The sequence below is a fragment of the Meles meles genome, chromosome 9 (assembly GCF_922984935.1).
Source record: "Meles meles chromosome 9, mMelMel3.1 paternal haplotype, whole genome shotgun sequence".
In the NCBI taxonomy this organism is placed as follows: domain Eukaryota; kingdom Metazoa; phylum Chordata; class Mammalia; order Carnivora; family Mustelidae; genus Meles; species Meles meles.
Genome location: NC_060074.1, coordinates 11973514 through 12045236, shown reverse-complemented (window position 1 = coordinate 12045236; position 71723 = coordinate 11973514). Strand labels below are relative to the sequence as shown.

Here is a 71723-nt window from a genome sequence, read left to right as displayed (position 1 = left end):
TTGGGGGACGAGTTCAGATCTCTGACAAGGGGTGTCAGGGAAGGCTGGAAAAATGACAAAGCTGAAAACCATGCCCCCGGGAAGAGTCAGGCAGAAGGGTCCTTGCTGGGCCACCCCCACAGGAACAGGAGGGACCTGAAGCTGCTAGTTCTTCCTCGTCCTTCCACCTCTCTCCCCTTTGGCGCCCCCTAATGGAGATAAAGGGCAGAGCCTCTCCCTCAGTCCCTGGGAACGGCGCCCAGCGTGTTGATGCGCTTTACTCACAGCTTCCCAACTAAGTTGTATTGCAACTCCTAGGATCTTCGTGGGTGAAATAAACAATTCAGGTCTATCCTAATCCTAGGAGTCGAAAATGGCCTCAAAAAGGTTAGCAATGGACCCTGTGCTGATGTCTAACTAGTTTCGTTGGAGAGGAGTTCAGTAGGGAGTGCACGTACTTAGGAGCTAACAGATTTTATACTTTCCCTGGCTCTGCCACTAAATGGGCAATCTTACGTAAGTGATGTAATCTCTTTTAGAATAACAATAGTAAGAATTAATCCCTGTCTAGTGCTAATCAGGTGTCAGGGACTAAGTGTTTTTTTGTTTTGTTTTGTTTTGTTTTTTTAATGTGTAGTAACTAATTTAATCCTGCCAACAGTTCTTTGAGGACGGGGGACTTGAGTTAATTCACCCAAGGCCACAAAAGAAGGGGGCTGAAGATGAACTCAGCTGTCTGATACAGAGATTTTCTCTTCTCTACAAGGTTCGCTACCTCTCACTTGTTCATGTGAGGCTTACCACATGCCAGACACCTTTCTAGGCCCTACAGTACAGAAAACCCTCTGAGGTAAGGACTGTCATCCTCATTCTACAAATGAGGCAAACGAAGCCTGAAGAGGCCATGACTCTCTGGCCTCTGTTTCTCTGTCAAATTGAGGAAGTTGGATCAGCTGGTGCTGAAGGCTGTTTCTGCAAGACCCTAGGATCCTAACATAAAAGAACTCAAGGGTCCTGACTAAAACATAACTAACTACAAAGAAAGTCTCTCTCACATATTTATAGACCCCTGATCTCACAAGACTAATAATAGCACCATCTTGTACGTAAGTACAAAACCTGCCAGCTCGATACAGGTTATCATTCCCCACCATCTATTCCCCTACTAGGAATTAGATGAGAAACAAAAGGAAGGGGATCAACAGCTTTTGAGAAAAAAAAAAAAAGTCATTTAGGATAATCTGTTTCTTGCTTTGGGGATGTAGCTCTATGGTCATTCCACATCTGACTATAACCCTTAATATTGAATTGTGGAGGGGATAACACACTTTTTTTTATTACTTTGCTTTTTCCCATTTTTATATCCTGTTTGACTTTTAAATGTTCATTCTACCACGGGCCTTTGAGATGGGTTGGCATTTTCAAAACAGAAAGGTCCAGAGACCAGGGATGCTTAAGAACTTGCCTGAGCACACCCACCTGGTAAGACCTGAGTTGGGATTTGAACTTGTGATGAGTTTTACCTATAGTGACAGTACCAGGGTTGCCAAGACTAAAACTGATCTTGTCTTAGAAATCTTATTTTTTTTTCTTTTTTTAGAAATCTTATTTTTTAAATAAAAATGCTCCTGTCACTGTGTAACCTTGTAACTCTTGACAAACTAGGGATATGGACGTTAACAAACTGCCAGCCCCTCAGCCAAATGACCTGACACCACTGAATTCCTGAAAATGTCACCAAAACGAGTCACAGCCCAGCCACCCACCATGCTGTTAGGGCCCATAGGTGTCCAGTGTCCCCAGGAACTTCACACCATACTATTGGGCCTGATATGTAGAATATGACAAAACCCCTAAGAACCTCAGGAATGGAGTGATTTTTATAAGGACAGACACCCATTTTCTTAGAAATGTTCCTATGGGAAGAAAAAATTGTGCACTTGGGACAAAGCCAGTCTTTTCTGTTCACCCTCAGATGATTTTAGCCAAAACATTTCTAGTGCCACACTGGGATTATGATAAAGTTCCCACTAGCGTTTTGGACACTATCTGCTGGGAAATAGAGCATTCACTATACCAAGAGGCCTGCCTCAGAGAGAGTTCATGATTCTTCATCTGAACATCTGTAGAGCCCCAGAAAGAGTTTGGATAAGAAAGCCAGGGGAGAGAAAGCCTTCCCAAGGAATGGTCCTGGCGTGCATAGTTCCATGTCAGTACTCCAGCAACAGCTGCGCAAGGGGGTGGAGAGCTGTTCCTGTTTCTTTTCTTCCCCCTACAGATAGACGGGGGTGGGGGGGTGGGGGGGTGGGGGGGGTGTCCTTTGGGAATTCTCTACCCTCTTTACAATGTGCTCAATGTCCCTCAAATATGAAAATGAAATTACCTTAACCAACCATCAAAGTCAACAACTTATTGAATCTAATATTTCTACTGAAGGCACCGTGGGTTTCTTCGATCAGGGCTCAAGCCCCAGGTCGACCAGCTCTACAGATCTAGGCAGGAAGGTAGCCTCTTGAGCCTCGGTGTCTTCATTTGACAAAGAGAAGCAATAAAATCCCTCTCAATGGCTGGCCTATTAGTTTCCAATGGCTGTTGTAACAAAGTACCACAGAGTGTGTGGCTTCAAATAACAGAAACATTTACTTTCATAGTTTTGGAGGCTCATGTCCAAAATCAAGGCATTAGCAGGAATAAGTTTCTTCTGAAGGCTCTAGGGAAGAATTATTCCTTGCCTCTCCCAGCTTCTGGTGGCCCCAGGCATACCTTGGTTTATGGCAGCATAACTCCAATCTCTGCCTCATCTTTACATGGCCTTCTGTTCTCTGAGTCCCTTGTCTTATAAGGGCATCAGTCGTTAGATTTAGGTCAACCCTAATTCATGATCTCATCTTGATTTTTGACTAACTACATCTGCAAAGGCCTCATTTCCAAATACGGTTAAATTCTGAGGTTGCAAGTAGACATGAATGGGTTGCAGGTACAGTCACCATCAACCTGTGATGGTTGTTTGGGGCATTAAATGAGAAGTGCTTCATACAATGCTTGCATGTTACAGATGTTTAACGAATAAAGGAATTGTTATTGGTTTTGTTACTATTGCTGCTGCAGGAACCATTGTTTTCCTAGGGAATTTAAAAAAAAAAAAGTTTTGATCTGGGAATGAAAGGGCAAGCCTGAGGAGTAGTAGGGGAAGGGAGAGCATAAAGACCCAGGAGAGAGAAAGTAGGAGATTCAGAAAGGGAGAGGATAAAGTGCTAAAGGGACAATTGCTGTGTGAGCTTGCTTGGTATCTGTGCCTCCCAGGGCCTCCCAGGGCCAAGATCTAGGATAAGCTATCACCGTTGGTTGGGAAAATTAGACACCTCAGCCTGGCCAGGTCTGGCTTTACTTCGCTGAGGGAAAAGAAACAGAAGAATCTGGGGAAAAGAACTCTCCACATCCCCACTTCTGGTGTATGTGTTTCAGAATATTTCTTACAGGAGTGGAAGAGGAATAGAATCGGAAGCAACACTTCCATGAGCTGGAGTCACTGCTCATTGAAAAGTGACTCTCTCTCTCAGAGCTGAGCATGAAAAGAAACTTGTGATTTCAGGTGATTCCTGAGCCCTGGAAATCAACCAAGTATGGCAAAGAATGTGAAGTCAGAGATAGTTAGAAAAGCTAGGCCCCTTCCTCCCCAAGGCCAGAATGACTAGCATCCTGAATGGTCTAAAATTTAGTGAACACAATTCTGAATACACTAAAATTTCATTCTGATATAAATTGTACACTGCCAAGCATTGTAACTAGTGGTTTTGACATGTTTGACACACCTTTATGTCATCAGAGGAAATGGAAGGGCAAGAAGTTAGTCTTCAGAGGATCTTTATACTTAATAAAGATCCTTTGAAGACTAACTTCTTTCTTCCAGAAACTAGCCTAGTGGCCTTTCAGCCAAGTGTTCCTAAACTTCTCTCTATACCATGGTTTTCTTTCTTCCTTTCTTTCTTTCTTTTGAGAGAGAGATAGCATGAGCAGAGGGAGGAGCAGAGGGATAGGAAGAGCAGACTCCATGCTCAGCATAGAGTCCAACATGGGCCTTGATTTCATGACTCTGAGAGCACGAACTAAACTGAAATCAAGAGTCAAATGTGTAACTAAGTGAGTCACCCAGACACCCCTGCACTATGAATGCTTCTGACAGTTTGGTAAAGCTCATGGACCTCTTCTCAGAATATGTTAAAAAAAAAAAGCAAAGTAAAATAAGATAAAATAAAATAACAAACTAATGATATCAATGTTAAAATACCAACAACAAAAACAACAAATGTATGACATGGTCCATATGTTCTTTTTTATTACTGTATTAAATAACAAGCTCCAGCAGCTTACTACCATAATTTTGAAGACATGAGGGATACAAACAATAGTTCAAGATCTCTGCAGCCCCTACGGTGGGATCTATAAATAACCTATGATTTGTTGCCTACATTCCTAATTGAAAAAAATCCTAAATTTTAATAAGAGGATATTGAAAATAAACACACAGTTTTTTCCTCACCCAAGTTCACGGAATTCTATCCATAGAGATGGGTGGTCCCCAAATTTAGAACCTCTGTTCTAAGCAAACTTTCCTCTTCTCCAGCTGGGTTTAGGCTTTCTTTGCTGTTCTTTCTCCAGCTCCTTTAGGTGTAGGGTTAGATTGTGTATTTGAGACTTTCTTGTTTCTTGAGAAAGACTTGTATCGCTATATACTTTCCTCTTAGGACCACCTTTGCTGCGTCCCAAAGATTTTGAACAGTTGTGTTTTCATTTACATTTGTTTCCACGAATTTTTAAAATTCTTCTTTAATTTCCTGGTTGGCCCATTCATTCTTTAATACGATGCTTTTTAGTCTCCATGTATTTGAGTTATTTCCAACTTTCCTCTTGTGATTGAGTTCTAGTTTCAAAGCATTGTGGTCCAGAAATATGCAGGGAATGATCCCAATATTTTGGTACCAGTTGAGACCTTATTTGTGACCCAGGATGTGATCTATTCTGGAGAATGTTCCACGTGTACTAGAGAAGAATGTGTATTCTGTTGCTTTGAGATGCAATGCTCTGAATATATCTGTGATGTCCATTTGGACCAGTGTGTCATTTAAAGCCTTTATTTCCTTGTTGATCTTTTGCTTAGATGATCTGTCCATTTCAGTGAGGGGAATGTTAAAAGTCCCCTCTACTATTATTGTATTAATGTGTTTCTTTGATTTTGTTAATTAATTTTGTAAATTATATAATTTTGTTGCTTATATAATTGACTGCTCCCATGTTAGGGGCATAGATACTTAAAATTGGTAGATATTCTTGTTGGACAGACCCTTTAAGTATGATATAGTATCCTTCCTCTTCTCTTATTATAGTCTTTGACTTAAAATTTATCTAAAAAAAAAAATCTAATTTATCTGATATAGGGATTGCCACCCCAGCCTTCTTTTGATGTCCATTAGGATGGTCAATGGTTTTTCACACCCTCACTTTAATCTGAAGGTGTATTTGGGTCTAAAATGAGTCTCTTACAGACAGCATATTGATGAGTCTTGTTTTTTCAATCCAGTCTGATACCCTGTGATGCCCATTTGATTGGGGTATTTAGCCCACTTAATTCAGGGTAACTATTGTAAAGATGAAAATTTAAAAAGATTTTTGAAATGGAATTAATAAGATAAGAAGCTGGTTGAAAAAAGAAAGAAAAAACTAAAAAAAAAAAAAAAAAGGAGAGAGAGAGAGAATGTGATCAGGCTGGAGACTAGAACAAAGCCATACACTAGACTTAGGGTATATTTTGGTCTGTTAGAAGAAACTGCATCCCAAATTTTTAAAGAAAGAAAAACTTTATATATATATATATAGAGAGAGAGAGAGAGAGAGTTAAATACAAAAAGATTTTAAAAAGGTATTGATGTAAAAAGGTATTTATGTTTGTTGAAGAAGGAAAGAAGAAAAATTTTTTTAAAAAGAAAAAGAAAGAAAATTTTAAAAATGAACTTTGAAAGACTAAAGAATCATGGGTAAAATGCCATGAATACTATGTGCTGTATTTCCCTAGCACTGGAGTTTTGCCGTTCTCATTGATTGGTGAGCTTGGTCTTGGCTGTATGTTCTTGCTGATCTTGGGGGGGGGGGGGCGGGGGGGGGGGCTGTTGCAATGATTCTCAAATGTCTTTGCTCGACGGATTTGCCCCAGCCTTGCCAGGGGCCGGGGTAAGTAATCCGCTCAGGTTCGCTCTGGGGGCTTTTTTCCCTGAACGCTTTCTGTAGACTTCCAGAGGAAGGGAATGAAAATGGCGGCCTCCTGATCCCCAGCCTAGAGGACCCAAGAGCTCAGGGCCCCAACTCCTCAGTGCGCCCTCATAGAAAAGTGCTCAGTCACTCCAGTCTCCCTGGTCTCCAGCCGTGCCCCAAGCTCACCCAGCCTGTGACCGAGCGAGCGTTTCTGTCTCTGGCACACGACCCCGTTTGGAGTCTCTAAACCCAGCAGATTCCTGCCATGTGCTTCCGTGTCACTACCCCCAGGGAAGGAAGAAGGGGGTCTCTTCGGACCTGCCAGTTATGGGGTCCCTGCTCGAAGAGCAGTGGCCCCGGTGTGCCTTGGATCATGGTTTCTGGTAACCCCGAGCCGAGAGCCCACTCTTCGGCTCCGTCTCTGCCGCGGTTTTCCTGCGTCAATACCTGGCAGCTTTGCCACACTCAGGCACCCCCGGCCTTTCTGTGACCCCAAGTTCTGAGACCACACTGTCCCCGCGAGGGCTTCACCGCTCGCTTAGCCTCTGGAGCGACGTCCCTCAGTGGAGCAGACTTCTAAAAGTTCTGATTTTGTTCTCTGCTGCACCACTGCTTGACAGAAGCTCCCTCCCTCCGTGGTCTATCTTCCCGTTTATCGTCTCAGATTCACTTCCCTGCATGTCCTGCCTTCCAGAAAGTGGTTGTTTTTCTGTTCATAGAATTGCTGCTACTCTTCTCTTCCATCTCCTGTTGAGTTTGTAGGTGTTCAGAAAGGTTTGGTAACTAGCTAGTTGAATTCCTGGGACCTGATGAAATTTAGGCTCTGCCATCTTGCTCCTCCTCCTCTAAGCAAACTTTTCAAAGGTACTCCGTTTCCGGTGGGGCTCTGCCCACCAGCCTGAGCACCAACTCAGTTATGTTGGCAAAGGAGGGCCCCTGCTGGCCAAAGGGCTCAAGCCGGTCGTCTGCAAACTCCAGTAATTGGTGGTGTTAGAAAACAATAGGTCAGGCAATTATTTGCTCACATCAAGAAATGAAGCTGCGAAGCTACTCATCAGCCAATCAGCACAGTTTTAAAATCTCCGTGTGGCTTCCTGGGGAAGCTCTGATGGTTTGTGGCTAGTGGTCTTTAGCAGACGAGATGAGAAGCCAGCTGAGTAGGCTGTCTCAAAGACGGCTGCTTTCACCTGCTCCTGGTCAGCAACAACAAGAACCCTGCAGATTGCTTAAGGGTTAGCTATCCCCATGGATTTGTCTAACCAAGATTTTTAGGACCTGCCTTCAGTACCTGGAGCATGGAGCCAAGGGGAAGGGAAGGAGAGCAGAAATGAATTCGGGACTTCCTGTGTGTCACAAACCAGGGTGTTTACAGATGGGCTATTGTAATGGCCTAAAGCAACTCTGCATCAGGTCTTTGATGTAAATGAGGCTTGGAGAGGAAAGTTGTCACTTGCCCATGGTCGCTGGATGAACAGCCGTGTGGGTTGGAGGGATGGGAGCCCATCTGATGCCCAGTCCCTTCCACCCAATGTCGGGCGGCGAGATGCCCACAACAGTGCGCGCTCCTCTCGGCACCGAGTTCTGGAGGTCGTTGTCTGGTTTGAATCCTGGGCATCACCACATACTAACGGTGTGAATTTAGAAAAGTTAACCAATCACTGTGTGCCTCAGTTCCCCAAACTGTAAAACAAGGATAAGCATAGTACCTATGATAAGGGATGTTGCGTTGATTACGTGTAAAACCCATAGAACATTGCCCAATATCTGGAGGCGATCGATAAATGATAGGTACTATCCCTCTCAGACAACATTGACAATACCACCACCTGAACCCGAACACAACAACACAGCCGCCAATAGCTTAAACCAGTGTTTCTCAATTGCAGGCAATTTCCTTCCCCAGGGTACACTTGGCAATGTCAAGACATGTTTGGTTGTCACAACTAGGGGGCCAGAGAAATCACTAAATACCCTATAGGGAACAGGACAGCTGCTCCCACAATAAAGAAGTATGTAGCCCCAAGTGTCCATAGTACCAAAGCCGAGAAACTCTGCCCTAAACTGAACACCAGTGACGTAAAGGATATTTTCCCAGATATGATGAGGCACTACCTTGAAATGGGAAGCCCCCATCCTCGCAGAGGGAGGCCAGACAATAAACAAATAAAGAAAAAAAGAAACTATTGGTGACAGTAAATGCTGTGAGAATAAAACAGCAGAACATGATCGGGTCGGGCTGCTTTAGGTCGGACAAGCAGGAAGTCTTCATGGAGGAGGAGGCATTTCAACTGGAACCTGGATGACAAGAAGTGACCAGCCAGGGAAGATCTGAACAGAGAGCATCTAACTGGCAAAGGGATCGTTCTTCCAAAGATGCCAAGGTAGGGACAACCTGGATGTGCCTGAGGAAGAGAAAGAATGGGAGGCCAGCGACTGGTGGGGAGGGGCAGGTAGGGAGGCGAGTAAAATTCCTATAAGGCCACACGGAATGGCTTCTTTCGGACAATGCTACTTCTTGGTGTTACTCCAGAAAAAATATTGCCTAAAAGTACTTGACGATAACTAAAGTATGTGATTTGTTGTGTGGCAAAAATTTCAAGTTGGTTTTAAAGTTTGTGTTTATTTCCTCTTTAGGGAGCAATAATGGGGAGTCTCTTCCCTAGCAATAAATTAGTTAACCAGGTTAATTATTGGAATTGGCTATTCCTTTTTGAGATAAACCATATTTTGCTCTATTGGCGTTTCTAATGTCACATTACAGTGCACATTCTGAGAATCAGTAAAGCCAGGATAAGGGGTGGGGAGGAGGGCAGGGAGGTGCTCTGCTAAACCTGTACAGCTTTGCCCATAGTTCCTCATCCTCAGCCAGAGGCTAAGGAAGGCTCATCGCAGGATCTGATTATCTACGTTTTCCACGGTTCCTGATGGATTTCTTCGCATAAAGGCAAAAAGTTTCACAGGATACTTTAACTAGCTCTCATACAAAATTGAACCAGAGCTGTAATTCATTAAGCAAGTAAATGAAGTAACTTTTGATGGAATGTCCCATAGCCTGATTGGTTTATAGAATGGGGGAGGGGGAGGACGGTCGAGAGGTTTCTATTTTTGAAGATGGGATACACTATATCCAGAGTCCTCCAGGCGGGAATGTGTGTGTGGTATAAACAACAGGAAGCGAGCCCTCCATACTATTTGGAGCATTCTTAAGCAGCTGTGGGCTCCGAGTTTTCTCTAGGTGCTCTATTACATCCAGGTTTTAAAAATTAGCGGGTAGTGTTTAAGACTATTACAAGCCCCCAGCTGGAACGTATGTGGTGGTCTCAGTCAGTGAAGCTGGCAAAGCAAACCTGTCGGCCATCTAACCAGAGTCCACACCGACACATGACTCAATTGGGGCAAATTGTTAGTTGCCTCCTCCTCTTCCTTAGTCTTAGGACCCCTAGTTTTATTTGGCCAATAAAATGTATCCAGCAAGAAGAGTGTATTTCCCAGTCCTAGTAAAACTGTGTATGACCATATGTCTAATTCCCAGCCAATGAAATTAAATGGAAGTGTTTCGTGTGATCTCTGAGAAAGCATCTTAAATGACAGCTGATGTATACCCTTTGCTTATTCTTTCCTTCCCCCCATGCTGCCACTAGAATACAGATATGATGGCTGGAGCTCTACCAGCCATTTTGTACTATGAGGGCAAGGGTCATACTCTAAGGAAGGCAATGCTGACTGGAAGGAGCCTAGAAGGACCCTGACTGGAAGGACTCCGTGCAGTTACATACCAGCCTGAAGTACCCTATCTCTGAATTTCTTTTATGTGTGAGAGAAATCAACTACTTCTGTATTATTTAGGTCATGGTCTTAAAAGTTTTTGTTTCATGCAGTCAGAACTAATCCTAAATGATACGCCAATATTTGCATGATCTCCCTAAATTGAGATTGAAGGGCCAAGATTAAGTACTCTCATAAAGTCTTATTTTATCTAAGTTTTTCATTTTGGGACAATGAACAACTTATAATAAGATTGACACTATGTAAGGTCTTAGTTTGATTCAACATGGTGCCCCCATTAATCCAAGGGGTGTTTTAAAGCACTTGGCAGGTCTCATCACAGAAGAGAATGGAATTCAGGTGTTCTATGGCCTCTATCATTTAACGCTGGTCTAAGGCATCTGCAATCATTGGTATACATTAATAAAGCCTCTCATCTTCAGACTCCTATAGCAGAGTAGTCAATAATCCTCAGCTAAAAATAAGTCATCAGAAGATCTGGGAAGTCCCCTCCCCCTCCCCTTTTTTAACCAAGCTTCCCAGTCTTTTTGATGCAATAGAATGAGTTGGCTGGCTCCACAATAGCCAATCTTAGTATTAAAATAAGACAGGGAGTTCCTTGCAGCATGTGTTACCAATCGTTACTGCTCACCAAATGCTTCTCAATCTCATCAAATTGCATTTGATGGAGCTCTGTAGCTGAGCAGGGTTATGTCCTGGGCAATGAACTGTATCACTTCCAAGATTAGTATTTAATTGCTCATGTGAGCCCCTGCAGAGTTGTAGCTTTCATTTCGCATCATAGCAGGTAGTGGAAGCCCATCAGCTGTGTCCAGGAGGGCAGGTGACACGGTATCACTGCTGAGCAGAGCCCCCAGGCATCTCTTATTGGATAAGTCGTGTGAACACACTATATATATATATATATATATATATATATATATATATATATATATATAGTGTGTGTGTGTGTGTGTGTGTGTATATATATATATATATATTTTTTTTTTTTTGCTTCAATTCACCACTATTTGGAGATTGTTTGTTACTGCAGCATAATCGGCATTATCCTGACTGATATACTACCCCATCCAGAAAAAAACCTTCTGAAGATGGGAGTGATCACAGCAGAACGGAATGATACAATCTATGGTTCCAACAGTAAGAGAAGAGATGTGGGTAGTTCCCCCTGATTTGACTCATGCACTTAACCCTTTTAACGTCAATAAATTCTGTTCACGAAGCTTTTTTGTTAAGCGGTTTCCTACAACACATCTACCTACAAAAATCTGTCAGTAAGCAAAGCAATTCTCCCATTCCTCCGTGACTTCAGACCCTGTCAAATGTTACTGCCCATACTGGCCTTCGGATTCCATACACAATTAGCGCCACCGTGTGGTACTTACGATAAATGACAGTCATTATGGGACTATAAAAGCAAGGTCACTTACCAAGTGATATCATTTACCCATTGAGAAGGGGTTTGTACATGATAAAAGAAACCACATTCAGGTTGCTGGGACACCAAAAAAAGCAAGAGGGAAAATTCCTGCCATGTGAGCTAGGAAACTCCATAGAAGCGAGGCTTGCTCATTTATTTATTCATTCAAGCAATATTTATTAAGTTCTGCCATATGCCAGATATTGTTCTGGGCCCTGAAAATACAGTAGTGAACAAGATAGAGCCCTTCCCTTAGTTGGAAAGATAGACAATGGAATAAATCAACAAAGTAATATATACGACAATGGCAGATAAATCTGGGTTAGGGCATAGAGAGTGATGGGGGAGGAATTGTTTTAAATAAGGTTGACAGAAATAAAGGCAAACAGTCTACATTTAACTCACCCGAAGTTACTTTAGAAAAATGACCCAAATCTCAAATATATATATATATATATATATATATATATATATATATATATATATATAAATGTGAGCATTCTCTTGCATACATTAAATGCTAAGATGCTTCAAGATGCCCAAAGCTTGGTTTGTAAACACCCTGCCTTAGTCCAATCAGGTTGCTGTAACAAAAATACCATCGATGGGGTGACTGAAACAACATTTATTTCTCACAGTTCTGGAGAGCGAGACGTTCAAGATCAAGGTGACAGCAGATTCAGTGTCTGGTACAAACCCTCTTCCTGGATTGTAGATGTGTCCTCAAATGGCCAAAGGGACTTCTGGGATCTCTTTTTTGAGGACATTAATCCCACTCGTGAGGATTCCACCATCATGACTGAATCCTTCCTGAAGTCCTCATCTCCTAATGACATGATACTGGGGGTTAGGATGACAACATATGAATTTGGGAAGGACACATTCCGTCTATAGCAATCACCCTGAAAAGAAATCATGAGTCTTTGGACAAAACACTGATTTTTCAGGTCTGAGACAGGAAATGAACATGAAGATCCTGGGACATATTGTTATGCCAAAAAGTACAGAACCATATAAGGATTAACTACTATGGTCATAAGAGCCTTCACCTGTCACAGTGAACAAATATAGGGGCTCCCACTGGCCAAACTGAGGGCTATCTAAGCATCAGGAGAATAGTGACTGTAATTGACATTACATTGGATGACTAAAGTTTATGAGTGGTGATTTCTTTTTTTAAAGGGAAGGGGCACTGTTTTATAGAATGCCAATAGAAGGTGTGTTACAGAATTAGAGAATCATTATTTTGCAGACTATGGTAGAATCCATGCAAGGATCATCTGGTGTATTAATTCCTGTTGCCAGTGTAACAAATGACTACAATCTTAGTGGCTTACAACAACACAGATTTATTATTTTACAGTTCTGGAGGTCAGAAGTCTGGCTGCTCTCCTCCTGCAGGCTCTAGGGAAAAATCTGTTTCTTGTCTTTTCTTTCTAGATGCTGTCTGCATTCCTTGGCTCTCATGGCCTCACATCACTCCCATCTCTGCTTCCATTACTGCATCTCCTTCTGGCCCTGACTTATCTGCTTCCCTTTTATAAGGACCCTTGCAATAACATCAAGCTCACCCAGATAACCCAGGATATTCTCCCTATCACAAGATCCTTAATCATATCTGCAAATTCCCCTTTTGCCATGTAAGATAACATATTCTCGGTTCCAGGCATTAGGATATAAACATCTCTGGAGACTATTATAAGCCTACTGCTATGTATGGTATATGTATGTGTATGTGTAATGTGTGTGTGTGTGTTCTATATATATGTATGTATTTGTTCTATATCAAGTGCACAAATCACTTGTAAGATATTCTTGCCAAAAATGTTTAACTTGAATCTAATCAAGCCTCTAGCCCTTTCAGCCAGCTTAGAGAAATGACACCATAATAAAATAACCAAACACATTCAACATGTGGGACATACTATATACTTACTAGGCTATATGTCTTACCATCCTAGACTCCTCAAAATTACAAGGTCATAAAAATAAAAGGATATTCTAAAAATTTTTAAAAGAACTTAAGAAACATAAAAAACTAAATGCAATGTGTGAAACTTGATTGGATCTTGGTTAAAAGATAATTGGTGGGGAAAAAAAAGATAATTGGTGGAATTTTAAACTTGGGCTAAATATTGGATGATATTATGGAATTGTTGCTAATATTCATATTTACATAGGATAATGTCCTTACTTTTGGAAATGCATGTTGAAATATTTAGGAGCAAAATATACAATGTCTGGAACTTACTTTCAAATATTTTAAATAAAAACTGTGTGTGTGTAGAAGGGGAGGTGGGTAGAGGGCACCTGGGTGACTCAGTCGTTACACCTCTGCCTTCCCCTCGGGTTGTGATCCCAGGGTCCTGAGATCGAGCCCCACATCAGGCTCCCTGCTTGGCAGGAAGCCTCCTTCTCCCTCTCCCTCTCCCCCCTGCTGTGTTCCCTCTTGCTGTGTCACTGTCAAAAAAATAAATAAAATCTTAAAAAAAAAAAAGGGAGGTGGAGAGATGAAACAATATGGCAAAATGTTCATGATTTTGATTCTAAGGGGAGAGTATGTAGTCTATATTGTAGTCGTGACAGTTTTATGAGTCAGTTGGAGTAGGTCATGATACTCAGATATTTGACCAAACATTATTCTAGCTGTTTCTATGAAGGTATTTTTAGATGAGATTAACATCTAAATCAGCAGAGTTAAGTAAAGCAGATTATCCTCCATACTATGGGGTGGGCCTTGTTTAGTCAGTTGAAGGTCTTAAAAGACAAGGACACCTCTCCTCTGTAAGAATGAATGTTGTCAGGAGACCACCTTCTGACTTAAACTGCAGCATTCATTCTTCTCTGGGTCTCCTGCCTGCTCCCCCATCCTACAGGTTTTTAACTTGCCTGCCTCCACATCACATGAACCAATTCCATAATATCTCTCCCTATCTCTCCCTCTCTAGCACATACATAAGAAGATCTATTTTTATTATATATAATATAGATCATGTATATATTAGCACATACATAACAGGATATGTTATATATTACATCCTATACACATGTGTGTGTGTGTGTGTGTGTATATATTCCTGGGCTTACATCCTATATATATATGTATATGTATGTGTGTGTATATATATATACACTCATTCCTGGGCTATCTAATTTATAGTTAGCTTGCTTAATTGCTAGCCTCTCAAAAAGCAAAAAAAAAAAAAAAAAAGATTAAAAGTAGCAGGATGGGGGACAGCAGGAGGAGATTTAAATAATCCAATTGTATGTAAGAAAATGACTTTGAAAGGGGAGCATACATATATGAAATGCACGACTTAGGGACATGTAGTCTCTCCCTTACACGGAATTGAAGGCAGATTCAAAATTGTAAAAGAAGTCATGATAGGGCACCTGGGTGGCTCAGTTGGTTAAGCCACTGCCTTCAGCTCAGGTCGTGATCCCAGAGTCCTGGGATCTAGTCCCACATCAGGCTCCCTGCTCCATGGGGAGTCTGCTCCCTCTGACCTTCTCCCCTCTCATGCTCTCTCTCACTGTCTCTCTCTCAAATAAATAAATAAAATATTAAAAAAAAAAAAAAGAAGTCATGATATATTAGCAACAGACTTTAAGAATAAACTTCAGGAAACTTTTAAACAGAGGAGACACCATACACCGAACACCTGAAAGGGGCTTTGTTCTCTGTCAACAGGCTCACACCCGAAATAGGGGACTTAATCAGAGAAAGTACAAAGAAATGGAAAATTGCCAATTTGGAGAGTTCCAACATGTAGCTAAATATTTCAAAGAGCTTTAAAAAGTAAACTAGCTAGAAGTCAAGCCAAATTTATCTCCCTTTAGGTAAGATAACTTGCCTCAAACTTGGTGTTTCGGCTATTGTAAATACTGCTACAATGAACATGTTTAAACTTTTCTAGACTTGCACAGAAATGTAACTGTACAGTTAAGTACTCTTTTGTGTCTGGCTTCCTTCACTCATTTGTCTATCCGTTCATCTATTGAACCATTGGGAGGTCTTTTTAGTTTGGAGTCATTAAGAACAAAGTTATGATCAGTCACATACAACACCTTGTATAGATGTCAGTTTTCACCTCTCTTGGATAAATACCTAGAAACGGAATTGCTGGATCCTAAAAGCATGTGCTTAACTTTATAAGAAACTGCCAAAATATCTTCCAAGTTGTTGGTATCATTTTGCATTATTACTAACAATATTTGAAAATTCCAGTTGCTTCAGATCTTCACCAATATTTGGTACTGGCAGTTTTTGTTATCGAAGCCGTTTTGGTGGGTCTATAGTGGGTTTTGTCTGCATGTAGTATCATTTTTCCATTGACTAAGGATATAGAACATCCTTCTATGTGTTTATTGGCAACTTGTTTTTCATGGAGAATCTATTCAAATCTTTTGCCCAATATTTAGTGAGTTGTTTAACTTTTCATTACTGAGCTTCATAAGCATTATTTATATTTTCTAAATATAGGTCCTTTGTCAAATATTCCAAGTATTTCCAAGTATTTTTTCCAATCTGTGACCCAACTTTCATTTTCTTACTGCTTTCAAAGAGTGTAAGTTTTAATTTCAATATATTCCAATTTACTTATTTTCTTTCACAATTGATGCTTTGTGTGTCCTAAGAAATCTTTGTCTATTCCAAGATAGCAAAGTTTCTTTCTACAATTTCTAGAATTTTAGCTTTTAAGTCTATGACCCATTTTGGAATCCAAAGTTTGCACTAAAATCATGTATGGTGTGAGGCAAAAGTTGAGGTGACTTCCCATTTGAATGTATAGTTATTCCATTTGTTAAAAAGACTACCTTTCCGTCACTCAATTAGTTTGGCGCCTTTGTCAAAAACCAATTGTCCAATAGGCATAGATCTATTTCTGGACTCTAGTCTGTCCATTGGCCCTTAATTTTTTTTTTTTTAAAGACTGAACAGGGAGCGCGATGAGGGACTTGATCTGAGCTGAAGGCAGACCTTTAACCAACCGAGTCACCCAGGGGTCCCAGCACTTAACATTTCCTATAAAACGGGTCTTCTGGCAACAAATTCACTAATCTTTTCCTGTCTGAAAAAAGCCTTTTTTTCACCTTTTCTGAAGAGTATTTTTGCTGAATATAGAATTCTAGGTTAACATGCTTTTTCTTAAAACACTTTAAAGATGTTATAACAAAGTCTCTAACTTGCACTTGGAGGAAAGAAATAAAGTTATTCTCTGTACAGAACGTGGTTTTTTCCTCCTCTAGCTGCTTTACAATTTTCTCTGGTTTTCAACAATTTGATTATGGTATACCTTAATGAGATTTTCTTTATGTTACCCTGCTTATTGAATTTCTTGGATCTGTGAGTTTATAGTTTTCATCAATTAGGAAAAATTTCAGACATTATTTCTTATATTGTCTTTTCCTCCCTTACGCAAACCTCTAGGAATCCAAACACAAGTATGTTAGAGGATTTGATATTATCCCACAGGTGGCTAAGGCACTACTGTATTTTTTTTTCTTTTGGTGCTATAGTAAGCTTCAAGTTCACTGATCTTTTTAGTTCTGCTGTGACCAATCTGGTACAATTCCATCTAGTCCTTCTCATCTAGCTAGTGACCAGAAGTAATCAAATAGCAGCAATGGTTTTTAAAAATAAGTCTTAGACGTACTTGAACTATTGGTTTAAACGTATTAATGACAAATATTTAAGGACTATTGATTTAGAAATGTGTAGTTTTTTCAATACTTTCTTTATGCCTATAAAACTAGTTTCTGTACAAGTAACACTAGAAATGATATGGACTATGACACCAACAATGGGCTGTTGTACTTTTTTTACTTTGATCTGTTTTACAGAACGTGGCATCTGTGGAAAATGCTCTATTGTATCATGCCGATATACTACAAGAAATATTTCAAAATAATACAAAAGTAAGCCACAGTCTTGACTAAGTGAAGATCAACTCATCCAAAAATTTCTTTCCTTAATTTTTCATAGTAATTGCCAGAAGTCCAATAAGCTGGTTTTTTCAAAAAGATCATTCTAGTAACTTTGAGTGTTCAATCCGTGCAATGGTCCAGTCAGGCTTTACTCCTTGTGTAAACTCCCTCTGAAATCTAGGGGAAAAAATTACAAATAATATGAATCTTAACATTAGTCCAAATATTTCTTGGATAACTATATAATTTGCAAGTGTACATGAGAGACAGTTTTTAGTAACAGCTAATGGTTAATCATAAATAAACATCAAAACAAGTTTAATTTACCAATTCAATCACACACACAAAAAAATCCTCACAAAATTACAATATTCTCCACTAAAATGAGTTTTGTTTTTCTTTTTTTTTTTTTGAGGTAGGCTCCACACCCAGTACAGAGCCCAACATAGGGTTTGAACTCATGACTCTGAGATCAAGAATCGACCACAATTGACTGGGCCACCCAGGTGCCCCTAAAATGAGTATCTTAATCAACTAATAGTCCAACAACTGCCAACCTTAGGAGAAGGATGTAATTATCCCTATATAATTATTATATATATATATAATTATTATTATATAATAACTATTTATTATATAATAGTTATTATATAATAATTATTATTATAATCCTTATTATTCTGCTGTTAAATAATAGCTATCACAAATGTCTAATATGAAGAAAAATAAACTGGACCATCGTGATGGAAAGGATACTTTAGTGGAATTTGGTTTATATACATTAGATCAGTCTTGGAAATAACAGTGTTTATGAACTGTCTGTGGTCTTAATAAGGAAAATCAGAAGAAGCAGAGGTATTGGTTATATTGTTCTTTAATTATATATGATGTCTTTAAAAGGAGATGATTCAGATTTTGCATAGTAACAAAACAAAATTCAAAAAAAAAAAGAAAAAAGAAAAAAAGCAATCTTTTCAAGAAAAGTGAAAAAGTAAGGCTACCTTTTACCTTACTGAAACAGAATGTATTTTCTTTCTTAGGTCATTTTTGGGATTTGTTATTTTAAATCAAGTTTTATAGTTTTGGCAACATAATAGTATCTTCTTTTAAATGAGTATTAAATTATGTCTCCATTGACTTGCTTGACCTGGTTCACTGTTCCAAATTTTATTAGTACAAAAATACATGATAGTGTCTCTTTTAAATAAGCTGCTAACCTACTAGACAGTACCTCTTTATACGTAGGAACGCTTCAATTTTATATGAGAACCCCTACCAGAGTACCTGGTAAACAGGAAATGATTAATAAATGTCTGGAGAGTGGACGGTCCATGTGCCAACTGTGGCGGATTGTATTTTCCAATAAAACCATTTGCCCCATCACACATGTTCTTCTACAATGTGACCCTGCTTTGCCCCATAAAGAGGTGGAGTCTCTCCTGCCCTTTCAACTGTGTGGGTCCTAGGACTGCTTTGACAGGCAGACTAGGGTGAAAATTATGTTCCCATCCTGGGCACAGTCCTTTACCTGGTCTAGCCAATGACCACATGAAACATGTGAATAGCCTGAGATCGCCACAAACCCAAGCCACGAAGAAAGGCCTTGGAAAATTAGACGTTATGTGGAAAAGTCAAGGAGCACTAAGGGAATCCGCGCGTGAGTGACAAAGCCACTATGGAAATGAATCCTCCAGCACCCCCCCCCCAAAGAAAACCCCAGAGCTGAGTCTTCCCAAAACTCCTGAGCAGTAAAACAGCAGACAAAATATACAGCTGCTTGAAGTGACTAAGTTTGGGAGTGGTTTATAACATAGCAATAGACAGCTGAAACACCCTTTAATTAAATTCAGCAATATTACCTCTTTCTAACTTCTCAACACTTCTGTTTCATGTCCAGTATGTCTTTATGACTTTCTCTCTTCTTAAATAACTTGTCAAATTTCAATCCTTTTCTTCCTAAAGCTCCCTTTAGCTTTGATACCTTCATACTTCCTTCATACTACTTTCCATTTTCTAGAGAAAGGAAACAAGGGAGATTAGACTTACTCATAGCTTGCACTAAGAAGCTGTTTAGTTTCCACGTTCTGATCCCCCAACTTAACCTGGAACACACTGGCTCCACTTAAAGTTTCACTGGGGATGTTGGCACTGGTTAGATACCAAAAGCACATCAGGATGTTAACAAACTTCCTTCCTTAGAGAAAAAACACACAAATACACACATACAAATACAAATCACAAAAATCTATCATCCATATATCCAAAATGAAATTAGAAGTTGGCAATAGCTACACAGTTGTTACAGATCATATTTTATACTTAGTCTAGTCTGGTATGATACTAACATTGGTGACTTTCTATTTTTAAAACATTCTCTTAACATTGATGACATACTTGCCTCTTTCTCTGCATCTCAGAAATAACAGGATTTCTTGAGCATGTACTATGTACCCTAATTCACTTTACTATGTGCCTTATGATTACAACAATGTAGTATGTCAAAATCAGGTTGTGACCATGATGCTGAGATGCAATTTGAAATATTAGGGGAGAAGAAAATGTTTATCACTAAACGTATCTATAGAAATGTTTCAAATTAACATGTGTATGAAAAATGTTTAACCATTAAAGAGTCCTGTATCAGAACTGCCTTGCAAAGTATGTAAGCAAAGGCTAGATTTCCTGTGTGCCTGGCACATAATACATTTGCAAATATTTTAGAAGAAATAAATGAAGTCAATACATTTTTTAGGAATGCTATAGGGAAAACGCATGCATCGGCCAAGGAGAAGAACGAAATAACTATTAAAGTTCCTTTTAACCTTTTCATTGTCTCCAAACAAATCCAATGTGGGAGTTCCACAGCCAGTCTTACTTTCAAAAAAGTCATTAACTGATATTATCTACTTTCTCTTTTATCTATTTATTTATCTTCTATTTAACATATATTTAAAAGGTAATGCTAAATTGTTTCCTTCAAGTTAGGAAATCTGAAACCCCAAGTATTTTCTATTTGAGACATCAGCCTTAAACAATTTTCATCAACTTAGGTGATGATGCTGTCCCTCGTGAATGAAACAGTAGTAGAGGAAGGTCCTAGATAGAAGGGTTTAAGTTATTACCATATCTTAACTCTCCCAGAGTTAGGTCTTGAAAGAATGACTGTATTATTTTTCCTGAAGTCTGCTTGTACCAACAACATCCCCACTATTTCATGATTACCCACCCGATTAGCTTACCTGGGCCATTACTTATCATTTAAACTGACTACGCTCTAGCATTACCTTTCTCGTCGTAGTAAATGGAGATGTCTCCTGTTGATGTGTATACAATTTCATCTATGTCAGCAGCAAGGGCATTTTTATGGTTGTCAGGTAGTGAAGTGACCTTTTCCTTCAATACATGGAGCACCTAAGTATGGAAAAAGCAAATCATAGTTCACCCGCTAAATTTTCAAAAGCCTTTCAGAAAGCAGAGGAGTTCCTTAAGGAATGAATTTTTCTATGCCTATTTTTAAATTTACTACCATATTTACTCATATTCAAAAGCAAGGCTGAAAGGCATCAAATTGTTCAACAGGTGATTCCTAACAGAACATTCAGTATAAAGACAACTGAAAAACATCGCATTTACTTACTTATTCCTTAAGTAGCAAATCATTCTATGCGTTTATATGACCCAAAGTACCCAAAAGTAAAGATACAGGGACTCTACTTCGGCTGACGGCACACATACTACTTTTAAGCATAAATAAGGGTAACATGTATTATTCTACTCAGGAGAATAATACATTTATTTTTAAAGGAAAATTAAAAGTATACTTCACCTCTTTGGCCACAAGTTCTTCCAACAGATCAAATTTACACTGTGACAGTAACTTGGACACATGAGCAAAAGCCTTAAAAAAAAGAAAAAAAGTGGGGAGAGGTTGGTAATCGTCATTTCAAAACACCATGCAAAATACCATACAATGTACAATGCTCATACGTAAATAGCTTAGTAGCACAAAGACTGTTTTATGATAAAGGTGATAAACAATGTCAAATATTATGATATCATTGTCAGGCATGAGTCCTTCAAAGTTGGTTGGCTTCTCTTCTCATATGGCCTTCCCACATATACAGTAGTGAGCTCACTGCCAATTACGTCTCCACTCTCAGGACCAGGGGAAAGACAGTGTGTGCGTACACATTAGCTCTCAACACAAATCCTCCTATAGCTTTCCTTTTAAAATAATAATGAAGCAATCACTTATTACTGTAATGACTATTATGTGACATCCCCCTCTTAACCAGGAACACAAAGAATTTGAGAAGCAGGGCAATCTAAATTGTACGGGAGTCTGGAGCTTTGGGTTGCAATCTGACCCTCATTAAGATTGGTAAGGCAGGGCACCTGGGTGGCTCAGTGGGTTAAGCCTCTGCTTTTGGCTGAGGTCGTGATCTCAGAGTCCTGGGATCGAGGCCCAACTAGGGCTCTCTGCTCGGCAGGGAGCCTGTTCCCCCCCCACCCCGCCCCTTCTGCCTGCCTCTCTGCCTAGTTGTGACCTCTCTCTGTATGTCAAATAAATAAATAAAATCTTAAAAAGAAAAAAAAAAGATTGGTAAGGCAGGTGTGGGAAAGTGGGAGAAAAGATAACGAACGAGTTTACAGTCTAAGTGGATGCCAACTTTGAAGTATGAGATGCCACTGTAAAGTAGGGGGGAACCGACCACACTCCTCCATATTCTCAGCAGTGAGACTGAAACAGTTATATGACTCCACCTGTCTTCAAGGACCTTTCAGGTTGCTTGAGAAGGGAAGCAAGTAAACTGACAAGTTCAAGAATTATGACAGGGGTAGCAACAGGATGACCTGAGCAGAAAAGCCACTTGAGCCAATCTGGGAGGACCAGGGAGGGCCTCTGAAAGGAAGGAACATCCAAGATGAAATCTGAAGAACTAGCAGGACAAGGTGGTGTTTGGGATGGGATGTTATGGGATTAACAGTTTTCCCCCAAATTCGTATGCAGCAGTCCTAACTCCCATCTCAGAAGGGGACTGTATTTGGATACTCTTTAAAAAGGTGATTAAGATGAGGGTGGGCCTTAATCCAATCTGACTTTATAAGAAGAAATTCTGACACCCACACAGAGGGGAAAAAAAAAATCACATGAGGACACAGAAGACAGCCATTTGCAAGGCAGGCAGAGGCCTCAGAAGAAACCAAACCTGCCAATACCTGGGTCTTAAGTAAGCCAGCCTGTGGTATTTTGTTTTACCAGCCCTGGCAAACCAGACAATGAGAGCATTGAATTTTGAGAAAATGCCCTGAGGGTTCAGAGACACTATACATATATTAATAAGCCTTCACATGAGGAAGATGGTGGTATTTAGATAAGAAGAAACAAAGACCACAGTGGAACCCAACCATTATATTCTCGTTTGTGGCCAAGGTGTGATATTTGCGGGACCAAAGATCCCACCTGAGCAAATTATCTGATAAGATAATAATGAACCATTAGGAGGCTGCTCTGACAAGACTTTGATAATACAGGATTGTCTAACCCAAAGAGGCTTCTAGGAAATAGCCCTCTAAAACATGCAAGCAGCATACAGGAAAATAAACACTGTATGATTAATGTGGTTTGATGGCAGAAGCAGGGAAGATAGATTACATGCACATATCAGTAGTGTTACATTGGGACAGAAGAAAATATAGGTTTGTTCTTTGTTCTGATTCCTGGCACAGAGCTCCTAAAACAAGCCCCTTTCAACCCTAGCTGAGTTTAAGCTAATGCGGTGACTGTTGTCCTAAGAACCAAACATGTGATTAGAGGGTTAGAATTTTCAGCTCTATCCCTAGACTTCAGGGAGGGGAAGGGGACTGGGGACTGAATTCATCAACAATGGCAATGATTTGATCCATCATGCCTACATAATGGAACCTCCATAAAACCCTAAACAAAGGGACTAGGAGAGCTTCCAGGATGGTGAAGGTGCTGGGAAAGTGGTGCACCCAGAAAGCATGGAAGCTCCACGCTCTTCCCACATCCCTCCCCCTACACATCTCTTCTATTTGGCTGTTCCTGAATTGTATCCTTTCGAATAAACTGGAAATACCAAGTAAGGTGCACTGGCCAGCCAAATGGAGCCCTGACTTGTGATTAGCGTCTGAAATGGAGGCAGTCATCTGGGACTGAGCCCCAACCTGTGGGCATTAACTCCAGGGACTTAGCATCAGAACTGCTGTAGAATGCCCTGATGAAGCAGGCCTTGATGACACAGGAGAGTCTAGCCTAGAGAGGCTTCTAGGAAATAGCCCTCTTTTTTATAGAAAAGGCTAGAAACGTACAAGATATATAAGAAAATATACAGTATATGACAAACGTAGTTTAATGGCAGTAATAGGGAAGATATTATATGTACATATTTTTTTAAAGATTTTATTTGACAGAGATCACAAGTAAGCAGAGAGGCAGGCAGAGAGAGAGAGGAGGAAGCAGGCTCCCTGCTGAGCAGAGCGCTGGATGTGGGGTTCGATCCCAGGATCCTGGGATCATGACCTGAGCCAAAGGCAGAGGCTTTACCCCACTGAGCGACCCTGTTATGTGTACATATTAATGAAAAGCAGGGTCTATGGCGCTAATAAAGCTTAGCACTGGACCACCTATTCCCTTGGCTCATGTAATGAATCAAAACTTGACTAGATTGTACTTAACCGTCTCAATTTCTAGTGAGTAAAGGACCAAGACTGCTTATAGACTGGGTCACAGCACAGTGCTTACAATGCATCCTTGAGCCACTGTTTTATCATTGGCAAAGGAGAGTTAGTTAGACTAGAATCATGATCCTTAAGATGCCTTTTTGTTTTCATGTTCTCTGAGTAAAAAACAAAAACAAACCTGAATGAAAATGATCTAATGATCACTTGATATTCATAACCCAAGATAAGATTTTATTGCTGGGAGGTTAGCTTAAGGAGAAAGGGCAAGTCGAGCCCATGAGAGGAGATGAACTAGCTAATGTTTTTGCACCAGATTATTCCCAAGCCCTAGAATTATGTATGTATGCATGTAACCCATGTTAAAAAAAAAAAAAAAAAAAAAAAAAGATACAGTTACACTAAGAGATCTAGGAGGGAGAAGGTTTTTTTGGCCATGTCCTTTTAAATCTTAGGTGCTGAAGAACTGATTTGCTGGATATAAAAGGTATGTTAAGTAACCAGTGGTTTAAGGGAATTGATTTGCCATGGATGACCCAACATTGCTTTTGAAAATAACAGTGGTTGAATGCACAAAAACTGACTTAGATAAGGCAAAAATTGTTTACAGACTGGCTGATTAGGGGGTGGAGATACTACTTCATAGCAAGGAGGAGGCTAAAATAGCTAACAGGGAAACAGGATGAGAGAGTGGCTAAAAAGTGTTCCACGCGTCCTCCCCAGGGTCTGGGGAGAGGATTTCATTCCTTACTGACTTATCAATGAGCTGGTACAGTTATACAATGTTATGAGGCAGACAAACTCACATATCATCAGTGAGCACTGCAGAGGAGAGTAAGATCATGCCAGTTGACCTCTGCATGAACAAAAGATTTTGAGAACTGATATGAGCAGAGGTTTACCTCTTACAATGATATAAGTCAAGCTTGGTGTTTGCGTTTTAATTTTTTTAAATTAAAAAATAAATAAAATAAATAAATAAAACAAAATAAATCAGTTAAGAGTTGACTCAGGAAAGCAGGAACCAGGAGTTAATATCGACATGGATTATATAAAGTTGGAAATGATTTATGATTGATGGGTCACACAAATAAATATAAACGGCTGTAGTTTACAGAAATCTGAAATAAATTAGGAACAAATGTATCAGTATTGCGAAATGATTCCACTAATAGTGGAAGTGTAAGGTATATGGCAGTACGAACTGGGAAACAAACTATGACTTCTATTTATCACCTGTTCTGAAACGCTTGGGAATGACAAACCTTCAAAAGGATTCAAAAGAAATTTTATAGATGCACTTTCATCCTAGAAAAATGCATGTGCACACAAAATCCATGAACAATCTTAGGACCCAAAGTGACCACTGTGTGACAAGGGTAAGACAGGGTATAATACCAGTCACTCGGGAAGAAACAGAACAGACGGGGGTTAAACTTCTCCGGTGCTGTGCGCTTATCAGCGACCAGGTTGTCTCAGCAAATTCTTGGAAAGGGTAAAACTGCTCCGCTCTAGGTTATTCTTTAAAGAGGATGATAGGGAGGGGTTGCAGGGCAGGGAGAGGGGCAAGGAAGCTCCACCAAATAGCTAGCAGGATGTTTTGTTTTTCTACCAAAATTGCATTCTTGCATTTTGCAAATACTGTCTCGTTTACTCTTCTTCAAAAGAATCTTATCTACTCATTCATTCATTCAACAATTTGTGTAGTGTCTACTGTGTGCCAGGCACTGTCTTAATTTTGCAGAAAATCACATTCAGAAAAAAAAAAAAAACAAAGCCATGAAGCTTTAAAGTGGCAGAAATGGGCTTTGCGTCGAATCCATTTCTATCGGATTCAAAACCTGCAGCGCGGAAAAAGAAATTGGGGGACTTGACCCTGGTGTCTCAACCGAACCCCTCCCCGTCGGCGACCACGCAAACAGGCTTGAAGCTTAATTCAAGTCCAGAAGCAGCCAGGGGGCTCGGTGCCTGGGTCACTGCCCACGTGGGAGGTCCCGGGACCCAGGGAGGAAAACTCTTCGCTCAAGACTTCCTGCGTGGTAACAGCCGAACGCCCGAGAGGCCAACGGGTCAACCCCAAGTCAAGAAACAAACCTGCTTCGCTCCCTCAGAGAATTCTGCGATGCTGAACTCTTGGTCGAAATAGGCCCAGATTAGGAAGGCGTAAATTCGAGTCCGAACCCAGTTGATGGGGTTGGAGAAGCCCAGAATGATCATCTTGGTTTTCTGGCGCGGCTGGGGCTGCTCCTCCGCGCTGTAGCGGCGCCGAGGGTAGGCAGGGAAGACGGAGAGGGCGGCGGGGGGTCCCGGGGGGCTGAGCAGGGGCCGCGGAGGGCCGCGAGCAAGCAGCGCCGAGGCCCAAGTGACGCGAGAAAAGGGGGCCGCTCCGGAGCCGAGGCGGCGGCGGCAGAAGCAGCAGAGTCCAGCCAACCGCGGCCCCACCTCGGCTACACCGGGAGTCAGGGGTCGAGCGGTCCCGCCGGGCAGAGGCGGAGAGAGCAGAAAGCGGGGCAAAAGACGCACGGCCAGCGCCATTTTTATGACTTTTCACCCCAGTCCCTGTCTGTGCTGTGTCGAATGAAAGCCGGCGGGAAACCAGCAGCGCAGCATCCGGGGAGAGAGACCGGTGAGGAAAGCCGACCTGCTGTTGCTGCTGCTGCCTCTGGTGAGTCGGGCCCATTCCGCCCCCCAGCACGCCGCTCCCGTAGAGGCCTTTTAGCCCCCAGTCCCCCTCTCCGACCAGCCGAGCTCGCGCGTCCGCCGCTGCCGCGGGCCTTTTCTCCCCGGCTCGGGTTTCCGGGCGGACGGTATGCTGAGGGACGCGTCAGGCCAGGGTTTCCCGGACTTGGAAGAGGACTGGCGTGAGCCACCATGGCCTGGCAGAGTGTCCCGGTGCCTCGGCTTGAGGGCGTTTCGCAGGAACAGTTCATGCAGCACCTCTACCCACAGGTGAGCCCCTCTCTACCAGCTGGGCGGCTCCAGATTGGTTTCTTGAGACCCGGGGTATGGGGGGGAGGCCGCGGGCGGCTGAGGAATGTTGGTTGGCTCTGTGGCTAGGGGAGGGGGCGCCTGGGGGATGTCGAATGGCTCATCTGTTGAGTTTTCCGGAGAGAACAGCTCCACGTTTCTGGGGAGCAGGATGACAGCGGAGACCTGAGTGCGAGAAGCGGCTTGCTCACCGCGAAGAGTGGCTTCTCTGGGACTCTATGACGCTCTTTCCGTTACCATGGCAACGAAGGGAGCTTCCCCACCCCCACCCCATCTTGTTTCGGGTGTCCTGACGTTTAGAGGTTTCACCGCCCCGCTGGTGGCGCAAAAGGTGCCTGTTAGTCTCTTCGAGTTACTGGATTCAGAAGAGCGATTTTTCACTGCACTGAGCCGAAGGGGGAGCAGTAGGAATCCCTCGGGAAACTTCCACCGGTCTTGGATTCTAACGAACCTGGATTCTAGTTCAGGCACTGGAAGCTCTTATATGTGCAATTCGAACCTTTGTTCTTTAAGAGAAAACTCAAGGGGAAAGCATTAAAGAGAAGTCTTTCTATTTGCACTGCTTTGTAAGGGAACCCATACTTGAGAGAAACTGAGACTAAATAGCCCAGCAGGAATTTAAAGAAAAAGTAATCCACAAGGATATAGTTGGTATGCTTATGGTTGAACTCTCCTCTCTCCCCGCAATTTTACTGATATTTACAAGTAAGAGTACAGTTCTCAGTATTAAGGAAGCAGGAATGAAGTTTTTTTCTTCTAGGAGTTGGCAACCTACAGAGAGGATCTAAGCCTTCATTTATTTGTGGGTCTAATGCTGGATGGTCTGTTGTTGCATCACTGAGTTTCATAAACTGGAAAATTGCAAACAACACTCTTGTCACAATGTAGTAAAATTAGAAATTAATGAAATGGGAAAACAAGATCTTTCTACTTGGAAATACTAAAGAAAATCTACGAGGGGACATAGTCTTCATATTTTTAACATGTTTTAAGTGTGATAATACGTGCATGAGTAGATAGACCAGAAAAATAAAACCAAAAGTCTGGAGACCTGCATATATCCAGAAATAAATTTCCATTTATATGGATATTGAAGTATGTGATGAACGTGAGATGTTGAGAATCACTGGAGCAGAGGCATTTTAAAATAAATGATGCTGGGGCAACTGGATTGTCATTTAAAAAATGATAAAATTAGATTTATATCTGACACCATACACAAGAGTAATCTCTAAATGGATCAGAGATACACATATAAAAAAATGAAACTACACAGTAGTAGAAGAAAACATGGGTAAATTCCTCTATAATGTAGGTCTGTGAAAAGGCTTTCTAACTATGAAAATTCAGATGTAGTAAAAGATTAACATTTGAATACGTAAAATACAAGCTGGGAAAAAATATTGACAACGTGTTTCATAAAAGGGCCACAAAAGCCCGTGTATTTAAGAACTTTTAAAAGATAAAGGGCGGGGTGTGAAAGGCCAAAAATCTGATAAAATGTGAGCAGTTGACAAAAAAAAAAAAAAATCAAATGGCCTATAAGCATGAAAAGATGTTCAACTTTCCTAATAAGAGAACTTCAGGCCACATTGATGTGCCATTTCTTATCTATTATCGGCAAAAAATCAAAAGGCTGATTTTTAGCAATACTACTCTTGGTGAGGCTGTGAAGGAACTGGCACTCTCATACTTCATGCCAAGTGGTACAACCCTTGTGGAGGGGAATTTGGTATATCTAATGGAACTGTATATATGTTTATGATCCAGCCATCCTTTTAGGAGTTAACTTTGATGATTATAGCAAATAACCTAAAAAAAAAACTATGCGTAGGAGAGTGATTGATTAAATTACTCATTTACGCATGGTATACAAAGCTGTAAAAAAGAATGAGGGAGATTAGCTGAACTGATAGCAGTGATTTCCAAGATATGTTTTTAAATTAAAAATCATATTGCAAAAGAAAATATGTAACATGCCACCTTTTTGTGAAACAAGGGGAAACAAAGAAGTATATATGTTTTTGGTCTCTTTGAAAAAAAGACAAAAAACCAGGAATGATAAGCCAGAAATGAGACTGGTTATCTACAGCAGATGAGTGAATATGGGGTGTAAGAATGTGGCTGTCGTGACCCTTTTGTAGAGTTTCGACTTTTGGGATCCCATTGTTTTACCTTCTAAAGTAATAGTAATAATAAAATTAGCAACAATAATGATGATTGAAAAACCCAAAACTCGGGAGGAAGATAAGTAACCCAAGTCACTTTTGAACACAGTACATATTAAACAAACACTGAGCTGTAGTTAATAGACTTGCTTTTTTTTTTCTTTTTTTTTAAGATTTTATTTATTTATTTGACACAGAGAGAGATCACAAGTAGGCAGAGAGGCAGGCAGAGAGAGAGGAGGAAGCAGGCTCCTTGCGGAGCAGAGAGCCCGATGCGGGGCTCGATCCCAGGACCCTGAGATCATGACCTGAGCCGAAGGCAGCGGCTTAATCCACTGAGCCGCCCAGGCGCCCCAATAGACTTGCTTTTTATAGTGATGCTACTTAGCAATTGTGAAAGTACTTATTGTGAATTTATGTAATTTAATTAATTAAAGATGAATTAAAGATGAGGTTTCTCATTGTTAAGAGACAGGGGTTACAAATATATAAACAAAAATTGAAGATGAGTCTTATGATATAAGATTGGAATTGAGGTATCAGTATTAGAGGTATTATGGTTCATTCATACATCCATTAAGAGTGTGTGTGTGTGTGTGTGTGTGTATGTAGTATATATGTATGCTTGGAGAGAGAGATAAATAGATACGGTAGCTATATGATACATATAAATACATAGGTGGGGTGAGGGGCCGTGCTTATGCACACGCACGCATATTTGGGAAAAGGGGGAATGAGTATACAGACTTACAAATATTTCCTAGCTCTGTCCACTGAGAAGGCCTGGAAGTAATGATACCTCAATAGCAATGAACACCTCTAACACCCAGATCATGGTTTCTAAGTAGCATTCCCTTTAAAAGAAAGCAGAACTGCTTGAAGAAATGACTGTAGGGCTGGGAATGAAAGAGTATAAAAGGATTCTGGATTGTGGTGGGGGGTTTGCTATAAAATAAGGAAGTGTTCAGGTAAAAAATCACAAGAGCCAGCTTGATTTGGATCCTACTGGCTAAAGATAATTTGAGCATCAAAATTGTATCAGTAGATTATAACCAAGTGAATAAAATTAATAGGTGGAGATAAATTAGCTCATTTTGACATTAGCCAATTAATGTAGAGGATGATGGAGTTTTTAAAAGTCATAATTTTTGCCTTCATCATAACAATACTTAATTCAGGAATGAATTACGATTTGATCAAAATTAACACCATAAATAATAGGGCAGAATATCTTGTGCTGCCTGATGTGTTACACTGAGATGGACACAACATTGCTTCTTTGGTACATTCCTTCTAAAAATGCATTCCCCGGGGGCACCTGGGTGGCTCAGTCCTTAAGCAACTGCCTTCAGCTCAGGTCATGATCCCACGGTCGTGGGATCGAGCACCGCATCAGGCTCCCTGCTTGGCAGGAAGCCTGCTTTTCCCTCTCCCACTCTCCCTGCTTGTATTCCCTCTCTCGCTGTCTCTCTCTCTGCCAAATAAATAAATAAAATCTTTGGGGAAAATAAATAAATAAAAATAAAAATGCATAACCTGAATCCAACCATGAAAAAACATCAGATAAACTGAAATGGAAGGGCATCCTACAGAATAACTGGCCTATATTTTTCAAAAACATAAAGATCATGGAAGAATAAGGCTGAGGAACTGTTCAGATTAAGAGACATGGCAACTAAATGCAATGTGGTATCTCAGAAATAGGGGGAAAAACACTATAAGGGATAGCATTAGGATAGTTAGGAAAATTGGGGTACGGGCTGTGAAGTCGTAGTATTACATCAGTACTAAATGTAATTTTGATAACTACTCTGTGGTTATGTAAGAAAACGTCTTTGTTTTCGGGAAATACACTCCAGTTTCTGGAGATAAAGGAATATGTCTGCAACTTACTTAGAAGTAGTTAAGAAAAAATTTAATTATGTTTAATACTGTGTTCCTCTCTATGCACACATAGTGAGAGTGAGAGCAAATTATAAAGTAAATGGGGCAAATGTTAAATTAACAGTTGGTGAACCAGAGTAAAGGGTATGTGGGGGTTCTTTGTTCTTGCAACTTTCCACAACTTTGAAATAGTATCAAAATAAAAAATTACGAACAATATTTGACTATAAAATACAAATTTTAATAATCATTTATATTTTGTCATAAATAATGCTTGTGAAAATGCCTTTTTTTTTTTTTTTAAAGGTTGATTGATTTGAGAGAGACAGAGTAAGGTGAGGGTGGGGAGAGCAGAGGGAGAAAGAGTATCTTGAGCAGACTCCCCATTGAGCACTTGAGCCCAAATGTGGGGCTCAGTCCCGTGATACATGAGATCATGACCCGAGCTGAAACCATTAGTCGGATGCTCAACCAGCTGAGGCACCCAGCCACCCTGAAAATGCTTTAAATAATGTTCGGATTTCTGGTTCTCAGCTACTGATGGTACTGCTGTTGCATTTCGTTTGTTTTCCTAATGTTAAATTTTCATTCTAAGTATATTACATTGCTATTTTATAGCTTTATGCTTTATACATGCATTGTCGAAAGGTGTGAATTTGGGGCGCCTGGGTGGCTCAGTGGGTTAAAGCCTCTGCCTTTCGCTCAGGTCATGATCCCAGGGTCCTGGGATCGAGCCCCGCATCGGGCTCTCTGCTTGGCAGGGAGCCTGCTTCCTCCTTTCTCTCTCTCTGCCTGCCTCTCTCCCTACTTGTGATCTCTATCTGTCAAATAAATAAATAAAATCTTTAAAAAAAAAAAAAAAAGGTGTGAATTTGAGCATCTTAGGATCATTTCTAAATTGTTTTTTGTCTTTCTATGGCCAAATATAATTCCCGATATATTGTTTATTTTCCCTAATTTTTTGTGTGCTGTTCCTCTCTTACAGAGAAAACCCCTGGTGTTGGAAGGAATTGACTTGGGGGCTTGTACAAGCAAATGGACAGTGGATTACCTGAGCCAAGTTGGAGGGAGAAAAGAAGTAAAGATTCATGTCGCTGCGGTTGCCCAGATGGACTTCATTAGTAAGAACTTTGTGTATAGGTATTTTCTTCTGAGGTTTACTCTGGGACTACAAGTAACTTTTATTTTGAACCTTGCAGATATTTTTGTGTTATAAAGACTATATGGCATTTCACCTTTTGGCTACTTTGATATCGTCAGAGAATAGCTTTGTAATTTTTAAAGAATAGCTTTTAAAAGACATGAATTCTGACTTTACAGAGTTAAATAAGAACATTTTCAAAGACCATTTTTTTCAAATAGGGTATATGGCTGAAAGCTTTGGAGCTATGGAAGGAACTGGATTTCTGTAACTGGAGTTAGAGTGCCTCTAACATTGGGTGTGCTATCCTCACTCGTGCAACTTTAATTAATAGATCCTACCTCGTTAGTATTGTTACAGAGTAATGAACTCTAAAGTTTTCCCTCATAACCTATTCTGATTTTTAATGCTCTTATTTTTAGTAGATTTTCTAATTCATAATTGTGACAGATACATAAGCCATGTTTTCTTTTTCTGCCCTCTTCAGAAATAAAGGACAGGTAGTTGCTATGTTTGATACAGTTTTTCATCAACTTGGAAGCTTTAAAAAAAAAAAAAAATCACACTAAATTTTCTCTTTGGACAACATAACCTTTAATACTTTTAATTTCCCTTGTGGTTGTCATTTTATGCTTTGGGATGTCTTAAAAGTAAAAAAGATGGTTAAACACTGCTGAATGTCCAAACTTGAAAGTTTTAAATGTTGTAATCTTATAAATACATTACTTATTCCCATGTTTCATTAAAAATGCTAAAAAACAAATTATATTCTGAGCATGTGCAGTTTCCAGCAAATTCAGTCTATTGAGAAACCATGTAGTTCACAAAAGAGTGATTTTTAAAGAAAGGTGGTTCTCACTGTTCGTTCCAGAGTTTAGAGATGAGTTAAACAGAGCTTCTAATGTCCAGAGCCATTCCTTTCTCATTAGAGTTTTCCAGGCTCATATAGCAGCTTGCCAAAGCATTTCTTAGTTTTTGATCCTTTGAATATTCACCATTATAGTTTTGGTTTTTAATAGGCCGTGAATTGAATTTAATTGCCGTAAGTTTTTCTAAGTGTAAGAACTTTTCATTTTTTATTAAATCAAAAAGGTGGAAGAAAGTGCTGGAATGGTGAACATTTTTAAGCCAGCAGTTAATGATGTTTATTTTCCAGAGAGTCCAAAGCCATAACAAGTGGGTATTGAAACTTCATCTTGAATTGCTTTGCTGTTTTGTCATGTTCCATAAACTTTTCAAAACTTGTTTTTGAATCACATACATTATGTAATAGTTCCTATCCCAGCTTTCTTTAAGCCTTTCACTGGAGCTACTGAAGAGTTGCAAGATTATTTTCTTAGTGCAAGAAAAAAATAGATTTAGTCATTGTTGGCAGTTACCAGGGAGTAGGAAAGAAGGGAGGCATCTAGGTCAGAAAGAGTCTAGAGGGAAGGAATCCTACGCACATAAATCATTGTTATCACTTCTGTTCCAGGATGCATTTCTGCTTGCTTAAATATTTGAAGAGCAATACATTTCCAGGTTTTAGCTTTTACTTCTTTCTTCTTGGTGGCTCTCAGAATCGGGGTACTATGAGTGAGAGGAGTATTGTGTGGTAAAAGAATACTGTTGGTATTCTTATGGTCATGGATTTAAAGAATAAATCAGTTTGACTCTTAGAGCTTTAATTGCTTCTGTCTGTCACATCATCCAGTCCCTTTCATCATCCTGCTCTTATTATTTATTATACTTTTATTAATCCTGATCTTGATTTTGCAAAGCAGCCTTTTGCAAATGGTAAACAGGACAGTGGAGATTTTTTTTTCTTAATGTTGGTAACTGCTTTTGTCCTGCGGAAGGGTACATTACCATTGTTGGTAATGCCACCATTTGTCCTTTACTGAGCGCTTACTATATATCAAGTACTGTGCCATGCATCCTAGATCATATATTAGTCATTTAATTTAGAAAGTCTGTGAGGTAGTTTTTTGTTTGTTTGTTTAGTTTTCAGTAATTATACAATTGAGAAAATGGAGGTTTAAAAACATTAAGTAACGTACCCAAGACCATATAGCTTGAAATAATGGAACCAAATTTGTACCCAGATTTGCCTGACTCCACAGAACCCATGATCTTAACCAGTCCAGACAGATGGAACTTAAATGGCAAATGTCCTTCTTTTGGAAACATGCATGGGATAGATTAAATCCTTGAGTCTAAGGAATTCCTAATTCCTACCTCATTTCCTCGTCTCTTAGCTTTGCTTCTACAGCTCTGACAGGCGCCATTACCCAAGGGAAGAAACTGCTGAGAGCACTCAAGGTCTGCTTCTCTGGGTTGAATTACTCTGTCTGCCCTGTTCTTAGAAAGGTCTTGAAACGCTTCAGAGTTTTCAAGTAGTATCTAGGACAAAGATAAGCCAAGGCAACTGTACCAAATAAGGGATAGCTCTGGACCCGAGAGGCTTTCATATTTTCCTCAAACTCTTCAGAGTTGCTTTAGTGGGAATGAAGGGTTTGTGACGAGGTAAGAGATGGGAAACATTGCATAGAAGGATGCCAAGTAAATTTGTTGATAAAATTAACTAGAAACTGTGGCAGCAAATTGGTCTTCAGGTGGCAGACTCCTTCCTTCTCTCCTGCAGTGCTCACTCTTACACATAATCATCAGCCATGTCCTCACGTTCAGATTGACATTCACACCCACGGGACCCACTAGTCCATAATCTGGCATCAGATTCACTTAGCTTTACACAGGAATCCACTTTCTAGCAGTATAGTATCAGTGGGAGTCCTTACACTGATCCAGGAGCCATTTTTTGGTTCACCAAGTGACAGCGTAATTACAAGGGAACAAGACTGTAAAGATGGGTACAGAAACACCTTGGCTAAATTAAGCCACATAATCCATAGAAACCAATGACATGAAATGGCCCATGAAATTTAGCTTCTAGGTTCCTCCAAGGGAGAAACTCAATGACAAGAGTTACACCACACAGTGAAGCCATATCTTTTGCTTCTTAACAAATATTTATAATCCACTCATCAGCCTTTCAGTTCAGACATAGTTCATCAATTAGGGTCATTTTTTTTTTTTAAGATTATTTATTTATTTATTTGACAGACAGAGATCACAAGTAGGCAGAGAGAGAGGAAGGGAAGCAGGCTCGCTGCTGAGCAGAGAGCCCGATGTGGGGCTCGATCCCAGGACCCTGAGATCATGACCTGAGCCGAAGGCAGAGGCTTAACCCACTGAGCCACCCAGGTGCCCCTATCAGGGTCATTTTTTACAACAAACAATGTTAACTGATATCACAGGTGACATTCTACATTTATCTTAACCCATCAGGTTTCTACAAAAGCATTGCTAGGAAAAGGTAACCCCAAGGTCATCTTCTTACAGAGGAAAAAGGGTTTTTGTTAACCCTTTCTCCCCACTTCCTCAGTACAGAGTTCAAATGGAAAGATATTTGGTGGTAAGAGTGAAAAGACTAAAAGAAAAAAAAGAGAAAAGACTTCTGCTCTTAATCAGAGGTTTGGAGGCTGGAGTGCAGTGAGGGTTAGGGGGGAGGCTTTTGACCCAGATGCTTTTTAGGACGTCATTGTGTTGGTGTTACTGTTACCAACTTCAGGTCAGGGTCAGTACTTTTGCTTCTAGGGTGGTAAAGAGACAGGACAGGACCCAGAGAAATGGTAGCCCTCCGGGCTCAAGAGTGACATAAAAGGAAACGAACTGCTTCTGTGATGTTCTGCCCTGTTTACCACAAGGGAAGGAGATAGCCATTTGAACAGAAATAATGAAGAAGAATAAAACTTGGTCACTTCCCTGAATTCTCCTTGAGGTATTCCTCAGAAGACTTCAGATGACAGAGTGGTGAAGGAGAGTGAGAGCAGTGCTGTGGGCTTCTGTTTCACTACAGTGAAACGGAACAGTGTAGTTACCGCTACAGTGGTAGTGCCAAAAGGCAGGAAGATCAGTGAGAGAGTGAGGACTTGATCTTACTGGACCATTTGCCTGGGGCCTCTTCCAAATGGGCACTTTGTAGTTTGTCCCATTCCACAGTCATAAGACTTGTTTTGCCATGACACTTGACGTAGCACATTTGAAAGTTTGTGTATTTCCAGCGGTAACTGGATACCACAGAAATATTTTGATTGGATTGGATTGTGTTGACATAAGAAGGACTCATCTGTCCCAAAGATTTAAAAGTCCTTAATTTTTGAAACTGTAATTTTAGACAATTAGGTCAAATAGGCATGCTGCTAAATGATAAATGAATTTTGACAATTTAGAATTCCACATAATAGGTTATGATAAAATTATGGCTATTATAAAACAGCAGAGCATATACAACTGCAACAGGCCTAGATGTATAGTGATAAGGGTATTTACTCGTTGATTTATTGAGTCCAAGGCTTTTTTGTCTTTATTTCAGGACTTTACCTTTTGATAAGTTGGTTCAGAGGGCAGCTGAAGAAAAGCATGAAGAATTCTTTATTTCAGAGGTAACTGATTTGAACCTATTTTCTTTAGAAAACATTAATGTGTATATGTTAGGTGGATTTTCTTATACAAGAATGTTACAGCTCTTATACAAGAGCTGTGGACTTTTCTGAGAGCTATTTTTAAGGTTTAACTGTATATGCCAGTAGATCTAGTCTTGCTATTTATTCGATCTCAAACCTTGGCCAAATTATTTTTCTGTGCCTCAGTATACTCACCTATAAAATGGGAACAGTTAAAGTACCTATTTAATAAGGTTTCTGTGACAGTTAACTAAATAAAATCTGTAGAATACTTAGCACAATGCCTGACATGTAGAAACTACTCCCTAAATGTTAGCGATTAATCATATTTTCTTTGAATATGCTTTGTTCTGAGGTGCCTGGGTGGCTCAGTCAGTTAAGCGGCTGCCTTGGGCTCAGATCACGATCCTGGGGTCCTGGGATTGAGCCTTGCATTGAGCTCCCTACTCAGCAAGGAGCCTGCTTCTCCTTCTGCCTCTGCCTGTTGCTCCCCCTGCTTGTGCACTCTCACTGTAAAAAAAAAAAGAAAGAGAAAATGCTTTGGTCTGATGTGCGAAGTTCAAATGCCAAAGGAGAACTTTATTTTCATATCTTATTGACCGTTAGACTACTTTTATATTTTATTATTATTATTATCAATGTGACTTCTGTTATATTTGCTGTATTTGTTCAGGATTAAATGCAGAAGAATTCTACTTATTTACATTATAATCCAGTTTTAAAGAATTCAATTTAAATAGCTTGAGATAAAACATTTGAGGCTTATATATGTATTTTTTAAAAATTCACTTTTATCTCAAAATCACATTTTAAAAATGAACTGCTTTTTAAGCTTTGAATAAAGCTGTTGTCTGCATTCGAGCCAGTTGGGCTGGTGGCCAGTTTGGTAGTGACAGGTGGTGCCTGCTCACAGTTGTCTCAGCAGGTAGTGGTTACACTAGATGACCACGAAGATGTGATTCTGTGGTATGATTAGATTGTCTCCTGAAACTGATTCCATTAACTCATAGTGTTAATGGAATCAGTTAGTCAGATACCTGAACTCAACAGTGTATATTCTTTTATATACTTTCCATAATCTTTAGACATAAATCCTTTATCTTGTCTCTGTTTCTTTTACTTCGCTTGACATTTCATGGCTATTTAAATCTGTGCTGCTCATTACATTACCCTTGGACAGGAACGTTCCAAAGGGCAACTGACTGTACAGGTATATTCACATCTTAAAATGATGGAAGTATGTCAATAAGATGAACATAGACTGTCAGTTCAGTCTTCCAGGAAGCAGGTGTTAAGATGGAATTAGGACTGCCGATAGGTTTGTTGGAGAATAATACCTCTGAAAGGAAAGAGGGGGATTGGGTAGGGGGAAGCTCTCAGACAGTGACATAGATCTAATGGGCTCTGCCAGCTCACGTTGGAACTCCTAAGCAAAGACTGCCTGTTAGAGGAGTCTCGTGTGGTTGGCAGTGTCTAAGCCTTTCATGTCTTGCTCAGTCATCGGTTGCGGCTACCCCAAGAAGAGCCTGACCTTGAAAGGCTGAGGGGGACCTGAAAGAATTAATAGCTGGAGGCCATAAGATAATCACACTCTTTGCAACTACCGATGAATTCTTTCTTGAAGGGGTTCTGAGCAGTGCACCTCTGTGTCTGCCCGATGAGTTGGGTTTTTTTGCTGTTTTTTTTTCCCCCCAATCCTGATACATTAGAACTGGTAGAAAACTTTTAGAATTTTGAAGAACATACTTTGAAACCTATTTAGCCAATAATGAATTTATAGAAATTATTTGGTACTGCTTAAAAATATAAAACCACTGGATCTGAGAATAGAGTTAAATTTTTGGTCCTAGATTTATAATATGTTGTTAAGGTAAATAACAGGGATTTTTGAACGTCGTGTTACAGCGGTCAGTGCAGGTATCAAAGAGGCAGAATTCTTGAGTTGGATTGCCCTTGTGCTTGACCCAGTATCTCAGTTCTCTCACTCCTTAGAGGAAATGCAAACAACAGTAGTGTTTTATAATTCAAACGGTTCCCTCTTATAGCTACTCAGTGAAGGTCAGTGGGCAGTTTTTTTACGTATCAGCATAAATGTACTACTCCGAAATGACTTTTTTTTTTGAAATGACATATTTCTTTTTTTTTTTTTTTTTTTTAAAGATTTATTTATTTGACAGATAGAGATTACAAGTAGGCAGAGAGGCAGGCAGAGAGAGAGAGAGGAGGAAGCAGGCTCCCAGCCAAGCAGAGAGCCCGATGCGGGGCTCGATCCCAGGACCCCGGGATCACGACCCGAGCTGAAGGCAGAGGCTTTAACCCGCTGAGCCACCCAGGCGCCCCGAAATGACATATTTCTAATTCGTACATGAGCTGACTGTAAAGGATTTGCCTGGAGAATTTATATGTCCGTGGTATATAAAATCAGAATTTTAACCTGATAAAATGCAACGCTCCAGATTTTTAAAAAATGTATTACTGAAAGAATAATTATCCTATTTATCGTCTGCTCTACATTTGCATTATATTAACACGTTTGTTATTGGCCTCAACAATACCTTGAGATCATGTATGTTTTACAAATGAGAATTCTTTTAAGTCTTACTGTTAAGAGTCTTAATAATTTAAAGTCTAAATTAAGCATTGTGTTGCTTTTCATATTTATGTAATATCTTGTGGATCCAGTCATTATTACACACAGCCTATAAAGACATTTCTTCATATGGCCACCAGAGAGCATTAGTAGAAAGGGTAAGAAGACAGAAGTGTTTCAGAAACAACTGGGTTAGATTTTAAAACTCATTTCCTTCCATCTTTACTTTCTATTATTTTTACGTGAATATTTATGTTACTTTTCTTTGGGATGTTTAAGGATGAGAAGTACTACTTACGGTCGCTTGGGGAAGACCCTAGAAAGGTAAGAATTGTGAATGTAAAACAAAGGCTTAACACCTAATGGATGTGTATATTTAAACTGGCACTGCGGTTTTTATACTTATTGCCTGACATATGACCTGTTTCTTCTTTTTCCCGTTCTTTTCTCAATGATTTCTGCCCCCGAATAAGAAGTAAAATTATTAGGGGGTGTCTGGGTAGCTCAGTCAGCTGAGTGGCCAACTCTTGATTTTGGCTCAGGTTATGATCTCACGGTCCTGGGATCAAGCCCTGAGTTAGGCTGTGCACTCAGCATTGAGTCTGCTTGAGGATTTTCACTCTCTCTCTCTGCCCTTCCTCTGCCCCTCCCCTGCTTGCATGCATGTGCTCTTGCTCTCTCTCTCTCTCTCTAAAATAAATAAATGAATCTTTAAAAGAAGAAAAGAAGTAAAATTATTAAAAGTTGATTAGTTTTTAAGTAGGACCATAGTATCTTAGTATTTAAAGTCATCTCCTCTAGTCTCAACACAATTAAAACATCCTTTCTACTATATTTTACAGATCACCATTTAGCTAATAAAATGTAATCTAAATTAATTATTAACGTACTGAATAATTCACTGAATAATACAAGCTTTGACATGTATTCAGAGTCAAATTAATATGGTGCAGTGTTAGGGAATGGTCCCTAAAATGATAAAGTAAGATTCTGTTTTTACCTTTTTCTGTTTCCATTTAGTTCTTTAACTTCTTTTAGCCTCTTCCCTTAGTAAAACCTACAAGTTTTACATAGTTGATAACGTTCCAGTGGTTGACTGCTAAATTTTAAATCATTATTGGAGTACATGGCAAGTATATGATTGTCGTCTAAATAGGAAGAAACTACTAACGAAGCAGGTTAAGCTTTACCATCCTAATGGCATTGAGTCTGCAGTCTGCTACATGGTCTGTTATTCCTTCATTTGAAAGTTCATGTGTTGGGCGCCTAGGTAGCTCAGTGGGTTAAGCCTCTGCCTTCAGCTCAGGTCATGATCCCTGCCTCTGCTCGGCAGGGAGCCTGCTTCCTCCCCTCTCTCCCTCTGCCTGCCTCTCTGCCACTTGTGATCTCTGTCAAATAAATAAATAAAATCTTTAAAAAGAAAAAGAAAGCTCATGTGTTGACTGTGGTCCCTTACTAGTATTTACAGCAGTGAACAGAGTTTTACCCCATTCCTCCTTAATACCAGGGGATCTGATGGTAGCCTGAGGTAAAACAAGTATTATACAAAATATTGCATTTATTATTAAAATTCTTACCATGTTTCTCTCCATGCAGGATGTTGCAGATATCAGGAAGCAGTTTCCTTTACTGGAAGGAGATATAAAGTTTCCAAAATTTTTCAAGGAAGAGCAGTTCTTCTCCAGTGTTTTTCGAATTAGCTCACCAGGATTACAACTTTGGACCCACTATGATGTATGCTACGTAAATGAGAAATCTGAAGCTACAGTAGATAATTTAGCCTTTAGAGACATAACATTTACAGTTTCAACTTTCTGTAGACTACCCTAAAGATCTTGGAGACATAATTTGCTGAAATATGAGATTTGAAAACGGGTGCTCTGCAGTTTGGTGATATGGGATAAATTATTTAATGCCGTAGCCTAGTTAGTGTCTCACATTTGCATTGCTCTGTGGTAATGTTCTTGATTTGTTATATTTTGTGTGTGTTAAGTTTTATGAAGTGGATTTTGAGTATGTGAAAAATGGCCATCAGATGAGGGGGAAAGTTGTACAAGTAGAAAAAGCACTAAGGTTGTAACAATGAGGATGTGGAAATGACACACGTAACTCGATGGAACTATTATTGAAGAGAAAGGCAGAAGTTTGTGGAAAGCCATTTCCAGGTATAAGAATCTGGGGATCTCTGAAGGCCTTAGGTTATACATCCCTTGAGAATGTGAAATGTCCACTGTATTTGTTGAGCAGCAAGATGTATAGAATATTGTCCTTGATCATTTACTTTATGGTATTATAATTTTACTTGCTTAAATATATGCATATAAATATTTTAAACACATTAAAAGTATAATGTGTATGGTTTGGTATTGGGTAGAGAAATATAGGAAGCTAAAGCAATAAAACAATACCTAATAGGTTTCTGAAGATAATTTTTTTTAAAAAACTCTAAATCAAGCTATATTAAGTTTTATGTTATAATTCAGCAGAGGGCCTCTTGGGAGGATTTTAACATCATAACTATTAAATGAGATAAATTCTTAGCTTATTTTTTAAAGGTTTGCATAAATGATATAGTGAAAAAATAATGTGGTAACTTAAATAGATTTTTAATTGTATTGTGTGACTTAAGTTTTAACTAGTATCACTTTTATCTAGATTTATAATAGAATTCTATACAGCTTTTCTTACATTAAAAATAAGTCAAAGGCATGCTTATTATGTAGTTAAGGTTTACATAAGAAAAAGGTTAGTAATGAAAAGTGCTTAGGTAGAAGTGATATATAATTATGAATATATTTTGCTTATTAGTATATATTTTAATTCCTTGGCTAAGAATTACAAATCTCTGCCTTTTAACATTTTCCACAAAGCACCCTTATGTGTGCAGAAATAGTTAAGATTACTCCATTAATAAGTACATCAAGAAAATTTGCTAGGTTATAATCCTATAGAAATAATTTAGAAATGAAGATGCCCGCAAATAAATTATGGTTGCCCATATATTTTTAAAAAGTCTTAATTAATGGTTGATTACAGCAGTTACTTTGTGTGGTTTTCCCAAGGTCTAACTACCTTGGCAAAAGGTAGTTATTTCCCAAGTGCTTTCAATCTGTTGCCTGATGTTGGCTATATAGCATTCCTTGAGAGATAAGTAAGAACTAACCGAGGAGAGCCCTCCCTGTCAGAATGGTGGGGCAGGGGCAAATAGTGCTCAGATTTCCTGATGGCTTGCCAGGCTTTTCCATTTTAAGGCGGTGCTGCAGGAACACCTTTTTTTTTTTTTTTAAAGATTTTATTTATTTATTTGACAGATAGAGATCACAAGTGGGGAGAGAGGCAGGCAGAGAGAGGAGGAGGAAGCAGGCTCCCTGCCAAGCAGAGAGCCCGATGCGGGGCTCGATCCCAGGACCCTGGGATCATGACCTGAGTGAAAGGCAGAGGCTTTAACCCACTGAGCCACCCAGGCGCCCCAGGAACACCTTTAATAAAGGTACAGCTGTATTTACAGTACAAATGTTTGCATTGTTAGAACATTACTAAAAGTGTTTTAGATAATGTGAGTCAAGTCTTTAGGATTTACATTTAACTGTTTGGAATATACCATTGGTTCTGTTTATTTAAATTTTAGATATTGCTTATCCATAAGTTCTTATTGTCCTTCAGGTCATGGATAACTTCTTAATACAAGTGACAGGGAAAAAGCGTGTTGTGCTCTTCAGTCCTCGAGATGCCCAGTATTTATATTTATCAGGTACTTTTCTTTTAAGTTTATATTTCTAAAGTCTAGTCTGTTCAGTTACACCTTTTGGAAAACTTCTTTATTTTCATAGAAAAACGTCTAAGGGCTTCTTTCTAATTAAGAAGTATTTGTGTTCTCCACGTGTGCATATGTAATGATAGGCTATATGAACAATGAAATTTTCAGGTGTTCTTAATTATAGTACATGAATGTCAGTAGTCATAAAGGATGGATCATTGAAAATCATCTTAGGTTTCAGGAGAATAGTAACTGTTCTCACATTGTGGATACAATAAATCATTGTACAGAAAAGAATACATTTTCAAGTCTATATTTGTGGTTACCTTTTAAGAAATGCTAACTTTGCTTACTCTATATTATTCTTTTTTGGAACTTTTAAGGTACTAAATCAGAAGTGCTGGATATAGATAACCCAGACTTAACTAAATATCCACTGTTTTCCAAGGCTAGAAGGTATGAATGTTCCCTGAAAGCTGGAGATGTATTATTCATTCCTGGTAAGATTTCTAGACCTCATTCATTTCCTTTTTATAAAATCTGTGCTCTGTCACTCATCCGTTACATGACTTTTTGAGTACAAAAATGTATGTTACATGTATTCTGTCCTATACAAGTTGGTTTTTATATACAGCTGTGTATGTGTGTTTAAAGTATGCTTGAGCAAATTTTTTTTTTTTTTTTTTAAGATTTTATTTATTTATTTGACAGACAGAGATCACAAGCAGGCACAGAGGCAGGCGGGGGCAGGGGAAAGTAGGCTCCCCACCGAACAGAGAGCCCGATGCTGGGCTCAGTCCCAGGACCTGAGATCATGACCTGAGCCAAAGGCAGAGGCTTAACCCACTGAGCCACCCAGGCGCCCTGCTTAAGCAAATTCTTATAAAATTTACAATCTTGCTTTTCAAAGGCAATCTATAATATAACATTACACTCTTAAGTTATGTTGTTAAATGACATCAAACAAGTTATTTTATAACTGGGAAAAAATTACACCTTGTTGTTCTTTTTAATCATTTCTAAAATATTTGCATATTGGGATGCCTGGGTTGCACAGTGGACTAAGCATCCGACTCTTGTTTGGCTCAGGTCCTGATCTCAGGTTTGTGAGATTAAGCCTCACATTGGGCTCTGCACTCAGCACAGAGCCTCCTTAAGACTTTCCCCTCCCTCTCTCTGTCTCTCTAAAATAAATAAGTAAATCTTAAAAAAAAAAAAATTGCATATTTAGAACTAAGTCACTTAAGTATTTGCCAAGAAATGGTAAATGTATTTCAAAGCCAAAACAGATTAGAGATTTTATTAAATATCAAATTGTTATAATCCAAACACCTATGATGTCTTATGTGTGCATTATTTTCTAGGGTCTGAATTAGTATCACTTAATTTCTTTGTACAATAAATAGGTTTTCGTTTTTAGTAATTAGTGATGTAATGAACATCTATAATTATTCAAAAGTGAATACCTTAAGATTATAAAAACCATAATTAAGATTAAAGGAATGTGTTAACAAATTCTGTTTGTATAGTCACATTTCTCACATTTAAGTTAATACATTTTTAAACATTTTTTTTTATTTTTTTATTTTAAAGATTTTATTTATTTATTTGACAGACAGATCACAAGTAGGCAGAGAGGCAGGTAGATAGGAGGAAGCAGGCTCCCTGCTGAGCAGAGAGCCCGATAGGGGACTCAATCCCAGGATTCCGGGATCGTGACCTGAGCTGAAGGCAGAGGCTTTAACCCACTGAGCCACCAGGCTCCCCAAGTTAATACATTTTTAATCATTAATACCTCACTTGGGTGGCTCAGATGAAATAAGCGTCTGCCTTCAGCTCAGGTCATGATCTTAAGAGTCCTGGGATGGAGCCCCATGCCTGGCTTCCAGCTCAGCGGGGAGTCTGCCTCTCCGCCCTCTCCCTCTGCCCCTTTGTTTGTGCTCGCTCTCTCTTTCAAATGAATAAATAAAATTTAGGGGAAAAATACCTCTTTTTCAGTGACAGAATTAAGAAAAAAAGTATTAATAAAAATATGATCCCATTTGGGGCTATATGATAAATTACTTGAGGATAAGGAACTATATTTTAGCAATCTTTGTATTCTCCAAGGGGCCTGATACAATGTCTTTAACATAATTGATTGTCTATAAAAATTCGATACATTAATTTCTTATTCTGATGTTTTTTACAAACAGTCAACACACTAGTCTTTAAATCCATTAGTATTTCTTAAATTTTTTGGTTTCGTATCTTCAGAGAATGGTTAAGAGCTATGCAGTTTCTCTTATTCTGTATAAAACTTAAAAAAAAAGCCAGAAATACTTAACATTTGCATATATTTTGAAATAAAAGCAAAACCCCCATCTTTGCATTTAAATTTAACAGAATGGTTAGCTTTTTTCCTGTTACACTGAATGAGGAAAAAGATTCTGAAAGAGAATAGTTAAGATTAAATCCATGTTTGAAACTAGTTTTGCAAATCAAAATATTTTAAGCTTTTGTTTTTCTTAGAGCACTCTTAGAATGAGTTTGTTTCTAAAATTTAGCATCTTGTAAATCTTACTTTCTCCCATTCATAAGATTAAACATTTTTTGACGTGACTAGTATTTTTTTTTTAAGATTTTATTTATTGGGGCGCCTGGGTGGCTCAGTGGGTTAAAGCCTCTGCCTTCAGCTCAGGTCATGATCTCAGGGTCCTGGGATCGAGCCCCTCATCAGGCTCTCTGCTCAGCAGGGAGCCTGCTTCCCTTCCTCTCTCTGCCTGCCTCTCTGCCTACTTGTGATCTCTGTCTGTCAAATAAATAAATAAAATCTTAAAAAAAAAAAAAGGGGGCGCCTGGGTGGCTCAGTGGGTTAAGCCGCTGCCTTTGGCTCAGGTCATGGTCTCACGGTCCTGGGATCGAGTCCCGCATCGGGCTCTCTGCTCAGCAGGGAGCCTGCTTCCCTCTCTCTCTCTGCCTGCCTCTCTGTCTACTTGTGCTCTCTCTCTGTCAAATAAATAAATAAAATCTTAAAAAAAAAAAGATTTTATTTATTTATTTGAGAGAGAGTACTGGGGCTTGGGGGCAGAGGGAGAAGGAGAAGCAGACTCCGCACTGAGCAGGGAGTCCCACTCAGGGCTCCATCCCAGGACCCTGAGATTATGACTTGAGCAGAAGGCAGATCAGATGCTTAACCGACTAGCCACTCAGGTGCCCCATTTACATTCCTAGTATTTCGTCTTGGTTATATTGTGATGTTGCTTTCATATTCCTATAGCACCTATAGTCTGAAAACATTTCAACTCAATTGAAAACAAAGAAACAAACGTTCTAGAGGAAGTGAAAAATTAATTAGCTATATCGTATGGTAGTTTATTCATCTTCTCCACCACCAAAATATTTGCTTTAGTTTTATATACTTACTGTACAGGAGTCGAAAGAAATATGACATTCATAATTGCATTCCAAGTAGAAGTATAAAACTAAGGAGGCTACAATGAGTGTAAAATTAAGCAAGTTAGAAAACCAAATGCAGCTTGAGTGGGACATCCGAGAACAAAAGTATTGTGCGGAAGCAGAAAAGGTCAAAGATACTCTTCAAATAATTGAAATGTTCTGTGTACAAAAAGTAAACACTTTTAATGTGGTTGTATGACTCAGGAAGTGTAAACAAGTAACACAAAACATAGCCCCAAATTACAGAACTACAAAACAAATATAACTTTATTATGTCTTTCAAGTTAAAAGGAAAAAGTGCTGTTTCCAAAGGTTTTAAAAGTAGGGTTATGTTATTGACACTTTAAATTGGTTGGCAATTCATAAAAGTTAAAATGATTCTGTTAAAAGCTGGGAGTGTGCTAACGAAGGGATCTAGTTACAAGAATTTTGCATTGGCTATATGCAATTTGTGATATTTCGCTGACATTTTGGTTTTTTTTTTTTTTTACTCTAGGTTTTATTTTTAACTTTTTTTTTTCTTTAAACTTTCTCCAGCTTTATGGTTCCATAACGTGATTTCTGAAGAGTTTGGAGTGGGAGTGAATATCTTTTGGAAGCACCTTCCATCTGAATGCTATGATAAAACAGATACCTATGGAAACAAAGATCCTACGGCAGCATCAAGAGCTGCACAAATTTTGGACAGAGCTTTAAAAACACTGGCTGAATTACCAGAGGAATACAGGGACTTCTATGCACGGCGAATGGTCTTACACATTCAAGATAAAGCCTATAGCAAAAACTTGGAGTAAATAGTAAAGTGAATGCAATGAATATAAACTTTTAAATACAGTTCAGCTCAAATACTGGAAAAATATTACCACATATAAATTATTTTTTAGAAGATTCATTCCTTGTTACAATAGGAAGGAAAAGCCTGAGATTTGTAGATTAAATAAATATGAATTGGTGTTTATGTGGTTTCTATTTAATACAGATTGTTATGGTTCAAAGACTGCTATCCTTGGTGGGACCACTCTAGCTTTCAGATGCAAATAACTGAAAATCCAACTGAAAATGACTTAATAAAATGTATTGAATCATTATACATGAAGTCTGCTAATAGAATGGGGCTTTAGTATTTCTGATCCAGTGATTTAGTGGTATCACCAAGAGCCCCTAGTTTTTTTTCTCCCATTTTCAGCTGCAGCATTGGCATCATCCTAAGGCTGGCTACCCTTGTGGCCATGGGATGATTGCCAATAGCAGTTTGAGCCACGTGCGTCTTCATTTACATGCAGTGCAGGAGTCCAAGGGCCTTCCCTTAATATGCAAAAGCTTTCCCAGGATTTGCCACCAAATCCTTGGGTCTCATTGGTTTAAAGTAGCTTAGACCTATCCATCCCTGACCCAGTCACTGGGAAAGGATATGGAATAACCCTTAGTCCAGCTGGTTCTCTAGGAGATTAGAATGTTCTTCCTCTGAGGCACATGGGGTATGTGGGGACAGCATGGGTAATTTTTTAAATCAGGATTCAGATTAGGGAAGAAGGTGAACAACCATTATCTACTACATTTGTCTTTTAAATTTTTTATTTTTTTTAAAGATTTTATTTGATGGAGAGAGAAAGTACAAGCAGGGGGAACAGCAGGGAGAGGGAGAAGCAGGCTCCCTGCTGAGCAGAGAGCCTGACATGTGGCTCCATCCCAGGACCCTGGGATCAGGACCTGAACTGAAGCAGACATCTGTATAACCAACTGAGCCACCCAGGCACCCCCTTTTGAGCTTTTTTTTTTTTTTTTTAAATATTTTATTTATTTAACAGAGAGAAATCACAACTAGGCAGAGAGGCAGGCAGAGAGAGAGGAGGAAGCAGGCTCCCTGCGGAGCAGAGAGCCTGACGTGGGGCTCGATCCCAGGACCCTGAGATGATGACCTGAGCCGAAGGCAGTGGCTTAATCCACTGAGCCACCCAGGTGCCCCCCTTTTGAGCTTTTTAAAACACAGATGTCTAGGCCCCGACTTCGTAGATTTTGATTTAGTATGTTTGGGGTTTGGTATAGTATCTGTATTTGGTAAACCTCATAGGTTTTGATGTATAATCAGGATTGAGAACGGTTGGATCAGATAATAGCAATTTGGATTATTAGTTTTGTGATTCATCCAAAACATGTTTAATCTGATCCTGGTTTTTTTTGGCACTCAGTATAAGTCAGGCCTGTCTCTTTTTTCAGTTTTTCAATGTCAGAAAATATTCAGTTGTTGTAATTTTAATTTATATCTATAGCTAAACTTCAACCCAGTTAGTTTTCCCCACTAAATGCTTTTCCACCTATCCCTTTTTTAGAAAAGTTATTTTTTTTAAGAAGAAACACAGGAGAGATCCCAGTAATGTTGTCATCATTGAAGACAATGAGCTATTGTATGTGGATCTGTGCCACTCTTTGTTTTGCACCTAGTAATTCTATTACAATGTCATTGAAGAAAGACTGGAAATATTTACTGAATGCAAATGTGCTCATCTAAAGTAAACTGAGTGTATCAAGTTGGTGCGTTTTAATTATGAAGAAAATAATTTTCTCTTAAAATAATTCATCCATTCATATCCTGTGTTTGGAGTTGGATTAATTTCAGGTATTAAAAACAGATTATAATAAATAAGGAAAAATACATTTAAAAAGTTATTCTGAACTTCCTACGTGTCTTTAGGAAGAGAGATTAAAGTTACTCAGGTCAACAAAAGTAAAAAGATGGTCTGTTAGAAAAGGAATTGTTACATTCGATTCAATTATTAGATTTTTTTTTTTCGATTTTTGGTTACTTCTTAGATTAAGCAAAGAAATTCTTTAATGATTCTTTTTCCTTTGGGAAGAAAAAAAAATAAAACCTCTGTTAGCTTGAACAGTAGTTATAGTCAGCTTTTAATAAACCCTCCTTGGTTTTCTTTTTTTAAAAATCAGTAAGAGAATCAGTACAAAGTATATATCCAGAGTCATGTAGAAACTTGGAAGTAAAACTGAGATAATCTTCCATGAATATTCATTTTAATTCAGTTTATTTGGGAAGCAAACTGGAAGACCTTAGGTGAGTTAAATAACTTAATCTTTATGAAGCTTATTTTCCTCATCTTTAAACTTGTACTTTTTGGGGTTGCTGCAAAAATACAAAGAGATAATTCAGGGCAAGGACAGTTGATGGCTGATGCTAGCTTTCAGACTGGAGATGGCTCTTGTTGCAGTATTAAATAATATCTAGAACACTAATAGCGAACCCTTTGGGAAGCCTTAAGATTATTTCCTTGATCATAATCTTTAGGGTGTTTAAATGCAAAATACTTTTATCTTTTTTGCTGACCTGAAACAAAATGAGATGTTTTTAATGTATAAAATATTAAACAGTATATGTCAGCTGCAACTTCTTAGGAATTCCAAATCTTAGAACTTTATTGCTGAAGGGGATCTTAGAAATCATTTTATCAATCTAGATTGCTTAAGTGATTGTGCAGCTTTACACAGCTGAGTGACAGACCTGGAATTGACAGGTGTGACCAGACAGTCATTCTCCACGCTTTCTCCGTTAGGTGCAGTTCACCTCTCTTTGGCTACGGTTTGGGGGCTTGACCTGAGTCACAAAGGAATTATTTTCCTCTGCCAGCAAAACAACTCACTGTTCCACAAAGACAAAAGATACAAAGTAAGACAAAGGGATACAAAATAAGATTAATGAGCAAGTAGATGGGAAAGGGTAATATAAAAATGGAATACTATGCAAAGAATGAGACAGGTATTGTAGTACTGGCAAGAAATTTTTCCAAGGTAATTAAATGAGAAAAAGGTTGGAAACTGGGTATAGTATCCTGCCATTTGTGTAAAACAAAGGTATTCAGTAAGTAGACATTTGTATATGTATACATTTACCTATGCTGGGATACACGAGAAACCAGTGATAGTGATTGCCTCTGAGAAGTTAGACAAGTTAGGTGGGCAGACCAAAATCTGCCGCTGTGTATTATTTGACCTTCTTTTTTTGGGTCCCTCTATGCATCATTCTTTCAAGATAACTTTAAAATACATGTGTAGACTATAAAAGTTTTTCATGAACATTAAGTGTTTGTCTTGGCACATAATTACACTGAAATTCTATTTATTCTGTAATTAGTTTAAAATTTGTCACTCATATTTTTAAAAAGGGAAATAAAGTCAACAAGGCTTATTTTGTATCTTTCCATCCTTTTGAACAGCAGCTATGTGAACATTTGGAAAGAACCTTAGTTGGGAGGCTTTTCTCTCACCTAACTAAAGTTGCCAATAGAATCTAAGAAGTTGACAAAAAAAAAGGAACCCGCAGAAAGCTGGAATCTTGGCAGGCACCCACATATCCCTCATACCACCTTAAAGTCTTATTTCAAGCATGTAGTTCATGACTATTGGGGTGTTTTGAATACATCTAAGTTGTATTCTATTTTTTTTTAATTCCATTAAATGGGATACTAAAATGACCATCCTTAAGAGACCACACGTCTCTACCACTAAGAGCTGCTGGGTCTGTCTGCCTTTATAAAGACCAACCTGTTGTAGTCTTATACATTTCTATACTCAAATGTTTGGGACTGTTTTGTCTGTGTCTAGATCTTTCTTACCCTTGGTAGGTGCTTACATATTAGATAAATGAAATGAAAAACAGACCACACCATATTCTAACTAAGTCTCTTAATGACAGCAAAAGGAATACAGATACCTGAAATGATTAGCACATAAAAGGAAAAACCTTATTTTTGAGCAATTTTTTTTCTCCCAAGAAATCTAAAAGAAGAAATGGAAATAAAGTGAATTTTTGTGGGACAATTTAAAGGTGAGAAGAAATGTATTTTTACAAGGAAAGGTTTGAAGTGGCTCATATGAAAAAACATGGAGGGTTAATGAAAACATACACAAACCTAAACTGGCAAAGTGGAAAGAAATAGCTTCCTTCCAAGTAACAATCTGAAGTTTTAACAAATCTGGTAACATAAAGCACATCCACACAGACTTCTCCAGATTAAATTTAATACAATTGTACATTCATGCTGTGGCGGTAACAACTTTCACATTATCTGTAGGACTTCTCAGTTGACTCTCTTGACACAAACACAAAGGCACAGTCCAAAAGGATACACTAACATTTACAATAGTTTTAAACAAATGTAGAGAAGACAAATTTGAAGTCTTAAACTATCTGAAGATGAATCAACTGGAATATATTTTCATTCAAGAAAATACTTCTACTTTCAACACCCTCACTTTGCCGCAGTGGCGGTTCCAGGTGTCCAGTGAGTTGTTCTTCGTGTCCATTAAACAGACAAATGTAAGTAAGCAGTCACATGACAAGAGAGCGAAAGAACACAGCTTTTTAAATACCTCAGATTTTTTCAGTGAACTCTTGCAAAAAGTCCTTCTTCCATTTTAGTTAATCCTATAAAAATAAGTGCCTTTCCTGCCCTCCCCTCATTAGTGCATTCCCTACCTTAGCTATTTAACATTAGAGTCACATGAATTTAACCAAGGATTATTAAACACTGAAAGAAGCCATCCAGCCATGGTACTTTAGGTTTAGGTAATAAAATCCTAGCATCAGGATTTGTCTCCTTGTTGGGAATTTTTGGTCTCAAAAGAAACAGGTATTTAAAGAAACTGAAGCAATATAAACTAACTTGTCCTTAAAAAAAATTGAGAGATACTATTCTGTACTTTATAGAATTAAGGGTTGTTATTTTTAAGCATTTGGTGAGTAAGAATTCTTATAAGTCTGAATATTTGGAATGTATTATAGAGTCATTAAAATATAATTCTGGGAAGAAACCAAGAGATTAACATTTTAATTCTATATTTTATAAATTTAGGTCCTCTAGGTTATTAAGATATTAAGCTTCAGTGTCTTTTTTTTTTCAGTCTGAAAGCAGCAATGTTACTTCCCTGCTTAATTATTTCATGACCTGCAAAAGCTAATTATTATTAATAAAGTGTTCACCTTTTATTGTAATCACACAGCTATCAATGTTGGTTGACATTCATTAGATCTTGATTTCTCAAAATGTATTTATCTAGGTCAAGAAAAACAAGCAGAAGGAAACCTCACCCAAATTATGTAGCAGTGTTAAGCAAATTCAGTTTTTGAGCCAAAATTAAATCATTTGTGTCTTCAAACTTTCCCTATAACTTTTCTTATAGCAATATAATTTTGCATTTTGGCCAAAGAGAGCTGCTTTCTTTTGGCAGATAAAATCATGCTTCTGGAGAAACACTGACTTAGATCTATAGAATCTGTCTCCTTTTCAATAGAGCAGTAACAAATAAAGTGTTACACATTTATTTCACCTAACCTGATCTCTTTCAAAAGACAAATATGATAAAAATCTGCAGCGTATTTTTACCCAATATACCTAATTACATTCAATTTAAAACAATTTTTCAAAAGAACTGGTTTTTGGCCAAGAGTCAAGAAATCCAAAATATCTAAAAGTTGTCAAAAATTAAGCCATAGTCCTTAAGTGTAATGATTTTAAAAACCAACTATACACTACTGCACGTTCTTGTAAATTTTGGAAACAAATGTATTTTGATTCTTAAGAAAAAAACTCTTGGTGGCACATTAAAGAATGTCTAGGAGTTGATAAAACATAAGAGGCAGGGTATAGTTAATTCTAAAATTATGGAAAACATCAGTGTGCCTTTGCTTTATTTGACAAGAAATGGAGTTTTGAGTGCCAAATAACTAATTACTGTTAGTGTCACCAAAATTAGTTCCAAACAGTACTCGGAAAATAAACTACTTCCAACAATAACAATTTTCATTACCTTTTCTAAGGACTATATCGTAACTTTCATTCTTATGGATGATCCTCCTTGTAGGATCATCACAAACCATCTTTTACTTTGCAAATAAACTAATTCTCATCCATTCCGAAGTAAAAACTGTTCACATTCACAAGCAAGGAATACTATTGCACATTACACTCATTTTAGGAATGTGTGCTTCCTCCCCCCACCCCCCCCAAAAAAACTGACAGTGCATCTATGAATTATATCTCATTATCTGAATTTATAACACTCAAAGTGCTTTTGCTCTTCCACTGAACACGTACATTAATATTCTTGTAGCCTCAAAATACTTCATGAACCCTGAAGTGATTCTCTATGGAAGGAGCTTCCTTTGCAAAATGAATTTGGCTAGTCACCTGCATACCAAAATCTCCAAGAATCTGAACAAATTTCTTGTGCTCCTTTCCAATCCAAGATCTCATTGGATCACAAACTTGGTAAGGTGTTACATGGGTATGAACAATAATCCCTGTTTGTGCAAATTCTTTCAAGACTTCTGGATAAGTAACCCAAGTATTGCTTCCTCCAGAATGACCGCCATCCAGCCAGTACATTGTTCTTATGCTTTTGATAAAAGCATCTATGTTCTTGTCTTTCTTGGCTTCTTTTAATTCAAAAAGCAATTGATTCAAAACAACACAACCTTTACTGAATCCAATCAAAGTAAAAGAAGCACCATTTAGTGATGGTGGGTAAAGACGCCCGGCGGACTCATCAGATTTCTCACAGGTCCTCTCTTTCTCTCCCTGGCAACCATTAGTAGTGTGAGAAGAACCGGATCTGCAATTAGATGCTCCGGAGTCCTTATTCAAATCTTTCACATTCTTCTTTGATAACAAACTGTTCTGACTTAAGTTAAAAGCATTAACTAATAACATATAAAGGTGCTTAAAAGCTCCAAAGTCAGTATTGTGTTCTGGAGCACCAAACATATTACTTTTCACAAAATTGTCATAGCAGCTGAATTTGTGCAAATGCATTCGGGAACACTTTACCACCCAAATATAACTATTGGGGAACCGGTGGGCTAAAATGGTGGCAACATTTTCTAGACTCCAGTTTTCCCACTGATAATTCTCAGGATGACGAGTCATAATTTCATGGTAATTCTGAAAGGTAAGAAAGATGAAACAAGCATTAAATACACATTTATATAAAATTATTTCCACAAAATAGTTTCCTATTTTTATTGTGAAGGAAATTGGGATGTTATATGATCAATGGTTAATGTACTAGAAATGGAAACTATAAATCCATCATTACTTTCTGAGAGTAAGATTCTAAACAAATAATTTCTTTAGTTTAAACCTAAAATCCTTATAACCCGTCAAAAGACAGGTTATAAGATATAGCTAAACAGTAGAAATTTAAAACTTACTTTAAAAGGATTATATTTTAAAATAAATTTTATTTAGTATACATACAATCTCCTTAACACATTAACTGAAAATAAAAATTGTTCTTTTTTTTTAAGTTTGTTTTGTTTTGTTTTGTTTTTTTATTTGAGAAGGAGAGAAAGAGAGAGAATGTAAGAGCAGGGGGAGGGAGAAGCAGACTCCCCAGTGAACAGGAAGTCTGACGCTTGATCCCAGGACCCTGGTTTATTTATTTATTTTTTTTAAGATTTTATTTATTTATTTGACAGAGAGATCATAAGTAGGCAGAGAGGCAGGCAGAGAGAGAGGAGAAAGCAGGCTCCCTGTTGAGCAGAGAGCCTGATGCGGGGCTCGATCCCAGGACCTGAGATCATGACCTGAGCTGAAGGCAGAGGCTTAACCCACTGAGCCACCCAGGTGCCCCCCAGGACCCTGGTTTATTAAACAGACTTTCTACCAATCCAGAACTTTAAAATATTTTCCCATTAAAGCTGCTATCCTGAACCTTCCCTTTTGGATTACTCTAACAACCTGAATGCTAAGTTTGATTTTAATTTTGGTATTTACAGTTGACCCTTGAAGAACATGGCTTCAAACTGTGCAAATCACTTACAAGTGAGTTTTTTTCCTATAAATACATCATAATACTGTAAATGTATTTTCTCTTATGATTTTCTTAATAACATTTTTTTAAGATTTTATTTTTAAACAAGTGTGGGGCTTGACCCCACAACCCTGAGATCAAGAATCCCATGTTCCACCAAACTAAGCCAGCCAGGTGCCTGCATAATAATATTTTAAGAAAAATATTACTTTAAGAATACCTTATATGATACATAGAACATACAAAATATATGTTAATTGACTGTTTACATTATCAGAAAGGCTTCCAGTAAACATAGGCTATCAGGTAGTTAAGATTTGGGGGAATCAAAAGTTACATGTAGATTTTCATCTGTGTGGGAGTCAGTGCCCCTAAACCCTAAATTGTTCAAGGGTCAAAAGTGTGCAAAACTGCAGTGAACATTCTAGAAAAATCTTTTTATACATCTATGATTACATCAATAAAAACAAATTATTGGATATGGGGCGCCTGGGTGGCTTAAGTGTGGGACTCCTGATTTTGGTTCTGGTAATCATCTCAGGGTCATGAGATCAAGCCCTGCACGGGCTCTATGGTGGGTAGGCAGCTTGCCTGAGATTCTCTCCCTCTGGCCCTTCCCCAGCTCTCTCTCTCTCTAAATAAATAACATCTTTTAAAAATAAATAAAAATAAAATTCCTGGAAATTGAAAAACTGGGTTAAAGAATACTCATAATTTAAGATTAGTTATACAGACTACAACACTGTCTTCCAGAGAGGTATGTATAATTCTTAGATCTTCATTCAATTTCTTATGCAAAGAATAGCTTATTCTAATTTGGACTTAATGAAGATTTGAATGACGTTGTAATTTGTTTATATATTTATTAGCCACCTGGATTTCTATTTGTGTCTGTTCATAACTTTGGACCTTTTTTATTTGGATCTTATTTATTTAGGAGCATTCTATATATATTAATAACTTTTTGTATAGGTTGTAGGATATGCATGTAAATTTTTTTTCCTTTATATTCATAGCACCTATTTTTAAAAGGGGGGAAATCATTCAAATTTATTCATTTATTCTATGAGATTTACTGGATACCTACTGATTGGGTATGGATCAGAACAGACTACACCCCTGCCCCCACAGAGCTTACATTCTAGTAGAGACACAAAGTAAACATTCTAGCTTACATTCTAGTACAGAGATACAAAGTAAACAGAACAACTCTGTCCAACAGAAATATAACATGATCCACAGAAAATTTTCTAGTAGCTACATTTTACAAAGTAAGAAGTTAACAGGTGAAACTGCTTTGAATAATATATGTTATTGAGCCCAGTATATCAAAATATTATAATTTAAAAATGTAACCAATGTAAAAAAACCAATGAGAGATTATCATATTTCTTTTTCTACGTCTTTGAAATCCTGTGTGTGTTTACACTTAAAGCACATCTCAATTTGGATGGTAAATTTTCATTAGAACTACTAGATCTGAATTTAGATATCATAAAACTTACAGTTGAAAAAGTAGATTCACATATCCAAGTTGTTCAAATATACTTAAGAGTTTTTTAGGAACTGAACTATCAGTTTTTGGACTTAAATTTAATGTTAAATATAATTAAAAATTGAATTCCTTGATTAGACTAGCATTTCAAGTGATCGATAGCCTCAAGTGGCCAACAGACAGCACGAAATATTAAGATGGTGGTTAAATGCAATGGAGACATTTTAACAATGCTTATTCTTCCAATCCATGAGCATCCAATCCATGAGCTTTTCCATCTTGTGTCTTCTTCAATTTCTTTCATGAATGTTCTGTAGTTCCTTGAGTACAGATCTTTTACCTCTTTGGTTAGGTTTATTCCCAGGTATCTTATGGTTCTTGGTGCTACAGTAAATGGAATCAATTCTCTAATTTCCCTTTCTATATTTTCACAGTTAGTGTATAAGAAAGCAACTGATTTCTGTACACTGATTTTATATTCTGCCACATTACTGAATTGCTATATGAGTTCCAGTAGTTTGGGGGTGGAGTCTTTTGGGTTTTCCATATAAAGTATCATGTCATCTGCTAAGAGAGAGTTTGTTAAAATGTCTATATTGCCTAGAGCAATCTATACTTTCAATGCCATCCCAGTCAAAATTCCACCGACATTTTTAAGAGCTGGAACAAACAATCCTAAAATTTGTATAGAACCAGAAGAGACCCCAAATTGCTAAGGAAATGTTGAAAAAGAAAAACAAAACTGGGGGCATCACATTGCCTGATTTCAAGCATTACTACAAAGCTGTGATCACCAAGACAGCATCGTATTGGCTCAAAAACAGACATGTAGACCAGTAGAACAGAGTAGAGAGCCCAGATATGGACCCTCAACTCTATGGTCAACTAATCTTCAACAAAGCAGGAAAAAATATACAGTGGAAAAAAGACAGTCTCTTCAATAAACGGTGCTGGGAAAATTGGACAACTAGGAGAATGAAACTCGACCCATTCTCTTACACCATACACAAAGATAAACCTGAAATGGATAAAAGACCTCAACGTGAGGCAGGAATCTATCAAAGTCCTAGAGGAGAACATAGGCAGTAACCTCTTCCACATCGGCCACAGCAATTTCTTTCAAGACATGTCTCCAAGGCCAAAGGAAACAAAAGAGAAATGAACTTTTCGGACTTCATCAAGACCAAAAGCTTCTGCACAGCAAAGGAAACAGTCAACAAAGAAGCAACCCATGGAATGGGAGCAGATATTCGCAAGTGACACTACAGACAAAGGGCTGATATCCAAGATCTATAAAGAACTCCTCAAACTCAACACACACAAGATGTAATCACATCCAAAAATGGGCAGAAGACATGAACAGACACTTCTCCAATGAAGACATACAAATGGCTAACAGACATGAAAAAATGTTCATCATCATTAGCAATCAGGGAGATTCAAATCAAAACCACATTGAGGGCACCTGGGTGGCTCAGTGGGTTAAGCCTCTGCCTTCAGCTCGGGTCATGGTCTCAAGGTCCTGGGATCGAGGCCTGAATCAGGGTCTCTTCTCAGCAGGAAGCCTACCCCTACCCCCCACAACCTGCCTCTCTGCCTACTTGTGATTTTCTCTGTCAAATAAATAAATCTTTAAAAAAAAAAAATCACACTGATACCACCTTACACCAGTCAGAATGGCCAAAATCAACAAGAGAGGAAACAACAAGTGTTGGAGAGGATGTGGAGAAAGGGGAACCCTCTTACACTGTTGGTGGGAATGCAAGTTGGTGCAGCCACTTCGGAAAACAGTGTGGAGAGTCCTCAAGAAATTAAAAATAGAGCTTCCTATGACCCTGCAATTGCACTACTGGGTATTTACTCCAAAGATACAGATGTAGTGAAAAGAAGGGCCATCTGTACCCCAATGTTCATAGCAGCAATGGCCACAGTCACCAAACTGTGGAAAGAGCCAAGAATGCCCTTCAATAGACGAATGGATAAAGAAGATATGGTCCATATATATAATGGAGTTTTATGCCTCCATCAGAAAGGATGAATACCCAACTTTTGTATCAACATGGATGGGACTCGAAGAGATTATGCTGAGTGAAATAAGTCAAGCAGAGAGAGTCCATTATCATATGGTTTCACTTACTTGTGGAGCATAAGGAATAACCTGGAGGACATGGGGAGATGGAGAGAAGTGAGTTGGGGGAAATCGGAGGGGGAGACAAACCATGAGAGACTGTGCACTCTGAAAAACTGATGGTTTTGTGGTGGGGGAAGGGTGAGCCTGGTGGTGGGTATTAAGGAGGACCCGTATTGCATGGAGCAATAGGTGTGGTGCATAAACAATGAATCTTGGAACAATGAAAACAAAAATAAAAATAAATAAATACAGTGGAGTATAATTTTTTAAAAGCAGGGCAAAAGAGATACAAGGTTTTGGAGAGGATAGAAGATTATATGAAACCCAGGGTGGTCTCCAATAATACCACAGTTGAGAAGTACCTGAAGGAACCAAGCAAGTCAATCATGCTATTTCAGGCATAAGGAACTGCAAGGCCCTGAAGCAGAAGCATGTCTGGCACAGCCAAGATACAGCAGTGGGACTGGAGTAGCTCCTGTAGCATGAACAAAAAGAAAGTGGGAGCACCCGGGTGGCTCAGTCTGTTAGGCATCCCTGCAGCTCAGGTCATGGAGCCTGGGCTCAGGCTCTCGGCTCAGCGGGGAGCTCGTTTTTCCCTCTCCACTGCTTGTGCCTGTGCACTCTTTCTCTCTCTGTGTGTCAAATAAAGAAAATCTTAAAAAAAAAAAAATGTAATCACCAAGGCCAGAGAGATTGTTGGGGAGAGGGGGAGGTGTGAGGACTTTGGCCTTTGCTCAGAGCAGAGGGCTGATGTAATTTGTTTTGAAAGATTACTCTTGCTCCTATGTTGAAGGGTCAGGAGCTGAAACAGAAAGATCAGAAGAAGGTTCCTGAAGTATAATCCTGACGAGAAAAGGTGGCTTGAACAAGAGTGGTAGTAGAAATTAAGGTAGTAAGAACTGTTCAGACTCTGACTATATTTTGAAAGTAAAGTCAGCAGCATTTGCTGATCGACTGGATACAGGGTGTGAGAGAAAGAGAAACAGTTGTGATTTTCCTTCATTTCTAACAGCCATATACTATCTATGTTGAACAATTTTACATGTACTTCTCTTTTGACCTAGTGGTTCCACTCTAAGAATTTATCTCAGTGATATACTTGCATATATGCATAAATAAATAAGCATGTATAAGGTTATTTCTGTTTCAGAAGAATGAAGCAGGTCTATGAGTACTCATATGCATTGTAAAATGAGGGCTAAAAAAGTCCTTGTAGGCTATGTGTTTAAAAAAAAAAAAAAAAAAAAAGTTTGCAGGGCACCGGGGTGGATCAGTCGGTTAAGGGTCCGTGTCTTGATTCCACTCAGGTCATGATTTCATGTCCTGAGATCAGTTCCAAGCTCCACCTTCTCCCCTGAGTGGGCACGTGTGTACATGCAAGCTTGCATGTGCACTCTCACTCTCTCAAATAAAGAAATAAATCTTAAAAAAAAAAGTTTGCATCAGCACAGAATGTCTGTGGAAGAACACATAAATCAGCAACAGTGGTAGCCTTGGGGAAGAGAAATGGGAGACCGGAGAGACCGGAATGAAAAGGTTATACTTTTCAATGTATAACCTTAAATAAACTTAATTTTTAATAATACACATATTTTTCTATTAAAAATCTTAAAACTAATGAAAGTAATACTAACTACAAAAATTTAGTTTATATACAAAGGTATAAGGAAGACAGAAAAGCCATCCATAAAACCACCAATTAGAAATAATCATTACTAAAATTCGAGTCTAGCCTTCCAGTTTTCTTCAGTATACATACACATTTGTAAATATGTATATAAGACAGCACTCTTACTTCTCCCTCAAAAAGCTTATACATAGTTTTCACTTAATAATATATTACGGGCTTGGTTCCAAATCAATAAATATAGATATGCATAATTTTTAGACTTCCCATCAAAAAGATTAATATCAATTTCCATTCTCACTGGAAGTATACAAGAATTTACCCACATCGCCCACACTGGCTATTAGCATTAATTTTTTAAAAATCTTCACTACTATGATAAAATACTTTACTTTTGATTTAACTTGCATGTTTTGATTCCTAAGCTGGTTTATTGACAATTTTCATTTTTTTTCTTTTGTTAATCCTCTGTTCATGTCCTTTAAAATTTTCCCAGTTGGATGTTCAAGTCCTTCTTAACAGTTCATAATCTCATTAATATTAACAGTTTGTCATATATGTTAAAAAAATACTTACTCCCAGAAGGCTATCATTTAACTTTTTATGGATTCTGCTACTGCCCTTTGCACATTCATTTTTGTGATATAAGATTAAAACAGGAACTTAGATCTCAAAGGGCTCATCTAAATCTTTCTTATAGCTAAGGAAACTGAGGTGCTAGAAACTAAATAGTTCCTTCTATTATAGTTATTTAGTTAATGAGCCAAAATGAACTCAAGAGTCTACAATTCTCAGTTTAGCCTCTACCACATAGGAGGTAATCTAAAAACTTGATATTTTCTTTGATTAGCCCCAGGTTACATGATCAGAGGGGAAAAATGTGAATATGAAATAATGAATGTGAATGAATATGAAATGTGAAAAAATACTAAGGAACTGTGTGCACTAAAATATAAAAATAGTACTGTCACTGTTGTATCAAAACCCAGATCTCAAAACAGTGGATAAATGCTCCCATATTCTAAAAAGAGACACAGGACATCCCCTAGGACTCGCTAACAGCTGGCCAAAACTGTTTCTGGAACTCTGGCTATTACCCAGGGCCACTCTACAGAAGAGGGTAAACGATATAAAGAGAGTATTTCCGTTTGAGAATTTTCATCCCAGTTGGGAATATAATGTACTTATTTGCCTTGTAGTGCGGAATGCTGGGGGGGGGGGGTGCATGACGCTTCTCATCACCAGTGAGGCAAGTGGCAAAAGAATCTCTTGGAGAGCTTAAGGGGTGCTTATTTCACAGGAAGATGCTTGCTGACCTGCAAAAACTTACAGGCCCACCCCTTACTAAGCTTCTAAAGTAAGGGTACAAAAGATTCTTGGGAAAACTTGATGTGCATGTGTCTCCAACAGTTTGGAAACATTCGTGATTAAGTTTCAAGCTAGGCAGAATAGTCTTATAGCAGAGCAAGGATAACTATATTGGATATGAGCTGTACTTCCACAGAAAAAAGGAGCGAGGGGGCGTCTCTGCTGAGCATAAAGCAGACATCCCAAGTAAGCAAGCTAGAAGGACTATAACAGGATCCAGCCTAAGAAGGCTGTCTGACAAGAGCACAGGAAGCCCCAGGGCACAAGATCAAGTGTGAAATAATAGAATACATATATTTTTATCTGCTACTGTTCCTGGCAAAGAGCTCCTAAAACCCTTGGAATTTCCTGGGTGACAGGAACATCTTTGTTCTAATGAGGTAACTCTTGGTGGGCTCCTGGATAGGAACTGGTCAACCAGAAAGACCAAGACATGATTAGAAGTTTGGAACTTTCTGTCCCAATCTCCATTCTCCAAAGAGGGGCTGGAAATGGAAGTTAATGATTGACTGTGACTATGCCATGAAGCCTCCATAAAAAGTCCCCAAAGTATGGGTTCTACTAACTTCTAGGTTGGTGAACACACGGAGGTGCTAGGAGAGTGGTGCACGGAGAGAGAGCTTTGGAAGGTCCACACCCCTTCCCACATACCGTATGAATCTCTTCCATCCAGAAGTTCATCTGTATTCTTTGTCACATCCTTTCATAGTAAGTGGGTAAACAGTAAACACACTGTTTCCCTAAATTCTATGAGTCACTCTTGCAGATGAACTGAACCCAAGGAGGGCATCAGGGCAACCCCAATTTATAGCCAGGCAGCAGCAGCACAGATGACAACCCGGACTGGCGAACGGCATCTGAAGTGGGGGGCAGTGCTGTGGGACTGAGCTCTTAACGTGTGGAATGTGACAATAACCGCGGGTAGGTACTGTCAGAATTGAGTACTGGGATACCCAGCTGCTGTCGTGGAGCATCACCTGGTATGGGGAAAAACCCCACATATTAGGTTTCGGGAGTGTTATGAGTGCGGCAGTAGTGTGAGTAGTAAAGGCATGACACAGGAGAATTGAGTCTTTACCCACCAGGACATACACTTAGGGCACAATCATCTATATATCCTAGCCTTTAGGAAAACAAAAAATTTTTAAAGGTAAAATTAGAAATGACCCAAATGTTCACCAAGTGCTAAATGAGTAAACAAACTGTATATCCATACATAGAAAACTACTTAGCAATAAAAAGGAACGTATTATTGATACAGGCAACAGTAAGAATGAATTTCAAAGCATTATATACTAGTGAAAGAAGCCAGACACAAGACCACATACTATGATCCAAATTCAGGAAAATCTAGAAACCATAAAACTATAGTGGAAAAAAGATCACTGGTTGCCTGGGGCTGAGAAAAGAGACAAAAGTGGGGCACAAGGGTCCTTTTTAGGGTGATGGAGATGTTGTATGACTGTGGCATTGGTTACATAATTATAACATCTGTCAAAATTCATCAAAGTGTAACCTTATACTTTAAAAAAGAGAGATAAGTATAATTTTATATCCTGAGGCTTTTAAAAGCAAGATAACTCAAGAAAATTGGAAAGTGCCTATTTAAAAAAATCCTGACTCCCCTCCTCCAAAATCATTACTGATAGATTAAAAAAATCAAAGTACCTTAAGAAATATGAATTACTATGTTCTCAGCTCACCTATTAACTCAAATGAAAAAATAACAAGTACAGAATAAAAAAGGACACAAAAAAAGAAAAAAATGGTTGCAAAAGGAACATCAAGAAAGCAATGGTAAGGGGCGCCTGGGTGGCTCAGTGGGTTAAAGCCTCTGCCTTTGGCTCAGGTCATGATCCCAGGGTCCTGGGATCGAGCCCCACATCGGGCTCTCTGCTCAGCGGGGAGCCTGCTCCCCCCCCCACCTCTGCCTGCCTATGCCAACTTGTCATCTCTGTCTGCCAAATAAATAAATAAAATCTTAAAAAAAAAAGAAATGGTAATTAAAATTTAAAATTACAGACAACTAGATCTAACAGATACCAAATAATAAACTGGTGTTAACATGAGGTAAATCTTCTAATGGTACCCTACAAAGTTCTATTGGTCCACTTCTGTTCAGTATTTCTCCAAATTAAGAATAAAGATACACAAAGTATGCTTATTTACTCTATATATGATATAACCAGAATAATGGTTCTATAAAAGATTTGATACACTAATCAGATGAGCTGTATTTAACAGTAAATTTCACAAGGATGAACACGAAGATCATAAAAATCAAGTACAAAGATATAGATGAGGAAATCTGAGCCCAAAGCATTTCATACAATAGCCAAGATTTATCACGCACTTTCAGCACTGCTCAAAGCAACTTACATATATTCGTTCGTTCATTCATTCAACAAGTTACGTACTGAACACCTACTACATGCCATTCGCTGGCAGGTAGCTATTCACATACATCTATTAGTGAAAAAAACAGACAAGAAGCTCATATTGTAGTGCCGGAAGACAGACAAAGGCCAAAATGAGTAATACAGTAAGTGAAATGGGTAAAAATAAAAGAGAAAAGCTGACAGGGATCCTGTGGATACATCTGATTACTAAATAGGGTGGTGAGAAAAGGCCTCACTGTGAAGGTAACTTTTGAACAGGCTCAAAACAGGTGAGGGAATGAATCCTATAGATATCTGCCCGAAGATTTTCGGGGCAGTATGTGCAAAGCTTCTGAGGTAAAGTGTATCTACCATGAAAATATGAGTAACGCTGCTAGGGCAGAGTAAAACAGAAAAAGGGGACAGTCAGAAAAGCAACAGAGTGGGAAAAGGTGAAGACAGTGAAGAGCCCTTCAAAACATCAAGATTCTCTGATTTTTCCTCTGAGTGATTTGGAAAGCTACTGCAGAGTTTTGAGCAGTGGTGTGGCATGATGGGACTTACTTTTAAACAGACTCATCTGATCACTTCCAGAAAGATTTAGAAGGGGAAGCAACTTTGTTGATGGAGGTATGAGGTGTGAAAGAGAGGTTACTAACAGATAACTTCAAGATTTCTAACTTCAGCAACTGGAAAAGAATTTCCATTAACTGAGATGAGGAAGACTGAAGGAAGAACAGATTTAAAAGCAAAGATCCCGAGATTTTAATTTGAGATCTCTATAACTATTCAAAAGGAAATATTGTGCATGCAATAGGTTAAGTCTAAAGTTCCAGGAATCTACCTAGGCTAGATACGCAAATGCTGAAGGTCATCAGAGTACAGGTAGAATGTAAAACTACAAGACTCAAAGAGATCACTAAGGGAGTAAAGGAGAAGAGAAAAGTCCACAAACTGAGCACTAGGGCAGCCCAATAAAAAAGGTGATCAGAAAGATGAGAAGGAACTGTCATTCATCAGGTGTTCACATATTTAGTCCTCATTGATATTCTATAGATTATTGTTCCTATTTCATAGTTGAGGTAGCCGCAATTGGCCGGAGAATTCATAGCTAAAAAGTGCAGAATCAGGGTTCAACCCTGGGCAATCTGGCCAAAGCCTTTTGATGCATTATCTTATTCTTCTCTAAAGGACCTGGGTTTTTAAAGCACTTCATACTCTGCATAAAACTATATCACTGTCCAAAAAGCTAATGGAATTCTCAGGCTACATAAGGAAATGGATGATGTCAAAACAAAAGGAGGTATGACTCTAAGTGTATTTAGACTTTTTAGACCTGCACTGTATTCTGGTTGTCACACTTTATCAACAGTTAGTAGGTGCTCAATAAAGGTTAGTTACCATTACTATCATCACTATCATCGTCAACATTACAGATGCACACTGTGGCTGTTCCTCAAATCTCCACCAAGTGGCCATGAGTAATGTCATCCGGTTTTCCCACACTGAGCAACTAAGTATCTTCTCTTAAATCTAAATACTAGTTTTTTCATAGTTGTTATCAGCCACTAGCCCAGTTAATTATTTTAAGAACAAGAGAAAAAACTACATATATCTTAATCATCATTGGACACAGGGAACAGTTTATAACTGTATCATTTTAAAGCATCAATTTCAAAAACAATAAACTAATATTGTTTCATGGTATAAGAAACACATCTAGCCATAGTTGAGCTTTCCCTGTCCACACCAGCACTACTCAACAAAACTTTCCCTGATGATGGAAATGTTCTGTGAAAATGCTCTGTATCTGCGCTGTCCATTAGGGCACACACAGACCTCAGGTGCTCCTAAGCACTTGAAATGCTGCTGGTACAACTGAGGAACTGGATTTTTTAATTTAATTTAAATAGCCACATATAACTAATGGCTACCATATAAGGCAACAGAGTTCTGGATTAAGATCTAAATTAAGACCTGGCTTTGCAGGACAAGACATCCACGAATATTTGAAGATATAAAATTAATACTAAAGATAAAAATCACATACAAAAGTACAGAATTGAGGTGAGCACAAAACACTGACATGCTTAGCAATTAATGACCCTTTTCTTCCACCCACCCCCTTCTCCTTTTCTAGGGTTACTAAAAGTGTCATACCCTTATAATTTTTTTTTAACTTATTTGCTTTTTAATTACTGCCAGCGTTTTCGGAACACTGCGTGCTAATCTGAGAGCCATCCCGTCTCCTAACACACATGTACGCGCGCGCACCTCGGAGAAACCAAGTTGTAGAACGAACACACATGATGTGCCCGCCTCATTCGTTCCGCCTCAAAATCACCCCCGCCCCCGCCCAAGCCCGGACGAACAGCTGGCTCTTCCGAGGTCGGTCGTAACCCTCCAAGGACACCTTCCCTCCGGGGCTCCAAAAGCAGGGGGTCAGGGGCGTGGCAGGGGCGGTTTTGGATTTCGTGGAGTAACTCAAGAGCCACGCTGTGAGCGCGTGTGTGGGTGTGTTCACGGGAGGCAAGGAACCCGGCACTAGTGCAAGGGAGAAACGGAGGGAATTCGCATATGCACACGGGGAGGGAACAGGTGTCCAGGCAGGCCCCAGGTTACCTGCACATCCCCGGGGAAATAGAGAACGTGATGCTGGGGCGCTGGCTGCGGCTCCTCCTTCGCCCGCTCCCCAGACAGGGCGCGCCGTTCCAGTCCCTCCCCCGCCGTCTCCGCCGCCAGCAGGAGCAACTCGTTGCTGCGCTGCGGGTCAGCTCCCGGCACCGTGGACAGCTGCAGGCACTGCGGCCGGCGCCCCTCCGCCGAGGAAGAGCACCGCGCGCCGCCACCGCCGCCCAGGTTCATGGTTTCGGCCTGCGAGCGGGACGCGGCGATTCCGAGGCTGAGCTGCGGCAGGAGGAGCAGCAGCGGCGGCGGCGACCGCAGGAGCCTGAACTCCCACATGGGTCGCTGCCGCGAGAGCGATTCGGGGGTGGGGGGAGGTCCCGAAGGAGGGACTTGGGCAGGCCGCCCAACGGTCCGCGGGAGCGGCCAGGGCGGGACGCGGCGCCGGGGCGACGGCGGCGTCAGAGGCCGGCGTCCGCGCGCAGCGTGCGTCATGGAGGGAGGGGTGGACGAGAAATTGGACTCGGCTCCTAGAGCCAGAGGCGGGGGGGCGTGGCCCGAGGAAGGACGTTTGTGATTGGTGGGTTCCCTGCGCGGGAAGTTCGAGCGGAAGTCGGGCGCAGAGCTGGAGGAGAGCAGAGAAAGAGGGAACGAACTAAGGACTCCGGACGGAGGGCGGCAGTGGTAGCGTAAGCACACAGCAGGAGTGGTCCGAAGGCCGTTGTCCAATGACTGGGTAGAGTTTTGAGTACACTATGCTCCTGTTTCTGTAGGCTCACCTTTCCGGTGAGACTTTTTATAGTTCTTTGAGCCCTAAATGAAGGGAATCTCCCTTTTCCCACAAGCTGGAGTTTACCTTGTAGACATAGAGGATTTCTAGGTTCCTGGGGATTTGTTGTTAGAAACGAAATCCAATGCACCTTTGATTGGTAGTGGGGAACAGGGCACATGGCCTGGACAGAAAAAATGGGACAAGTCACTACCTGTTACACATTTGTTGTCCCTGGTGTTTGCAACCAATGGGATCGGCTGTTTTAGAGTTTTCAAAAGCCGGTGTGGTGGCCGGTTGTGTAGCAGTAGGTTTTAGCCAAATGTATGCTAAAGACGGGGCTGGGGGGGGTGGGTGGGAAATGTTTCCGTATTCTAAATCTCAAGCTGTTGGTGAGGCAAGGCACTATAAGGAGCTTTATAGGAGACAATATTAGTGAGAATTATAAATAAAGGGAAATTTTCAACTTTTAGTATTTCTGGGCCTGCTCATGGGTTCTCAGGGAAAGCATACATTAACATCTACAAGAGTCTGCAAAAATCTCAAAGCATGGGGTCTACTTCTGCCCTGAGCACATATTGTCCATCTGCTTTGTTTATAAATAACGTAAAAAGGAGCTTTTCATACATAAAGAAAAGAGTAAAAAAACAAACAAACAGACAAAAACCAGAACACCTCTCTGGTTCCTGTAAGATTAAGGTCATGTAGCCCTCCATCTACTAAACTTAAGATAAAGTCTGTTTCTTTCTGGAATGTCTTTTATCTAATGATTTGTAATTTTTTATGCAAACAATGTATATAATCCTTCACTAAATATTCCTTCCCTGGAGCACTGTCTTCTATATGAAGATTGTCCATCTGGGCAGCTGTCCTAAATTGAAAGGACTAAAACTCTTTCTTTCTTTGAGAAATTCTAAAGGATTACTCATTTTGTGTTGACAAACTGAGCACTTCATATTATTCACTGTTGTGAGTCTACATGTGTATGTGTTTAAGTACACACATTGTTTACTTTGCTCCACATATCAAATATTAACAAATAAGCTTGGGCACCTAGGTGGCTCAGTTGGCTGAGCATCTGACTTTGGCTCAGGTCATCATCTGGGGTCCTAGATCAAGCCCCATGTGGAGCCCTATGTTCATCCAGGAGCTGCTAGTCCTTCTCCCTCTTCCAGGGCCACCTGCGCTTCTCTCTCTCTCTCCTCCCCCCCCCCAAAATAGATAATCTTAAAGAAAAAAAAAAACAAATAGTCTTGAAATAACACAAATGAACAAATGATAAAATATAATGTTCTTATTTATTTTTAATGAATTCATAGAGGTCTAATATACTAACCTTCTGTGGTCCACCTTATTGGGTTCCATCTGACATCATAATAGTGTAACCAATCAGAAATTAATTATTATTATTAAGTAGATCTGCTTTTTAACAATTACTGATTAAAAAGAAACTGAGGCCAATTATACAACCTTATTTAGGAAACCAGCCTTCACTCTATTTTGTGAATCATATACATATTGTTACATTCTCTTGTTGGGTAGAGGATTACTGAAATGTAAACCAAAAACCCAAACATATATACATGTATTTCAAATGTAGCTTTTGATTTTTGTAGTCTTGTTTTTAGGTTGACCTGTTAATGGAATCGGTCACTGTTGAAGAGGATGGGAGTTCTCGTGCTTTAGAAAGAAGATTAATTGTAGTAAATGTTAAATACCACAAAGTTGTCCCAGTCATTCTAAGATAATTAAGGTCTTTAAGAAATACAAATAAAGATTTAAAGGTCAGAGTAAAGAAACAGACTGAAGTAAGCACAAGTTTTTTTTTCCCCCCCCGTAGTCAAGGATTTACGTAAGCCTACAGTAGCCACTTCCAGAGAAAATGACAGCTCTTAATTCATCAGTTGAGATATGTATATCATTTATGTTAAGTCATTGACATTGTAATTGCTTTTCATAAGTCCCATTGATGTTACTGTAACATCTGTTTCCTTTCTCCATCCCCTCTTCCTTTTTCCAGAAAGACCAATATTGTAAATCACAACTTTTATAACAACAATAGACACAGACTGCCCAGGGCTTTTCTCTTTTATTCTCTCTCTGAGATGGGCTTTTCTTCCCTGAAAGAGGTCTTCCCTATACAAAGTTAGTGCAACCCCTGGTTTGAGTTTCCCCCTCGTTTTCATCAGATAGAGATCTCCACAGGAATTTTAATATGCTTATAGAGCCCCAAAGGCCACAGCTTATCTCTGGACTCTAGACAATTGTCAAAGGATCCTTTCAGAACTTTTGTTTTACTGCTCAGTATAGTAAATAGAAAAAGTTGCAAAACTGGAAGGAATCTGAGAGAGTGTAATTAATATACATTGGAAAGGATAGCATTAAAAGGTCATGAATTCCAGTATTTACAGAAGCTAAGCCTGTATCATAAATAGTAAAATTGGCCGTGTGTAATACAATAGGGAGTGGTAAAGACTGCAGCAAATTCGAGGACATGTCATATTTGAAGGAGGTACTCCCTATTCACTGCCATTTAGTGGTAAAGTGCAGGCCACATTTTGCCAAACTCAAATTTTTCTTTTTTTTTTTTTTTTCACAAACTCAAAATTTTAAAGGGAAATCAGATACGTAAATTTAAAAAATTTTTTTTAAAGATTTTATTTATTTATTTGACAGACAGAGATTACAAGTAGGCAGAGAGGCAGGCAGAGAGAGAGAGAGGAGGAAGCAGGCTCCCTGCTGAGCAGAGAGCCCGATGTGGGCTTGATCCCAGGACTCTGGGATCATGACCCAAGCCGAAGGCAGAGGCTTAACCCTCTGAGCCACCCAGGCACCCCAGATATGTAGATTTTTATGTGTCATTTCCTAATTTATAAATCTTAACTAATTAAATTTGTGTTTAAGATGTTTTATCAAATTAAATGCAGGCATAGAGTGGCCTATGTGTTACAAATGGGCAATTTGTGATATAATGAATATACAGAAAGGCAGAGAATGGGGGAAAAAGAAGACTTTAATTGTGGGTTCCTGTGGGAGACTGAATGGGATAGGAATGAAGAAAGAAAGATTTTTAAACTTTTTTCTTGGAATTTGAATCGGATCCCATTTGATATTCTTTGAGAAATTCCAATAATGTTTGAATTCTTTTCCATTTTTCTTGGCTTTGGACAGGTATTTTGTGTGTTTTCATAAACCTCTGTACCAAAATTGGATACTGAAAGGACCAGGCTTCAGATGAGGTATGCAATTATCATAATTTTGCCCCCAAAATGCCTAATAAAACAAGATTAGAAGATAAAATCATGTGGATTTGAAAGCTTATTTTTTGGCTAGTCTCACTAGCCAAGTGATAGTCTAGACTGCTCTGGTAGCATATGATTTCAAAACATGATTCAGCCAAATCCATAATCCAAATCCACCTAATAAAGGACATCTATGAAGAGCCCACAGCTAACATTAGTAGTGGTAAAAGACTGAATGTTTGCTCCCTAAGAACAGGAACAAGATAAAGATGTCTGTTCTTACCACTTCCAATCAACACTGCACTAGTGGTTCTAGCCAGGGCAGTTAGGCAAGAAAAAAAAAAAAAAAATTGGGATTTTTGGGAAGATTGGGAAGGAAGGAGTAAAACCACGCAGATGACATGATCTTGTATATAGAAAATCCTAAGGAATCCACTAAAAACTATTAGAAATAATAAACAAGTTCAACAAGGTTGTAGGATACAAGATCACTATACAACAATCAGTTGTACTTCTACACTAGCAATGACCAATCTAAAAGCGACAGTAAGAAAATTCCATTTATAACAGCATCAAAAAGAATAAATACTTAGGAATAAATTTAATTAAAAAGATGAAGAACTTGTATACTGAGAGCTACAAAATGTTGTTGAAAGAAATTAAAGAAGACCTAAATAAATGGAAAGACATCTCATGTTTGTGGATCAGAGAATATTGTCAAGTTTGACAGTTTTTC

General features: G+C 39.0%; 3 protein-coding genes across 5 annotated transcripts; 1 reads left to right on the top strand and 2 right to left on the bottom strand.

The window, feature by feature from the left end:
- Positions 1-17236: 17236 nt before the first annotated feature.
- MAIP1 (matrix AAA peptidase interacting protein 1) lies at positions 17237-26740 on the bottom strand. Of its 2 annotated transcripts, XM_046019281.1 has the most exons (5): positions 26156-26740; positions 21186-21257; positions 20644-20770; positions 19406-19553; positions 17237-17536 (listed from the first exon to the last, which is right to left on the bottom strand). In XM_046019281.1, exons 1-5 carry the CDS (start codon positions 26594-26596, stop codon positions 17458-17460), a joined length of 867 nt encoding a protein of 288 aa, XP_045875237.1. In that variant the 5' UTR covers positions 26597-26740; the 3' UTR covers positions 17237-17457. The 2 variants fall into 2 exon arrangements, with proteins under 2 accessions (XP_045875237.1, XP_045875238.1); XM_046019282.1 differs by lacking the exons at positions 17237-17536; positions 19406-19553 and adding an exon at positions 19173-19372.
- Positions 26741-26823: 83 nt separating this feature from the next.
- On the top strand, positions 26824-48180 carry TYW5 (tRNA-yW synthesizing protein 5). Of its 2 annotated transcripts, XM_046019279.1 has the most exons (8): positions 26824-27010; positions 32087-32241; positions 36657-36726; positions 39617-39661; positions 40934-41071; positions 43001-43088; positions 43478-43594; positions 47070-48180. In XM_046019279.1, exons 1-8 carry the CDS (start codon positions 26933-26935, stop codon positions 47324-47326), a joined length of 948 nt encoding a protein of 315 aa, XP_045875235.1. In that variant the 5' UTR covers positions 26824-26932; the 3' UTR covers positions 47327-48180. The 2 variants fall into 2 exon arrangements, with proteins under 2 accessions (XP_045875235.1, XP_045875236.1); XM_046019280.1 differs by lacking the exon at positions 39617-39661.
- A 256-nt stretch (positions 48181-48436) lies between these two features.
- C9H2orf69 (chromosome 9 C2orf69 homolog) lies at positions 48437-67414 on the bottom strand. The gene is made up of 2 exons (XM_046019711.1): positions 66974-67414; positions 48437-54481 (listed from the first exon to the last, which is right to left on the bottom strand). Exons 1-2 carry the CDS (start codon positions 67313-67315, stop codon positions 53654-53656), a joined length of 1170 nt encoding a protein of 389 aa, XP_045875667.1. The 5' UTR covers positions 67316-67414; the 3' UTR covers positions 48437-53653.
- Positions 67415-71723: the final 4309 nt, after the last annotated feature.

Excerpts from the sequence above, each read along its gene's own strand:
- MAIP1 (XM_046019281.1), bottom strand. The coding sequence starts at position 26,596 with ATGGCGCTGGCCGTGCGTCTTTTGCCCCGCTTTCTGCTCTCTCCGCCT. Across the intron at positions 21,258-26,155 it reads TCTCTGAGGGAGCGAAGCAG|GCTTTTGCTCATGTGTCCAA; the intron begins GTTTGTTTCTTG and ends CTTTTTTTTAAG. Across the intron at positions 19,554-20,643 it reads CATTTACTACGACGAGAAAG|GAAGGAAGTTTGTTAACATC; the intron begins GTAATGCTAGAG and ends TTTTTCTCTAAG.
- TYW5 (XM_046019279.1), top strand. The coding sequence starts at position 26,933 with ATGGCCTGGCAGAGTGTCCCGGTGCCTCGGCTTGAGGGCGTTTCGCAG. Across the intron at positions 27,011-32,086 it reads TGCAGCACCTCTACCCACAG|AGAAAACCCCTGGTGTTGGA; the intron begins GTGAGCCCCTCT and ends CCTCTCTTACAG. Across the intron at positions 41,072-43,000 it reads AACTTTGGACCCACTATGAT|GTCATGGATAACTTCTTAAT; the intron begins GTATGCTACGTA and ends ATTGTCCTTCAG.
- C9H2orf69 (XM_046019711.1), bottom strand. The coding sequence starts at position 67,315 with ATGTGGGAGTTCAGGCTCCTGCGGTCGCCGCCGCCGCTGCTGCTCCTC. Across the intron at positions 54,482-66,973 it reads ATTTCCCCGGGGATGTGCAG|AATTACCATGAAATTATGAC; the intron begins GTAACCTGGGGC and ends CTTACCTTTCAG.